Here is a 72,089-nt window from a genome sequence, read left to right as displayed (position 1 = left end):
GCATCTACAATAACATGAAAATCTCCTACTTGGAAAGCAAAGGCTGTGTTGACTGCAACACTGCTGGAGAAGACCACCAAAATCTGCAAGAAAAGGCCAGGAGCAGTGGGGGGTGATGGGGGGGGGGAAAGCAAACTCAGGTGGGGTCAAATGGTTCCCCAAGGCTTTCAGGCTCTGCAACAAATAAATAAACCATTAGCACCCATGGAAAATCCAACTCCAGCCCTTTGCAGGGCCACATTTGGAATTTTGGCGGTACTTGGAGGGCCTCAGAAAAAATAGTTAATGTCTTATTAAAGAAATGACAATTTTGCAGGAGGTAAAACTCTTTATAGTTTTGGCTAACTCTTAATAATAACAATGTCATTTATAGCTAAAGAGACATATGATCAAGACACTGTTTTATTTTACTTTTGTGATTAGGATAAACATACGCTTCTCCCTCCGTATTCGCTGTGATGGGGGATTAACAGACCCGCGAATACAGAAAAACCATGAATAACGTTTTCATATCTTATTTGCTGTTTTCTATTAAAAACCATCGTGAATATGGTGAAACCGCGAATAACATGGTGGAAGACCTGGCTTGCTCCTGAAGGAGAGGCAAAACACAGTGAAGAAAGTGCTGGGAATCAGCGATTTCTCTATGCAAGCTGATGTAATTTGAGGGGGGGGGGGAGAGGAGCCAGCAAACTAAAAACCGCAAATAATCGAAACCACGAATGCTGAAATCGCAAATACAGAGGGAGAAGTGTACTGAGGGCCTCAAAATAGTACCTGGCGGGCCGCGAGTTTGAGACCACTGCCATAGATCATGCTCGTCTTTGAAGATTACTTTTGACTCCTCAAAACTTCAATACAACCTGCAGTATTGAACCCAGATAAAACGAAATTCATCCTCCTAGAAAACAACAAAATACCAACCATAACCAACATTGAAATCAACGCAATCAACTACCCCATACAAACCACCCTAAAACTGCTAGGAATAACTATCGACAGATGCTGCACCATGCAACCGCAAATCAATAAAACAATACAAAAGTGATTCTTAGTCATGAGAAACTTAAGACAAGTTCGGAAATTCTTCGAGAAAACTCAATTCCAGCTCATAGTTCAGTCCTTAATACTAGGCCTACTTGACTACTGTAATATCCTCTATCTCCCATGCCCTACAACCATAACAAAACAACTACAAACTATCCAAAACACAGCACTAAGACTCATCTACTCATTGAAGAAACATGATCACATTACAGAAGCATATCTCCAATTGCACTGGCTTCCGATCCCAGCAAGAATACAATTTGAATTCTACTGCCTACTATTTAAGACTTTATACGGAGACAGTCCAAACTACCTGAATAACCGCCTCATCCACAACACCGCAACCAGACATAGGAAAACTCACACCCCATTCTCATACCCCCCAATTAAGGAGGTCAAACGGAAAAAACTATATGATGGCCTTCTGGCCACTCAAGCAGCCAAACTAGACAACCAAATCGCCAATCTACTGACGGCATCCCTCGACTACAAGACTTTTAGAAAAGAAGTAAAGACCATACTCTTCAAGAAAACTCTGAAAAAAGAAATAATACCGCAAGTCTCAAACTCCACCTCTCACTAAAGCCAACTACCCCAAACAAATAACCTTACCCATTTCTTACTCTTTTTGAAAATGACCAATTTCTTTTTTTTTTGTAAGTTCTTGTTGTAATACATCTTGGATAATTCTTTTGTAATCCGCCTTGAACTGCAAGGTAATGGCGGAATAGAAATCCCTAATGTAATGTAATGTAATATTTTAGTTAGTTAGTTAGTTATTTGGTTTGTTTTATCAATTATTCAGAATCCTTCTGCCTCACAAGTCAGTGGACCAGTAATTTTTCCATGTCCACACTTCAAAAGAAGCTTCTGGACAATGATGACGCCAATGCAGAGATAAAGCAAAACGCTGAATGCAACCAAAAAGGGGAAACGTGAAACCTGGCTGCTTGATGGTGCAAGGCTGTAAACGATGCCCTCGGCAGTTAATAGGTTGCTCATTCTGAAAGACTATTGAACACAGTAATTTTGAACTGAACAGGAAATGCAGACAAAAATGGTAAGGGGTTTGAACCAAAAGAAGTATGAGAAGAGACTGGAAGACCTAAATATGTCTACTCTGGAGGAGAGGAGGGACAGGGGAGATATGATACAGACGTTTAAATACTTGAAATATATTAATATAGAACCAAATCTTTTTCCAGAGAAGAGAAAATGGTAAAACTAGAGGGCATAATTTGAGTTTACAGGGAGGAAGACTCAGGAGCAATGTTGAGAAATTCTTCTTCACTCTCGAGGGAAGTGGTGGAGAGGAAAACAGTGATGGAATTCAAAAAAGCATGAGATAAACATAGAAGATCTCTAATTAGAAAACAAAGAATGTAAATTAAAGAGCAAAGGCTGGTACTGGACAGACTTGCACGGTCTGTGTCCCATATGTGATGATTTGGTGTTGGATTGGGCTGGGGAGGGCATCGATGGGAACTCCACCAACTTGGAACATGAAGATGTTACTGGCCAGACATTATGGTAGATATCCTGCAAACAGGATGTTTGGATAGGCAACTTCAGCATTTGGAACCTAGGACAATACCAGGTGGACTTTACAGTCTATGACCCAGAAAATCAAAGAAGAGACAAGTTAATTTAATCATGTATTTTTAGTGGGTATAACTAATGGGCAGACTGGATGGACCATTCAGGTCTTTATCTGCTGTCATTTATTGTGTTACTCGGCAGAAACCCAAAGAGTAGCAACATTCCAGAGCTGAGATTGTGATGTCATAATGCCTCATTCCACCAATGCCTAAGAGCCAACCTCAAAAGTGATGTCACAATGGCTTGATTAGATGGAACTTCAGCATTTGGAACCTAGGACAATACCAGGTGGACTTTACAGTCTATGACCCAGAAAATCAAAGAAGAGACAAGTTAATTTAATCATGTATTTTTAGTGGATATAACTAATGGGCAGACTGGATGGACCATTCAGGTCTTTATCTGCTGTCATTTATTGTGTTACTCGGCAGAAACCCAAAGAGTAGCAACATTCCAGAGCTGAGATTGTGATGTCATAATGCCTCATTCCACCAATGCCTAAGAACCAACCTCAAAAGTGATGTCACAATGGCTTGATTAGATGGAACTTCAGCATTTGGAACCTAGGACAATACCAGGTGGACTTTACAGTCTATGACCCAGAAAATCAAAGAAGAGACAAGTTAATTTAATCATGTATTTTTAGTGGGTATAACTAATGGGCAGACTGGATGGACCATTCAGGTCTTTATCTGCTGTCATTTACTATGTTACTATGGGGCTCATAATCGAAACAGAAATACATCTAAAAGCCGGCCTAAATTGGCACTTAGACAATTAGTGAGACTGGTCATCCAAGTACTGATAATCGATCCGGGTTTTAGACGTATTTAAAAAGGACCTAAGCCTTCACAGTGCTGCTGAATGACCAGAGCTAAAAGGGGCGTGTCAGGAGGAGTGTCGAGGGCGGGATTGGGCGGGACGTGGGACGTCCTAGACTTAGTCGTACCGCATGTATAACCGAAAGTTTTACAACACTGCCTAGACAGAACCTGGACGTTATGACTTAGGCCATCTAAAACCAGGTCTAAGTCACAAGAAGGTATCCAAAGTGACCAGATAAGCACTGCAGATACAAAGTACAGACCCCCATACACTGCCCCAGTGATCAATGACAACCCCCCCTAAAAATCGTAATAACAACTTTACATATCTGCCTCCAGAACACCAGCACCTGGCAGCCTGGCATAGGAAAGCCTAGTAGAGCTACACAGAGGTGGCTTAAATGGTCTTGGGGGTGGGTTAGTGAATCATGGAGAGGAGGACCCAGGCCCATAAGCCACTCTAATCACTGCATTCATGGTGAAACATGTGCACCCCCAAACCCCTCCCCCCAACCCTTTTGTACTGCCATATAAGTGGCTCCTGCAGCTATAAGGGCTATTGGGGTGGTAGATAGGTGGATCTAATAGATTCTGGGGGTGTTTTGGGGGGGCTCACCATGACCTATAAGGGAGCTGTAGTGAAATGTTTATGTGGGACCCTTTTTGTGAAGTTCACAGCAGTGCCCTGTAAGGTACCCCCCTACTCTGGTGCCATGTCTGGGTGTCCAGTCCATCACTTTTCTGGCCCCTCCCACACCCATAAAGTATTTTTCTAGGCGTTTGTGACTTGGACGAATTTTTGGATGAAAATGGGGTGTAAACATGGACGATTTAGCGATCTGGGCGATCAGACAGCTGGGCATACAGTTGGATGATTTTCGGGAAAAAAATATATGTTAGATGTATTTTTTGAAAATGGACCTTTTCCAATGTCAACTTTGGGCGACTTTGGCCCAAAACGGAGTTAGACATTTCTTTTGATTATGCCACTCCACGCCTGCAGAATTTTCTCATCAGAAGAGGTGGGAGATAGAAGATAGATATTGACATTTTTAAAAAGCCTGCGTATTATCCTTTGAAGATATAGGGGGAGTTTTGATGAAACTAATATTTTTTGGGTGATGTGGGAAGATACAGAAAAGCAAAGTGTTTGCTAATGGAAAGCAGATCTGGAAAGTAACGATGAATCATTCTGTTGTGCTTAGTTTTTTTAATAGACGTTGTTGTCTGCCTGTCACTCAAGCTTTGCTGTTTCCTGTCTGCCTGACAAAAGATTTTTCCCACAGGTACAAACTGGGAAAGATGGCTGTGACCCTTACGGAAACCTCTTACAGAGTCTCAGGTCGGCCACATAGCTTGACATTTAATTCTGGTTTAACAGATTATGGAGAGAAAATCATGGAAATATATTAATACAGCTTGTGCATTAGACCTCTGTAATTATTACAACATATCTTCACATTCATCGTAGACCAAGACAGTTTCACTCAACACCAGGTTTGAGTCTTATGGGCTGAATTTTTCCTGGAGTCACAAGACAGGAGAAATTCTCATGTATCCAGGCCCTTCACCTCGTAAGCAGTGACACATTGCAATGCTGCAAAAGTCACTGGATTTTAGGAGGGAAAAAAATATCACATTGGAAAGCCTGAAAACAGGCACATTTCTTGTCTATGGGTTTTATTTTCTGCACCTTCTTAAAGGAAAATAATTTCCATTGAAAAACACTCAAAAGAAGCAAAAAAAAAAGGTCTTGGGGTAAATTCTCTAAAGGTCGCTGAAATTTAAGTGATGCAGGCTAAGGGCAAATTGTATAACACCAGAGGAGCATTCAACCAGTGGCGTAGAGAGGATGCGCCCTCCACTCTTCCCCACCACTGTGGCACCCGCCTGTTCCCCACATATCTCTTGAAATGTTTGCCGGCAAAAGCAGCATTTTCCACCTCCTGCTCACACCAGCCTCAGCTGGTGATGTCACATCCTGTGCGGTCAAAGAGGATTTTAAAGTGTTTGAGGCTTGTGCAGATGAGGACGGAGCTTAGGCATTGGTGGAATGAGGCATTATGACATCACAATCTGAGCTCTAGAATGTTGTTACTTAGGATTTTAGAGTGTTTGAAGCTTGTGCAGATGAGGACGGAGCTTAGGCATTGGTGGAATGAGGCTTTATGACATCACAATATGAGCTCTAGAATGTTGCTACTTAGGATTTGAAAGTGTTTGGGGCTTGTGCAGATGAGGACGGAGCTTAGGCATTGGTGGAATGAGGCTTTATGACATCACAATATGAGCTCTAGAATGTTGCTACTTAGGATTTTAAAGTGTTTGAGGCTTGTGCAGATGAGGACGGAGCTTAGGCATTGGTGGAATGAGGCATTATGACATCACAATCTGAGCTCTACAATGTTGCTACTTAGGATTTCAAAGTGTTTGAGGCTTGTGCAGATGAGGACGGAGCTTAGGCATTGGTGGAATGAGGCCTTATGACATCACAATCTGAGCTCTATAATGTTGCTACTTATGATTTTAAAGTGTTTGAGGCTTGTGCAGATGAGGACGGAGCTTAGGCATTGGTGGAATGAGGCCTTATGACATCACAATCTGAGCTCTAGAATGTTGCTACTTAGGATTTTCAAGTGTTTGAAGCTTGTGCAGATGAGGAGCTTGGAAGAATGGGGCAGGGACAGGAAAAGAACTCACGGGTTGGGACGGAAAATGAGTTCCCTGTCCCCGCAAGTTCTGTCCCCATGTCATTCCCTAATCCAGAGAGGAGTAATTTGTATTGTGTTTGCCCCTCCCTCCCAATCATTTTGAAATATTGGTGCCTAAGCAAGTAAAAGAAGCAAAACTATGGGCAAACTGGCCATAGATCTGACCCTCTTTTGCTGAAATCAGGCCCCTTCACCCTGTTAAAGTTTGGGGCATTGCCTGAGAGGTAGAGGTACAGGGCCAAGAGGAGGATTTGCCCCTTCTCCTGCTTTGAGCGTTTCTGCAAGCCTACGTGCAGAAATGTAAATCAGAGTGGTAACGCAGTAACCCGATCCCAGGTGACCTGCCTAATCCTGTTCCTAGGCAGGAGGCTCTGAAATACCTGTCCTGGAGAACAATACCAGAAGCAGCAGAAAAGGGAAAGAAGCAGGCGGAGATGGATAGTGAGAGAGGAAGAGAGAGGGATTACGCTACCAATGCAAATAGATACTTGACATGGAAATCTCCTTGACTCGAGTAGAGTGTTAATTGTTTCAATAGTAGCAAAAGCAGGCAGTGATGCATTTTTGAGGTCTGTGTTGCAGGAGGAGCCACCCAAAGGCAAACAGCATCCAAGGTACAGAGGTGCCAAGGAATGTCTTTGGAAAGGAATCACAACAAAGGCTGGGATTCACTAACCTGCCCGATCGGGCCCGACCCGGGTCCGATCCGGGCAGGTCCGATGAATTCAGGAACGGAAAATATGCAGTTGGGGGCGATCGGAGGAACGCCCCCATCTGCCTGCGAGGATCGCTCTATAGCGATACCCGCGAATGCGCAGAGCATCTGTAGACGGTCTGCGCATACCCGTCTGAGACGGGACCTTTTTTTTTTTTTTTTAACTTGAAAACTTTTTCTTGTTAGTTTAAAGTCCTGAGAGCCTGTGGTTTTAACTCGCTTTAAAAACCCACGGGTTAAAACCACGGGCTCGCTGGGCAGGGAAGGGCAGGAGAACGGCGATGCAGCAGGAGAGCTTCAAGGAAGGGCAGGAGAATGGTGATGCGGCAGGAGAGCTTCAAGGAAGGGCAGGAGAATGGTGATGCGGCAGGAGAGCTTCAAGGAAGGGCAGGAGAACGGCGATGCAGCAGGAGAGCTTCAGGGAAGGGCAGGAGAATGGTGATGCGGCAGGAGAGCTTCAAGGAAGGGCAGGAGAATGGTGATGCAGCAGGAGAGCTTCAGGGAAGGGCAGGAGAATGGTGATGCGGCAGGAGAGCTTCAAGGAAGGGCAGGAGAATGGTGATGCGGCAGGAAAGCTTCAAGGAAGGGCAGGAGAATGGTGATGCGGCAGGAGAGCTTCAAGGAAGGGCAGGAGAACGGCGATGCGGCAGGAGAGCTTCAGGGAAGGGCAGGAGAATGGTGATGCGGCAGGAGAGCTTCAGGGAAGGGCAGGAGAATGGTGATGCGGCAGGAGAGCTTCAAGGAAGGGCAGGAGAATGGTGATGCGGCAGGAGAGCTTCAAGGAAGGGCAGGAGAATGGTGATGCGGCAGGAGAGCTTCAAGGAAGGGCAGGAGAACGGCGATGCAGCAGGAGAGCTTCAGGGAAGGGCAGGAGAACGGTGATGCGGCAGGAGAGCTTCAAGGAAGGGCAGGAGAATGGTGATGCGGCAGGAGAGCTTCAAGGAAGGGCAGGAGAATGGTGATGCGGCAGGAGAGCTTCAAGGAAGGGCAGGAGAATGGTGATGCGGCAGGAGAGCTTCAAGGAAGGGCAGGAGAACGGCGATGCAGCAGGAGAGCTTCAGGGAAGGGCAGGAGAACGGTGATGCAGCAGGAAAGCTTCAAGGAAGATCAAGGCAGAGCGGGGCAGCCTTCGGGGCAAACAGCCAAGAGAGATTGCAGGGCTTCCAGTCAGAGAGACGTTTTCGACTGGTCCCCAGAAGTCGTTTCTTCAGGTGATCGGCCAGTCCAGTTGGATGATAAATTTGGTGTTGTGAATCACGTCCCAGCCTACTTTGCATGCGTTTCACCTCATTTGCATGCACGGATTTGAAGCAGATCGCAGGAGAGGCAAGTGAATCAGGCCGGATGGAAATTTGATAGTAAAGGGGTCTAGCCCAAAGACGCCCATGGGCCTTCACAACCTGTAACTTGTCCATGGAGTAAATAGTTGGTGTTGTTTAAGTGGGCAGGAGAGGCTTCTACCCAATTAATCCACGCTGAGCTGGCCATCGGCTCGTATGGGTTGGTTAAACCGGGCAATGACCTTAAAACTAATAAAATGACTTGGAATGACCTTACTGAAATGACCAGGACGGAACCTAACCACACCAAATTCCGGAAGAAACTGAAAACTCACCTATTTGACATCTAATCACTTGTATCCTCTTCTCCTCCTGTATCTTCCTGACCTCCATTGGCCTCCCCACAAAATTTTGTTAACCTATTTTTAAAATAAAGTTTCATAATTAACATTTTATCTATCTCACTCATGCATGTATAATAATAATAATAATAATTTATTTATATGCCGCCATACCGGGGAGGTTCTAAGCGGCTCACAGCATGAGAAAAACAATACATACCTACATTTTCAATAAAATGTGCAGAAACATTTCAATAAAATTGATCAAGATGAAAAGGCAAATCATGCAAGTAAGAAACATGAAAATAAAATGCAAACATGGTTGAAATAGGAGAAAAGGTAAAAGCATTACGATGTCAGCCTATTAAATAATTGAGTCTTTAGTCATTTTCTAAAATCTAAATAAGAAGAAGCTTCTAGCATCATTTTTCCGAGCCATGGATCCATCCCATTCCCAAATATATCTTTTCATAGATGCTTCTTGAGTAAATGTGAAGTAGTTATTGAAAAAAACTAAGTAATTCTTTCCCTCTCAGGTATTTCTTTTTTTCTACCTGTTTTATTTTTCTTTTCTTCTTACATTTGTTTCTTGTTATCATTTTTTATTCATTTTATTTATAGTTCATATGTTTCTTTTTTTAATTAATTAATTTTGTTATGTTAATATGGGGTCCTTTTATTAAGGTGCAAAAGCCATTTTAGCGCACACTACACGCTAACACGTCCATTATAGTCTGTGGACATGTTAGCGTTTAGCGCGTGCTAAAACGGCTAGCGCACCTTAGTAAAAGGACCCGTAAGTTAATAAATGTTTAATATGGTGCTTTAGTTAGGTTGTGAGCCTCTTTGGACACTTAGGCCTTCTTTTACAGAGGTGCGCTAAGCGTTTTAGCGCGTGTGTAGCGCACGCTAAATCAATGCATGCGCTAACGCGTCCATAGGATAACATGCACACATTACCGTTTAGTGCGTGTTTAGCGCATGATAATATTTATCGCGTGCTAAAAAACATAACGCACCTTTGTAAAAGAGGGGGATAGGCCCGCTTTTACAAAGGCGCGCTAAGCGTTTTAACGCAGATTCAGCGCACGCTAAATCAACACTTGCGCTAACCACTAACGCGTCCATAGGATAACATGCACGCGTTAGCGTTTAGTGCGTGTTTAGCGCGTGATAATATTTATCGCGTGCTAAAAAGCATAGCGCACCTTTGTAAAAGAGGGGGTTAGGCCCTCTTTTACAAAGGCGCGCTAAGCGTTTTAACGCAGATTTAGCACACGCTAAATCAACACGTTTGCTAATCACTAACGCGTCCATAGGATAACATGCATGCGTTAGCATTTAGTGCATGTTTAGCGTGTGATAATATTTATCGCGTGCTAAAAAGCATAGCGCACCTTTGTAAAAGAGGGGGTTAGGCCCGCTTTTACAAAGCGCGCTAAGCGTTTTAGCGCAGATTTAGCGCGTGCTAAATCAACACTTGCGCTAACCACTAACGCGTCCATAGGATAACATGCACGCGTGAGCGTTTAGTGCGTGTTTAGCGTGCGTGCATTGGTAGCGTAATCCCTCTCTCTTCCTCTCTCACTTTCCATCTCCGCCTGCTTCTTTCCCTTTTCTGCTGCTTCTGGTATTGTTCTCCAGGACAGGTATTTCAGAGCCTCCTGCCTAGAAACAGGATTAGGCAGGTCACCCGCGATCAGGTGATAATATTTATCGCGTGCTAAAAAGCATAGCGCACCTTTGTAAAAGAGAAGGTTAGGCCCTCTTTTACAAAGGCGCGCTAAGCGTTTTAACGCAGACTCAGCGCATGCTAAATCAACACATGTGCTAACCACTAACACATCCATAGGATAACATGCATGTATTAGCGTTTAGTGCGTGTTTAGCGCGTAATAATATTTATCGCGTGCTAAAAAGCATAGCACATCTTTGTAAAAGAGGGGGTTAGGCCCGCTTTTACAAAGGCGCGCTAAGTGTTTTAATGCAGATTTAGCGCACGCTAAATCAACACTTGCGCTAACCACTAACGCGTCCATAGGATAACATGCATGTATTAGCGTTTAGTGCGTGTTTAGCGCGTGATAATATTTATCGCGTGCTAAAAAGCATAGGGCACCTTTGTAAAAGAGGGGGTTAGGCCCACTTTTACAAAGGCGCGCTAAGCGTTTTAACGCAGATTCAGCGCACGCTAAATCAACACTTTCGCTAACCACTAACGCGTCCATAGGATAACATGCACGCGTTAGCGTTTAGTGCGTGTTTAGCACGTGATAATATTTATCGCGTGCTAAAAAGCATAGCGCACCTTTGTAAAAGAGGGGGTTAGGGAAGTTTTAAGCACCTATAGTGTCTACTACTGTAACCCATTCTGGGCTCCTGGAGAGGATGGGCTATAAAAATGAATAATTAATTAATTAATGGACAAGTGATTATTATCTTTTTAATATGTTTTATATGATTATTTTTTATGTTATGAATTTGTATGTATTTTGTAATCTGTTTAGGTTTAAGAGAGCTATAACGGCCTCTTTACAAAGCCGCGCTAACGGCCCCAAAGCCCACAGATATTTAAAGGGCTTCGGGGCTGTTGCCTCGCGGCAGCCGCTACTGCGGCTTTGTAAAAGAGGCCGTAAGTCTTTTAATTAGATAAATAAATACATAAATTTCAATTAACTGCTCACTTACTGAGATTTACAATGTGTCTGTGACTGAAACAGCCGCTTCTGTTGCCAGATTTTAAATTTAATAAACTAAAAGGCAAAAAATGTGAATGTACCTGGGCCAAGGCTTGGAGGAAAGCAGCCCATAATACCCAGCCCATGGATGCTCTCTAAACGTTGCCATGGGGAGGTGTACATAGGCCTTGCCCTCCCTCTGAACTGCGCTACCGAGCTTCGCAGTGGGAACACCCATTTCAGGGAGGTGAGGACAAGCAATTGTTTTGTTCAGGTTAAAACTTGATATTCTTTGCTACAGGAAGTTTTGAGGGTTGTTGGGGTTGTTGGTTTTTTTTTTTATTATTATTCTGAGAAAATGAAAACCACAATGTAGAAAGGCCTGCAGGAAAATGAGATGGCACCTCCATGTCTGTGAGCGCTGATCCTGCTAAGAAACCAGAGAGAAGAGATAGACGTGCTGATAAGAATTCTTTCGAGATTTGATTTGCCTTCTGACTGGGGAAATGTTGACTTCAAGCTTTTTAAACATTTTGGGGTATTTTGTATGATATCGGGTTTAACGCCAGCTTTATGCTTCTGAATCACTTAACTATTCTTCCAATACAAGATATACTGAATTACAATTTAAAGTATGATTTAATTAATCCTTGGTGGTTGGTGTATTATGTTTAAATATGTTATGAGAGGGATTTAATATATGTATCAGGGATAGACGGTAACCTTCACTGAAATCATGCCCTGCAAAATATTCATGATTATAATATACTCTGAAAGGACTGGGATCCCATTTTTAAACGGTTTCAGGGGTGTAAAAACCTTAGAAGATAGCCACTACTTGGGCAGGGAAATAAATGATATATGAGGGGGCCGCTAAAAAGTTCTCAGCCTAACCAACAAAGTTGGGGCAGTTTCCATCAAGGGAGGGGCATTTTCGATAGGACGTCTAAGTCAGAGTTTGGACGTTTTAAGAAAGATGTTCAGAAATTCAGTAATAAAAATGTCCATTCTCAAAACTGCCACTCATTTAACTTTTTAAAAAAAAATAAATTATCTATACATTTTGGGCTGGATTCTATATAGGAATCCCAGTCTCAGCAGCAGCTTTTGAAAATTGCACATGGGTGTCCTATATTGACAGACACCTAACCCCATATAACCACCCCAATTCTCTAACCAGCATCCATGTCACAGGGACCAGTTAGAGAATCACATTGATGCTGAGCTCAACACAGCAAGGGAATCTCCCTTCCGTGATCAGTTTAGCTGCTGCAGCAGTGAACCTGTCGTCCCCCCAGCAAAGTTGGCGGGCAGGAGGGATGCTCACTCCCTCCTGCCAGAACCCCCAAAGCCCCCCACCCCCGCAACTGTCCGTGGCAGGAGGAGTGCCCAATTCCTCCTGGTGCAATGGCAAACCTGACACAGTCCAAAGATGGAGGGTTGCCCACACCCTCCTGCCTCCACCTCCCAAGGCATCCTCCGACAGGAGGGATGCCCACTTCCTCCTGACACTGGCCTCATCATCCCTTGAACCCCACCAAACAGTCCCTGACTCCACTCCTGAAACTCCCCCGACACCCCCAATATCCCCTGGACACTCCCTGACTCTACCCCAACACCCCCAATATCCTCCTGCCACCCCCGAACACCCCAAACACCCCGTACCTTTATCTGATGGCCAGTAAGAGGGATGCCCACTTCCTCCTGGCCCAGATGCCTAAGGCCCCCTCCTACCTGGCTCGTCTGGGCCAATCAGAGTGTTAGGCCCCTCCCAGTGCATCCCACGATACACAGGGAATGGGAAGGCCCACCATTATGAAGAAGCGGGCCTGCAGGTGGGACAGAGTGGGCATCCCTCCCACCAGATTGACATTGAAGGTATGGGGTTATAGGGGGGTGTTGAAGTGGCGTGCAATGGGTTCAGGGGAGGTTGGGGTGGCATGCCACAGGTTTGCGGGGTGTCAGAATGGTATGCAATAAGTTCCGGGGGTGTCACAGGTTCAGGGTGCTGCGGTTTGGAGTAGAATGTCAGGGTTCGATGGGACCCGTCAGCAGAAGGGACTGGGCAACCCTCCTGCCAAGTTTTGTACTGATGGCACGGGGGAGGGGAGGGGGTATGGGGTGATATCAGGAGTGTGTGTGGATGTCTGGGGATATTGGAGGAAGGGGTGTATTGCAGCGGCTCTCTGTGGAGGGAGCTGGGGGATCGAAGCCTGCAAGAGAGGGAGGGAGAGAGGAATCTCCCTGAAAGTTCAGCTGATCCTGGCAAGGGGAATCCCCACCAGCTGAGCTGCCAGGAATCTCCAAAACTGGCTCAGCTGATGGGGATTCCCCTGCTGTGATCAGTTGATGGGAAGCCTATCGTTTTTTACCCCTCCACGGGTGGTGGGAAGGGACCAAGACCACTGGGGAAGTAAGGTGGGCGGGGGGGGGAGGGGGGTGTCATGCCTTGAATCCTCTAGTGGTCATCTTACATTACATTACATTACATTAGTGATTTCTATTCCGCTTGTACCTTGCGGTTCTAATCGGATTACATTAGAAGATGGCTGGTCATTTCCAGGCGATGACAATACAATACTTTACATAACTTTTCATACATTACTTTACATAGCTTTACGTAGATTTACTTTGCATTACTTTACATTACATTACATTACAGTACTTACATAACTTTACATTACAGAAATCTAGATTCAGTTTATAAGTAGAGGTATCGGACGTTTTGAGATATTTAGTGGTTACAATGTTTCCGGGTATGTATTGACGTATCGTCATAGTGACTTGATTAGATGTTGCCTGAGGGGAGGAATTGCTAGGAAGGTGCGGAGGGGATAGGAAATGAGGGGAGATTATGTTGTTGGGATGTGTTTTTTTAATAGTATGGTTTTGATATCTTTTCAAAACGCTTTATAGTCAGTAGTTGTGATCAGCAGCTTGGAGATGGTGGGGTCAATTTTCGCCGCCTGTGTAGCAAGTAGGTTGTCATATAGTTTTTTTGCGTCTAGTGCCTTTGAGTGGGGGGTAGGTGAACGGGATCTGAGTTCTCCTTATTCTGGGTGAAAGGTTTCAGTGTAGGCGGCTGTTTAGGTAGATAGGTGCAGTTCCGTTTAGTACTTTGAATAATAGACAGTATAGTTTGAATTGGGTTCTTGCTCGTATCGGTAGCCAGTGAGAGTCTAGATAGGCATTGGTGATGTGATCATATTTTCCTAGCGAATAGATGAGTCTGAGAGCTGTGTTCTGTACTGTCTGTAGTTGTTTAATCATGTTAGTGGGACATGATAGATAAAAGATGTTGCAGTAGTCTACAAGTCCTAGCACAAGTGATTGGACTATGATCCTGTATTGTACTTTGTCAAAGAATTTTCTTATTTTCCGCAGGTTGCGCATGGTGAAGAAAGCTTTTTGGATAGTTTTGTTGGTATGTATCTGCATTGTGCAGCACCTGTCTATCGTTACTCCCAGAATTTTGAGCGCGGGCTGTATTGGGTATTTGATTGCATTTGCATCTTGTCAGTTTGATCATCTTTGGAACACTTAGACGCATGTAAGTTCTGCCTTGGGCGTCCTGGGAAAGCTTCAATTATCGCTACAGGACATCCAGGTTTAAGTCCACCCGTAACACACCTCCCAACATTCCCCTTTAGGCTCTGGACATTCAGCATCTTGGAAGTCCTGCTGGATGTCCAGAAAGTTGGTTTTGATTATCGGCACTTGGGCGTCCAGGCTTTTAGGACATCCAAATGCCAACTTAGGCTGGTTTTTGTGCATTTATATGTTTTGATTATGAGCCTAATAGTCCAGTTATTTCCACATTTTCCATTCCGTCGGAAAATTACGGAACAAGAAAAGCAGAAAATTGCTGGACTAAGTGTTTAGCCCTCGATGGAGACTGCCCCAACCTTGTTGGTTGGGCTGAGAACTTTTCAGTGGCCCCTCGTACTTACAGTAGATGTAATCTGACTTGGGTTCAGATTTGGGAAAAGGTAAATAAAAAAATTTAAAATACAAATTCAGGACTTGCTCAATGACTTAATAATGGACAAGGAAATAAAATCACAAAATGATGAGTGTTTTCTAGATGCAATGAATTGAGCATTTAAAGGAGGGACGTTATCAGCATGGATTACTATTATAATGGGTTATTTTATCACAGATTGGGCTATTTTAGCACAGGGTCTCATTGCATAAAATAGACCTATTCATCCAGGAATTTGTCCAATATTTTCAGAGCCCTGCTAGGCTAACTGCTTTTACACAAAAGTGCTTCTGAATTCAAGAAAACTTGGGACAAATAAGTTGGATTTCTAAGGGAAAAGAGGGGATAGTGTGGCATGGCTAGTGGAGAGTGTGTGGTGCAGTGGTTAGAGCTACACCTTTAGCACCCTGAGGTTGTGGGTTCAAATCCCTTGCTTCTCCCTTTGACTCTGGGCAGGTCACTTAATCCCCTCATTGCCCCAGGTACACTAGATAGAGTTTGAGCCTGCTGGGACAAGTACCTGAATGTAAACCACTTAGGATATAAGGGGATAAATAAATAAAATAGTAGATGGCATCCTGCCGTTGTATCGGGCGATGGTGCTCCCGCACCTGGAGTACTGTGTCCAGTATTGGTCACCGTACCTTAAGAAGATATGGCAATACTTGAGAGGGACCAGAAGAGAGCGACACGAATGATTAAGGGCATGGAAAACCTTTCATACACTGAAAGGTTGGAGAAACTGGGGCTCTTCTCCCTGGAAAAGCGGAGACTCAGAGGAGACATGATAGAGACCTACAAGATCATGAAGGGCATAGAGAGAATGGAGAGGGACAGATTCTTCAAACTTTCAAAAAATAAAAGAACAAGAAGGCATTCGGAAAAGTTGAAAGGGGACAGATTCAAAACGAATGCCAGGAAGATCTTCTTTACCCAACGTGTGGTGGACACCTGGAATGCGCTTCCAGAGGACGTAATAGGGCAGAGTATGGTACTGGGGTTCAAGAAAGGATTGGACAATTTCCTGCTGGAAAAGGGGATAGAGGGGTATAGATAGAGGATTACTGCACAGGTCCTGGACCTGTTGGGCTGCCGCGTGAGCGGGCTGCTGGGCACAATGGACCTCAGGTTTGACCCAGTGGAGGCATTGCTTATGTTCTTATGATCTTTATCTGCCTTCATGTTTCTATGTTTCATCCTCCAAAGCCTAGACATGACACAGCACTGAATATCTGGACCTAACACACATACTTGTCTAGAAACTTCAAATGTGCACATGTAAGTGTAATCCTTAGCCCTCCCTCAGGTCCAGGGAGCACATCTCCATACTGCAGGTGAAGTTAGCTATGTAATGTACTATGGTGGTCCTTACAGGTCACCTATGTGTGAAGGCCAAGTAGGCACCTTTTTCAAGCCTATGTTATGAAGGCACATACATAGTGTCACAGAGAAGAGACCTGGAGAAGCCAGGGGTAGATAAAAACACAGCCAGATTAGCACAGATTCCTGTTAATCAGAAGCCCATTTCTCACCCTAGGTTAGCACAGAAACTCATTTAAACCAGCATAGCACACACAGGAATCGGGGGAAAGACCACACCTGGGTCTAGCTTTAACTTCCCATCTGTAGGGAGAGAAAGGAGAGGAACACCCAGCAGCAGCTATGCGCAGCAACAGAATTGGAAACCTGCCAGCAAGCCACGTTGGGTTAGGAGAGCCAATTCAGCTTCAGGAGAGCAGCAGAACAGACCATATTCAAAAACACAGGTAGGATCTCTTGACACTGAAATTCAGGAGGAGAATATTTCTCTGTGCTCCGAGAATTCTGAAGCTATGGAGATAGATGAAGGCTTGGGGTTTTATAATAGCAATGGTGATTGTTTACCTACAGAACACACTATGGAAATAGACATTGCTTAAATAGGCTAAAAGTTTACTGTTGAAAAGAGAAATAATTTTAAAGGCGGTGGAGTTTTCCTTGATCCATTGAAGGCAAAGTTTGAGTGGGAGAAGCTTCAAAAGGAAGTGTTTTTGTGAATAAGCTAAACCTGTGAAGACTGTGTTTCAGTGCCCAAATGTAACAGCAGAAGCAAGCCGTTGCTACTTCTAGGGAGTAAAGAAAAGCTGCTTGATAACTTTATTAAGAAAACTGATATCATGCCAAACCTGCTATAGTGAATATGGTAATGCAAAGTACACTGAAATGAGAGAGAGCATGAATGGGATAATTTGGGTGGGATCATTGTAAACTGATCATTGTGGGTGGTTAGATCCCATGTTACTGAGTTTGATAGTGGTTAAACTCAGAAGTATACTTCAGATGCTATACTGCATGAACTGTGAACATAAAAGCAGTGCTTAACCTTAGTGATAATATTAAGTAATGGTGTAGATGAAGTATACTGGTCTGAAGCAGCTGATATAGACCAGGCCTCAAGCCTGCATGAATGCAGGAATATAATTTGAACAGAAAAAAAGAATTTTGTTTCTATCCCCCTTTTTTGTGTGCCGTTTTGAATTCAGATGGAGCCAAAAGTGTATGAACTTTGTCAAGGCTAACTGACCTTAAAAATACTCTTGGGAGAGAAGATTGTATGTTTTCTTTCGTTATGGTGTGATATTTGTGATGTAGTTCATGAAATGTCAAAAGGAGGAAAATAAGCTTAAATAAAAACATTTTGTTCATCAGATCTTGGAGCTCCCATTCCCCCCCCCCCCCCCCCCCCATAAGCTCGGTCAGGTTTGTGGCCTGGGCAGGTGCAAGTTTGACACTAATGGTGAACCCATGCCCGTTCACAATAGCTATATGCCTTTTTGGCAAGGGGTTGTGGTCTGGGCATGTTTTGAGTAGGACTAAGGAGGGACCAAAATATTGACATCCAACTCTGGTTAATTTCCTTATCCACCTTCACCTACAGTTCAAATTCTTATCACTAACCTACAAGTATGTCCATTCTGCAGCCCCTCAGTATCTCTCCTCTCTTGTCTCTCCTTGTACACCAGCCTGCAAGTCTCTACAACCATGTAATGCTTAAGGGATTTGAACCCATGACCTTGCAAACAGAGATCGACCTTCAGCAATTTGTTTCATGCAGCTACCTGTCAAGATAATCAATAATGTGAAAAGCAGCCCAGGCATTGGCTGTGTTTTGTGTCAGTCCTCATGTAGACACTTTCTCATCGCAGCTTGGATTACCTGAAACTGGAGATAAAATGCTCCCGTTGGCCCGTCTTTAAATGTTTCTTACTTTAGCAGCATAAAAGACCACTCACTTGCAGAGCACACTGACTCTACTGGCTGCAGGAATGAACTATGAAGACCCTACAGTGCCAACTAAGTTTTAAGAAGATTTTTGCTAACACGGTCTGTATCTTTTATTTTGCTTTTCTTGTCTATCTTTTTGCAGTTCCTTCTTAAATGCTAAGATGTTTAAAGTGACACCACGAGCAATTAGACATGGGAAGCAAGGGGGGGGAAAAAGCTGTTTTCATATCTCACGCAGGAAATGAGGCCTTAAAGAAGTAAAAGGCAGCTGTCAGCTTGGAACAGAGAGTATATTGCTTCAATCTACAAGATAATTCAGGGTAGATGATTATGGTTAAGAAGTTACAAGTCTGCTTCAACACACATGCAATAACATCGACACTGTCCCTTTGCCAAAATGCTTGGTGGCAGTTGCTAATTAGCACAGCATCATTTAGTCCTTAATCCAGAAAAAGAAAAAAACAGCATACTAGCTTAGGGTCACATGTCACCTCCAACTGCACCCCTCCGACTCTTTGACTTCCCTGCCTCCCCTGTTAATAAATTCAGATATCTAGGTGTTTGACTTGACTCAAAATTAACTTTTTCTAACCAACTCTCTTCGGTTGATAAAGCCAGTTTTTTTTTTACACTCTGCTGTTTAAGATCAGTTCATAGCTACCTGCACTTGGATTCCCTCCATACCCTATTTCATGCATTTGCAGGTTCATGTCTTAACAATTTGTATTTATTATCTGCTTTTTCATGACGAGATTCACCTAAAGTGGTTTACAAAATATTGAATAGTAATCAGGTACTCTGTAGTATTTTCTCTATCTGTCCTGGCGGACTCACAATCTAACTTAACATAATAATAATAATAAATAATAATAACAATTTATATACCGCTGGACCGTGAAGTTCTATGCGGTTTACAATGATTAGAAATGTTACAGATTGAATGGAATAAACAAAGTACAGACTTAGTGATTGATAGTTCTGGAGATCGTTTGTTGAGGACTAAGATTGTATAGGTTGGTTTCCTAAGTATTTCAGGAACATATGTGTTTTTAGGCATTTCCTGAATTCCCTATAGATAGTAGGCATGAGTAGAAACATAGAAACATGATGGCAGATAAAGGCCAAATGGCCCATCCGCAGCATCCACTATCTCCTCCTGTCCCTATTGGCTAAGGCTCTTAACATTTGCATCTCCTCTTCCTATAGGCTAAGGCTCTTTACAGCTGCATTGTGAGGTCATAGAACTTTAGTAACAAGTAACATAGAAGCATGATGGCAGATAAAGGCCAAATGGCCCATCCAGTCTGCCCATCCGGCGCACAATTCATGAGGATCCAGTGCATTCATCCTTCTCCTGCATCCCAGTCATTTCTTTAGATGATTCAGGCATCTTCAAGGTGATGAGTAGAAAAGTTGTAATGGAGAGCTGTAGAAATTCCGACCGATGGGAACGGGCGGAAACTAAAGACTGGGGATTAGGGGGAAGCAGGGGGAAATGGGTAGGGCCCGGGCACTGCACGTGCTCAGAGAAAAAAAAAAAAAAATCTCTCTGAGCTATTGGAGAGCTTATCCGCAAATTGGGAGCTGTTGGGACAACACCCATATGTGGCTGACTCATCCTGCTTGTCCTAGGAGAACCATTATCTCTTTCTCTGTGGTAGCTGGGGCAAGGGTGGAATAAGTGACTTGCCCAGTGTCACAAGGAGCATGCTGGAACTGAGCACAACGTCTAGGCCACGCCTCCACTACTGTAATATACGAAGGGTTCTGAAACGTTCTCAGCCCAACCAGTCAACTTCCTTGTTTCTGAGCATCATTTTGCCACTGTAATTGAAAAGAGCGTTATCTTATTTCATTAAGTGTCAATTTGCAAAAATGAAATTCTGTGTTTTGACATTGTTTCATATCATTGATTGATCCATAGCCACGTCATTCTCTTCTTAGTTGGGCTGAGAACTTTTCAGCCTGCTCTGGACTGTGAAGAGTTTCAGTCTATGGGAAGCAGAGCTGAGATTGTGATGTCATAATGCCTCATTCCACCAATAAGAGACAACCTCATCAGTGATGTCACAATGGCTCGATTCTCCTATACTTGGCTCACTTTTATTACATACAAAGGGTTGCCGAAAAGTGCTCAGCCCAACCAATCCATTTCCTAAATTCCAAGCGTTATTTTGCCACTGTAGCCAATTTGTAGAAACAAAATTCTCTGTTTTGATATTGTTTCATATCATTGATTGAACCAAATCCACGCTGCTCTCTTCTTGGTTGGGCTGAGAACTTCAGCACCCTTTCGTACTATACTCCAGATTAATTAAAGTTCAATTGATGCAATGACAGACTATAAAATACTGTATCTAGAATTTGCTGCCATGTACACAGGTGTGACCATATCTTTCCCCTACTGATTAGACGCCACTGGTTGACCATTGAGTATCACCTAAAATTCAAACTCTTATCACTTACTTTCAAAGCTTATAGTGCAGGAACACCCGATCATCTTGCCTTGCTTTCTATCAAATATACTCTAGCATGTTCCCTCCATTCCCAGACCACAAATTGCTATTGCCAAACCCTACAAAAGCCTTTTGGGAGTCCACTCGTGGAGTGCTTTTTATTACACAGCCCCTTTCTTGTGAAATTCCCTTCCCAGTTCCCTTCGACAATTTAAAGTAGGGCTTAAAAGTTACTTTTTCAGTTTAGCATTCGATGGGCAGTCTTCCAACAATGCCTAATCTTTAGGTCTGCCTCTTTGGGGTCCTCCCCTGTGTTATGGGACACACAACTGATTGCTTAATTACTTGAACTATGAATGTGTGTTATCTTTGGTTGGATGTTAACCTATCCTGGGCGACAACGGAGTTTCTTTCTAGTATATTGCTTTCATTGTGCTCTGCCTTGATTTGCTGTAGTCATAAAGGCGGACTTAGCAAATCTGAATAAACGATAAATGAAATACTCATAGTACCTCTTATGTATTAATATTTAAATAGCACTGATTCATAAATTAAATAAACTTTCAAGTAAGGAGGTCTTATTCAGTGAGCATCATTCCTCTGAATGTAATCTTTTTTGTTTGCTCTTGATTTTAGTCAAATGTCCCTAACTATTAGCATTTCTATCTCTCATCTGTATCTGGCAGGTTAAAACAGACAACCCAAATCTAGGAGGAAAGACTAAAATGGTTAGGGCTCTTCAGCTTGGAAAAGAGACGGCTTGAAGTCTACAAAATCCTGAGTGGAGTAGAACGGGTACAAGCGGATCGATTTTTCAAAAATTACAAAGACTAGAGGACACTCCATGAAGTTACAGGAAAATACTTTTAAAACAATAGGAGGAAATATTTTTTCACTCAGAGAATAGTTAAGCTCTGGAACGCATTGCCAGAGGTTATGGTAAGAGCGGATAGCGTAGCTGGTTTTAAGAAAGGTTTGGACAAGTTCCTGGAGGAAAAGTCCATAGTCTGTTATTGAGAAAGACATGGGGGAAGCCACTGCTTGCCCTGGATTGGTAGCATGGAATGTTGCTACTCTTTGGGATTCTAGAATCTTGTTACTCTCTGGGATTCCGGAATCTTGCTATTCTTTGAGATTCTGTCTGGAATGTTGCTACTCCTTGGGTTTTGGCCAGGTACTTACGGTAATTGCGGCCATTCTGGACAACTTGTGCTACTTGTTCAGTAAGGGCCTCAACGCCCTAATCATGCAATTTGACATGAGTTCCGCCTTTGACTTGGTGGACCATAAGAACATAAGAACATAAGCAGTGCCTCCGCCGGGTCAGACCATAGGTCCATCCTGCCCGGCAGTCCGCTCTCGCGGCGGCCCAAACAGGTCACGACTTGTCTGAATAACCAGAAGGGGCCCCCTTGCCACCTTGGTTTCCCATTGAAGTCCTATCTTCCCATCGAAGTCCTAATCCTCCGGTCTTGCACATTCACGACTTGGTTGGGTTTCCATACTTATTACCTGGTTAGTTTTCTATACTTGTATTACATTCCAGCACCTCTCTCAGTATCCCACGATCCCTTTATCCCTCAGGAATCCGTCCAATCCCTGTTTGAATCCCTGTACTGTACTCTGCCTGATCACTTCCTCCGGTAGCGCATTCCAAGTGTCCACGACCCTTTGGGTGAAAAAAAACTTCCTTGCATTTGTTTTGAACCTATCTCCCTTCAGTTTCTCCGACTGCCCCCTCGTACCTGTTGTCCCCTTCAGTCTGAAGAATATGTCCCTATCCACCCTCTCTATGCCCCTCATGATCTTGAAGGTCTCTATCATATCTCCCCTGAGCCTCCTCTTTTCCAGAGAGAAGAGCCCCAGCCTATCCAACCTCTCGGCGTATGGGCAGTGTTCCAGCCCTTTTACCAGTTTCGTTGCTCTCCTTTGGACTCTCTCAAGTACCGCCATGTCCTTCTTGAGGTGTGGTGACCAATACTGAACGCAGTATTCCAGATGTGGACGCACCATCGCTCGATACAATGGCATGATGACTTTCCGCGTCCTGGTTGTTATGCCCCTCTTTATGATGCCCAGCATCCTGTTGGCTTTTTTCGAGGCTGCTGCGCACTGTGCAGATGGCTTCAGTGATGCATCCACCAGCACACCCAAGTCTCTCTCAAGTCTGCTGTCTCCCAACAATGCCCCCCCCCCAATTTGTAGTTGAACAATGGGTTCTTTTTCCCTATATGCATGACCTTGCATTTGTCCACGTTGAAGCGCATTTGCCATTTGTTTGCCCAGTCTTCCAGCTTGTCCAGGTCTCTTTGAAGGTCCTCACACTCCTCCCTGGACCTAACTCTACCGCACAGTTTGGTATCGTCTGCAAATTTTATAACCTCGCACTTTGCCTCCTTTTCCAGGTCATTGATAAATATGTTGAAGAGTAACGGCCCCAGCACCGATCCCTGTGGCACACCGCTCGTGACTCCCCGCCAGTCAGAATATTGGCCCTTCACTCCAACCCTCTGCAGCCTACCCGACAACCAGTGCTTGATCCATCTGTGCACATCCCCTCCCACCCTGTGGTTCCACAGCTTCCTAAGCAGCCTTTCATGTGGCACCTTGTCGAAAGCCTTTTAAAAATTGAGGTAAATGATGTCTATGGGTTCCCCATTGTCCACCCGACTGCTTATTCCCTCAAAGAAGTACAGAAGGTTCGTTAAGCATGACCTTCCCTTACAGAATCCGTGCTGGCTTGTTCTCAGTAGGCCATTTCTTTCGATGTGCTCACAAATGCCGTCTTTGATCATAGCTTCCACCATCTTCCCTATAATTGAAGTCAGGCTCACCGGCCTGTAGTTCCCGGGGTCACCCCTCGATCCCTTCTTGAAGATAGGTGTGACATTCGCCAATTTCCAGTCCTCTGGTACCTCTCCAGTTTTCAAGGATAGGTTGCAAACATGCTGGATTGTGCCCGCTATTTCTTGTCTTAGTTCCTTTAGAACCCTTGGGTGGATCCCGTCTGGGCCCGGTGATTTGCCGCATTTTAACCTGTCTATCTGTTTGAGGACATCCTCCTTACTTACCTCTATGTGCTCCAATTTTTCGGCCTGTTCCCCACTCATGAGCTCCTCTGAGTCCGGTATATTAGATGTGTCTTCTCTCGTGAAAACTGTTACAATGCCTAGACGCAATCGGAATCAGAGAAGAAGTACTGAACTGGTTTCGAGGTTTCCTTATATCATGCACCTACTAAGTCTGTTTTAATCATGATCTCTCAGATACATGGAGCAATCCATCTGGCGTGCCACAAGGATCACCGCTATCCCCTTTGCTCTTCAATGTTTACATGTCCTCACTGGGTGCACAACTATCCCAGCTGGGGATAAAACTATTTAGCTACGCTGACGACTTCATGATAATCATCCCATTCACCACTCTGTCTCGGAAGTCACCCCCCAAGCAACAGAAATATTAAATCGGATGGAGCAATGGATGACCAAATTCAGACTAAAACTAAACTCAGAGAAAACAAAATTTTTCATAGCAGCGCCATACCCACTCGACACTAAAGCACCAATGGGCATCAACAACCTTAATTATCCAATTCAACCCACTATGAAGATATTGGGTGTAACACTGGACCAAAACCTGACCATGAAAGACCAGGTAGACTCCTTGATCAGAAAAATCTTTCATACCCTCTGGAAACTTCGGTCCATCAGAGCTTACTTCGATGCCTCATCATTTCGAATTCTAGTACAATCCTTAATTCTGAGTCAACTCGATTATTGTAACATCACCTACTTGGCACTCACCCAGAAGTACATGCGGTGATTGCAACTAGGGGAAGGGGTAAAACGCGGACCTCATGGACCTGACGGACCTCGCAGATCTAAACCCTGACGGATCCTAACACTTTTCCCTCCCTATGCTGAGACGGATCCGTCAGCGCAAAAATCTCACCAAGGTCTGTCAGCGACAGAAACTACAAGCGGCACAGACACGGACCGACACGGAACTCAGATTTTTAAGGCTGTACGGGTTTAGATCCGCGAGGTCCATCAGGTCCGCGTTTTACCCCTTCCCTGCAACTAGTTCAAAATACAGCGGTTAGACTGCTTTGTGGACTGAAGAAGTTTGATCATGTGACACCTTCCTATCGACTTTTACACTGGCTACCGATGGAGGCACGTGTGAAATTCAAGTTTGGTTGTTTTTGCTTCAAAGTACTCTATGGCTTAGCAGACCTTTTCTCTTTCTCTTTCTCAACCAACAGACACAAGCGAAGCTCACACCTGAACTTCGTTTCTCCGCCGGTTAGAGGTTGTAAATTTAAAAGTCATCATCAACATCTTGTCGCACATCAAGCAGCTTTATGGGGTAAAGACCTTGAACAATTGCTTGTGCCTACAACCTATGGAGAATTCAGGAAACGCCTGAAAACACATCTATTCCTGAAATACTTAGGAAACCAACCTATTCAATCTTAGTCCTTAACAACCGAGCGCAAGAACCACCTGTCGCTAAATCTGTACTTTGTTGATTCACTCAGTCTGTAGCATTTCTAATCATTGTAAACCGCCTAGAACTTCACGGTCCTGCGGTATATAAACTGTTATTATTATTATTACTAGTGACCTGGATTGGCCACCGTGAGAACGGACCATTGGTCTGGCCCAGTAAGGCTATTCTTATGAAAACTATCTCCTTTCCTAAGACAGTGTTTGCTTTCACCTCATCTTTGGGTAACATCTTTGGGCTTGAATGGATTCACAGAAACAAATTCTGCCTTTATCTTTCCTGCGACCCACTTTCTTTGTCAGCAGAGCTATTTGGCAGCCCTGAAAGGAAACCAGTGACTAATTGCATCTAATGATTTAAAAACGTTGCGTCTAAGTATAATTTGGAAAATGGGGTGTGGGGGAGGACTGAGATTAAATTCAGAATGAGAATTTCAGCTAGTTGGCAGGAGGGCTGGGAACTCCGAAAGATGATGAATCCACACAAAACCACTGGCTTATTACTGCTATTATATCAATACGCTGCTATCTCAAATTTCTAATGAGCAGGTCGAAGTTTGAAGACAAGACCTCTGCGAAAGTCACCATACAAGGTGCTTTAGAGCCCTCGGTAACAATTGCGCTTGCATCGTTTTCACTGGTTACATTTCAAGACAATTTCTACCCAAACACAAAGCATCCTTTCTTCTGAGGACACAGAAGAAAGGCGGGGGCGAGGAGGTAGTGAAACGCCAGAGATGTCATTATCTTAATCCCTACTTTTGCCTTGTCCAGGGTTGCAGGAGTAAGAAATTTCTGAATCATACTTTGGCATCTCAGGCAGCTCTTCATGACAATGAATTCCGAATATTAAGAACATAAGAACATAAGAAGTTGCCTCCGCTGGGTCAGACCTGGCTCTTGCGGCGGCCCATCAGGTCCACGACCTGTAAGGTGACCGGCGTCTAAGCCCTTTTAATCCTTACTACCCATTCCTATGGCCATTTTAGAAAACAATTGGAGACCTATCTTTTATCTAAATATTTGACTGTTTAATGAATCATTTTATTTTATGTAACATGTTTACTTTTATAACTTTTTGTAAACTGCATTGAACTTCTGGTTATGCAGTCAATAAGCACAATGTTATGTTCTGTTAAGTTGAAGGCAGCTCGGAGTGCACATTTTTTGCCAGTAGCACCTGGGCCAAAGGGATTATGACTTAGCAGATTTGGAAATTTTTTAGACTCGGATATCAGAACAAGCCTTTGCTCTATCGCGTGAGACGGTCACCTCCGACTGCTCTGCTCTCCTTAGACCTGTAACACTTTCAGTTACAATTTGGAGCACGAATTTCCATCAATGAACTTTCCGGCACAGTCAATGACAGGTGAAGGGTTATCTAGGTAAGAAAAGGACATCCGAACCAAAGGAGGTGCATGGTTTGCAAAAGTGGCTTAGCGAAGGGGGCTGGGGGTGCCGACTGCCCCAGGCACTGTCTTGATGGAGGCACTGACATTCTCCTTCTCTCCACCCACCCATCTACCTGTTAAAACTTAGCTTTATACACCGGGTCATCAACCAATTTGGAGCTTGACTCGGTTAACATTAAGAACAGAGTAATACAAAAGAAATCTAATTTGGAAAAAGTAGAATAATTAATTTCCAAAATGTTTGGCAAACAAGACTGTCTTCAGAGCCTTCCTAAAAGATAAGAAGGGTCTAAACTTCTCCCTCTGACATCACTTCCTGTGGGTAAAAAAATGATTAAAAACAGTTATCTTTTAGTAATATTCCTCAAGACCACCATAGTCCACACTACATAGCTAACTTCACCTGGAAAAGTTGTCTATACATAGGGTTACCATATGGCTCCAGAGAATAAGAGGACGGATTGAGGCATCTGGATTTTACTTCCATTGCTTTCAAAAAGAAAAAGAAAGAGAAAAGTTAATTAATTAAAAATAAAAAAGTCATTTAGTTGCTGTATTGAGAGAAACCTAATTGAGAATTAAAACCAAATCATAAAAGAGGGAAATGCCAATCCAAATAAGTAAGCTTTTAGTTTGGCTGTAACATAAGAACATAAGAATAGCCTTACTGGGTCAGACCAGTGGTCCATCAAGCCCAGACCAATGGTCCATCAAGTCCACGGTAGCCAATCCAGGTCACTAGTACCTGGCCAAAACCCAAGAAGTAGCAATATTCCATGCTACTGATCCAGGGCAAGCAGTGGCTTCCCCCATGGCATTCTCAACAGACCATGGATGTTTCCTCCAGGAAATTTTCCAAACCTTTCTTATAACCAGCTACAATATGGCAATGCGTTCCAGAGCTTAACTATTCTCTGAGTGAAAAAAATATTCCCTCCTATTGGTTTTAAAAGTATTTCCCCATAACTTCATCATGTGTCCCCTAGTCTTCGTAATTTTTGACGGAGTGAAAAATCAATCCACTTGTACCTGTTCTACTCCACTTAGGATTTTGTAGACTTCAATACTATCTCCCCTCAACCATCTCTTTTCCAAGCTGAAGAGCCCTAACCGTTTTCGTCTTTCCTCATACGAGAGGAGCTCCATCCCCTTTACCATCTTGGTCGCTCTTCTTTGAACCTTTTCTAGTGCCACTATGTCTTTCTTGAGATAAGGAGACCAGAATTGAACGCAATACTCCAGATGAGGTCGCACCATGGAGCGATACAGGGGCATTATGACATTCTTAGTTTTGTTAACCATCCCTTTTTTAATAATTCCCAGCATCCTGTTTGTAATATAAGTAAGTTGACTAAGAAGTTCATTAGGAAGTGAGTTTCACAAGAAAGGTTCTGATGGCAAAAAATGCAGAATTTTGAGTTGACTTAAGTTTAACCAGGTAAATTGTTGGCAATAAGCCCTTGAAGAGCCACTGGCAAAGGTCACTGCAGGCACTTCCTATGTTATCGAAACCCAGCCGCAGAACTCACAAGTTCCCTATTTTTATGTTTCATTAATCCAGTTCTGTTGCAGTAATATGATGGAACAGTTCCTTTTCCATATTAATGCACGAAATCAGAATCAAGGACACTCATTCCAGCATTTCCTGTTCTCAGCACTTTTCGGTCTTGGCACTGAGGCTGTAGGAATGTTCCTGCCTATTTATTCTTGTGTTATAATTTTGGTGATATTCCAGGCATGGATATGACCTGAGGTAGCATCGGAGGGAAGAAGATGGCAACGGCTAAAACCAGCCGTGCAAAGGTTGTCCTACACTTCTATAAAGACTTACCTCCTCTTTTACTAAGGTCCGCTAACCGATTAGCGCACGCTAATCAAATGCTAACGCATCCGTAGGCTAACATGCACGCATTAGCGTTTAGCGTGCGTTAAATCCATTAGCGTGTGCTAATTAGTTAGCGCACCTTAGTAAAAGAGAGCCTTAGTAGCGAAATTGCACGGAGAGAGAATTACAAGCTTGCTGGATAGACTGGAGAGACTATTCTGGTCTTTATCTGCCGTCATTTACTATCTTGCACTCTACGACTTCATGTGATGCAGAAACCCACAACTGTTTTTCAGACCTTCAACCGTCAATGCTTTTCCTGGCGTTTGGCCTACGAATCGAGTCAGTTTACCCTGAAAATGAGAGCTGCTTGTTGTAGCCTCTGGGATCTAACTTGTATCTGCCCCCTCACCCATAAGCTACTGTTTAAGTCTCTAGAAACATTCCAGACTATCTGTCATGGATGGGGTGTACAAGATGCGCTATGACCTTGTCTACATACAAAGTATTTCAGATCGATTTAGAAAGCTACTTTATTTTTGACATAGTGACATAGTAAATGATGGCAGATAAAGAAGACCCAAGTGGTCCATCCAGTCTGCCCAACCATACTTGCTCCATAAATTCATTTAGATATTTCTGGGCCAAAAACCCAGAGCTCTGCCCGGTAGTGTGCTTAGGTTCTATCTACTGGAGTCTCCATCAGAGCTCACTCCAGCCCATCTTAACCATCCCAGCCATTGAAGCCCTCACCAGCCCGTCCTCAACTGAATGTCCATAAACGGGACACAGGCTGTGCAAGTCTGCCCAGTACTGGCCTTAGTTCCTTCAATGTATACCCTTTATTTTCTGACTAGAGGTCCTCTGTGTTCATCCCATGCTTGATTGAACTCTGTCACCGTTTTCTTCTCCACCACCTCCCTCGGGAGCAAATTCCACGCATCAACCACCCTCTCCGTAAAGAAGAATTTCCTAACATTACTCTTGAGTCTATCACCCCTCAACCTCAAATTATGCCCTCTGGCTTTTTTCATGCTTTGGGTTCTTTTCTTTTTTTTATTCTAACAAAATACAAAATTCGTCACCCCCAGAAAGATGAAAGCTGTATCATCAAGGACACTAGTGCCTTACTGGTCTTTCTTTGGTGTCCTGGACTGAACATTCAAAAGGGATAAAGTGGCTCTGCTGAGGATAGGCTGTTTATTAGGTAAAGCAGATTGGTATTTCCACACATCATAACGATGGCGCTGTGCCTAGAAGTGTTTCTGCACGCCAGGATTTGTAGAAAGGCACTCACAGTCTTTCATCCCTCCATTGTCAAATGGCTCTATTTCAACGGATCAACGATCCTTCATCCTTTCCCTCATAAACAGAAGAGCCCAGGGACATAGCTGAAGAGGGTTTTTGCCATTTCTCTTCCAGCCATAATTACAGTTTGCTTAAATTGTGCACTTGAGAGACATGACTCAGTATGCTATTATCATTTTAGCCCCTGCAGTTAGTTCATCCTGAATTGCAAAGCTAATCATGGGAAGAATGCAAACAGGATCCCATGGTTGCAAGAAGGTCAAAAGTTCTAAGGCTTCAAAGATCCTGTCTATACCTAGATCTTAAATCCGTGCTTCCCTAACATGCCCTGGCGATCCCATGGCCAATCCTTGTTTCAGTATAAATGCAGTGAATATGCATGAGATAATTATCCATGCATTGAAGACCAAGTATATGCAAATTTATCTTATGCATATTCATTGTGGATAGCCTGAAAACACAACTGGCCCAAGGTCCGCTTGAGAAGCTCTGCCTTTGAAGCTGTGGTCACCGGCTGATGGTGGGGGATGGAACAAAGATGTTGACCTCTGATGCTAACCTCACACTGGCCAATGTGATTGAAGCAATACAAACTAAAATATTGACCAAAATGGTGTTCCTGATATGCGGCATATTAAGAAATAAACTTGAAAAATGCAAAATCCAAAGTACTATATACTATTGGAAAATCCAAAAGTCAAACGAAAACAGAACAGGAAGCTATGGGTCACTGGTCCCCTGGTGGCAGTTGGTGGAGGGGAGGTCAGTGGCGTAGTAAGTGGAATTTGGGGGGGTCTGCCCTGGGTGCGGTATTCTTAAGAGCGTGGCACCCCTCCTCCTCTCTGATCCCCTCTCACTCCTCTCTCCTTGCCGTGGGCGCGCACCCCTGTACCTTTTCCAGGTCCCCAGCGTGAGCCTGCTGCCCGCATTGGCATCGGCACGCTCTGACATCACTTCCAGGACCTGAACCTAGGAAGTGATGTCAAAGGGCGAGCTGACACCGACGTGGGCACGCTGCTCATGCCGGAGAAGTTACAAAGGTGCAGGGTAAGGGAAGGAGGGGTGCACGCATAGCAAGGGGGGGGAGTGCGGGGAGGGTCGCCCCCACCCCGGGGACCGCTCACCCTTACTATGCCATGGGCGGGTTAAGTCCCATTCTAGACAACGCAGGCATGCCAGCTGGGAGGAGGATGTCCGCGCTTTCCATGCATCTATGTTGAGGTAAAGGGGAGATCACTTGGCAGCGGGGAGGGTGGGCATCTCTCCCAATGCGAGCAGGTGTCTTGTCAGCGGGAAGAGTGGGCATCTCTCACGCTGCGAGGGGGGGTGTTGCTGCCGCTGCAGGGGAGGGTTGTTGTGATACAGTGGGAGAGAGAATGGGCGTCTACTGCTGCATCACAACACAGGCTTTCTAGCAGTCTCTGACACTGACCGGCACCCCTGGACCAGTCGTTTGTTTTTGTCGCAAAAATCCGATGCCGCTTTTAGAAAATGGCTCGGAAGAATCCACCTGAGGGCTCATTTCAAAGCTGAAGAGCCCATTTGCATTGCCGGAGACTGCTAGAAAGCTCGCTATTGACAGAGATCATCCATCGCTAAAATGCGTACAGGCTGAACCATCAGCACACAGTTTAGCGACCGCGTTAAAGTTTTGAGAATCTTCCCCTGAGTGACTTGCCAAGGGTCACAAGGAGCAGTGTAGGATTTGAACCCAAACCTCAGGGTGCAGAGGCTGTGTGTAATGAGTGCAGCAGAATGAATGTTGCCACAGGCAAAGCCAAGCGGTTTGAATTTTATGCGGAACCATCTTATGTTCATATTGTAAACAGCCTAGCTGGTTTGTCCAAAAGGCGATATTGTAGACTAAACCAGAACTGGAACGAAAGATTAAGTTCTAACCTTTGCTAATCTTCTTTCTTTTAAACATAAGAACATAGGAATAGCCTTACTGGGTCAGACCAATGGGCCATTAAGACCAAAAACCCGTCCTCATGGTGCCCAATCCAGGTCCCTAGTACCTGGCAAGAACCCAAAGAGTAACAACATTCCAGAATCTCAAAGAGTATCAAGATTCCAGAACCCGAAAAAGAAGCAAAATTCCATGCGGAACCCACATTCTGTTCCTGGATGTGGGCAGTCAATCCCATCTCACGAGATGTCCCGCAGGAAACCACAAGCCGTACACCCTTCTGTTCCTTTGTGAGTGCTGGCATACATTAAGGCCTCAGCTAAATCACAGGCCCGCCATATTCCCACCACTGTCCTCCTCCCTCATCTTACCTTTTCTGCCCTGCTGCAGATGGTACAAATTTGTATTGCCAACGGGCAAGCACTCTTCCAGAGCATTCGTCCTTCTTAATGATGATGCGGAGTCTCTCTTTTATGGCTCGCAAAGCTGGTTTTCCACATGGATCTCCCTCTCCTCTGGCCCCAGCTTCTTTCTGTATTGATTCTGATAATTACTCCTGAATAGACTTCAAGATTCCCATGCTTGTCAGCCTGCCCTCTTTCCCCCATTCCTCCCTCACACCGCCAAATGCATCCCCTGCCTCTCCGCTATCTTCTCTCTTTCACTTTGTTCTAAAGGGGAGGTGGGAGTGAGGAGGATTAACCACTAGCAGAGGCTTGGAGAAAAGGCTGTCTGTGGAAGCAGAGAAAGAGAAGCTCTTATCTGGCACTTCCAAGATGCAGAAGGGAATGTTCTAGTGAATAGTCAGATGTCATATTTACTTCTGGATGTCTCCTGGCTTCTGGGACAGAGAGACAGTGGCGTAGAATGGGTAGAAGTGGATCAATTTTTCACGCCGTCAAAAATTACAGACTCTGGAACACTCAATGAAGTTACAGGGAAATACTTTTCAAACCAATAATAATAATAATAATAACTTTATTCTTATATACCGCCAATAGGAGGAAATATTTTTTCACTCAGAGAATAGTTAAGCTCTGGAACACATTCGAGACCTTCCCGCCTCCCTCCTGGCATCCCAGGTCTTACCTGGTGGTCTATGGGGCTTTCGGGGCAGGAGTGATATTCCTCTGCTCCTGTCCCGTGCAGATCATTCATAGAAAATTGCCGCCATGAGTTCCCGTAGTCTCTCGCGACTATGGCGGGAACTCACGCCAGCTATTTTCTATGAATGATCTGCACGGGGCAGGAGTGTAGGAAGATCGCTCCTGCCCCAAAAGCCCGCTAGACCACCAGGTAAGGTCTGGGATGTAAGGGACGGAGGTAGGAGGGAGGCAGGGAAGGTCCGGAATTAGCTTTTTTTTTTTTAATAAAAAAATTGCAAATAATTGAATCCGCGGATACTGAAATCGCGGATTCGGAGGGAAAAGTGTACTGTATTTTCACAGTGGGAGCATCTTCTCAGCCAAGTGCAAAACAGCCATTGGCAACGTCTGAAAAGATTCCCAGCTCTGCTTTCCTGTAACATAACCTAACTGAAGCTGTTCATTTGCATTTTTAATCAAGATTGCTGTCCTTGAAGCTATTCATGCAAAAAACAACTTCTTGATTGGCTATAAATGCAGAGCACACAAATGCAAAACCCTTTGGAATGTTATGGCTCCCCCTTTCCAAATCTAGGGAAAATTGAATTCCGGTACAGATCTTTTCCTGCCCAGGAGGATCTACCGTCCAAGGGCCCTTATTAAACCTTTATTCTGAGCTCCCTTTGGAAGAACGGTACAGAAAATTGAATTATAAATGGGCTCCTGAGTTTCTTCCTGAAGTAACGTCCCGGTGAGCCTCAGCAGGAGCTGAAAAGAATCCTGGCTTTCCGAGTTTACACCTCATTGCATTCATCACTAATCTACTTCTCCAGCCCAGCAATGCAATTCAGGATCCGAGGCAGCATGGTTTTACTAGAGACGGGTCTTGTCACATGAATCTGATTAATTTCTTTGACTGGCAAACTAGAGAGGTGAATTAGGGAGAGTGTTAGATATGGTGCACTTAGATTTCAGCATAACATTTGATATCCTTCTGCATAGGTGACTTATAAATAAACGGAGAGCCTCTCAGTATGGGCTCTAAAGTAGAGAATGACCCAGGGCAAATTTGAGTGGAGTAGAACGGGTACAAGATTATGGGACACTCGATGAAGTTACTTTTAAAACCAATAGGAGGAAATTTTTTTTTCACTCAGAGAATAGTTAAGCTCTGGAACGCTTTGCCAGAGGTTGTGGTAAGAGCGGTTAACGTAAATGGTTTTAAGAAAGGTTTAGACAAGTTCCTGGAGGAAAAGTCCATGGTCTGTTGTTGAGAAAGACATGGGGAAGTCACTGTTTGCCCTAGACCGGTAGCATGGAATGTTGCTACTATTTGGAGTTCTAGAATCTTGTTACTCTCTGGGATTCCGGAATCTTGCTATTCTTTGAGATTCTGTATAGAATGTTGCTACTCTTTGGGATTCCAGAATTTTGTTACTCTTTGAGATTCTGTTTGGAATGTTGCTACTCTTTGGGATTCTAGAATCTTGTAATTCTCTGGGATTCCGGAATGTTGCTATTCTTTGAGATTCTGCATGGAATGTTGCTACTCTTTGCGATACTAGAATCTTCTTACTCTCTGGGATTCCGGAATCTTGCTATTCTTTGAGATCCTGTATGGAATGTTGCTACTCTTTGGGTTTTGGCCAGGTACTAGGAACCTGGATTGGCCACTGTGAGAACAGGCTACTGGGCTTGATGGACCATTGGTCTGACCCAGTAAGGCTCTTCTTAAGTTCTTATGTCTCCGTTCCTGCGGGATGTCAATATCCCAGTCCCGTCCCTATGAGTTCTGTCCCTGTCCCATTCCTGTAAGCTCTGTCTTAACTGCGCTAGCCTTGAACATATGATTTTAAAATGTTTGAGGCTTGTGCATTTGAGGACAGAGCTTGCAGGAATGGGGCAGGGACAGAGTTCATGGGAACAGGACGGGGATATTGAGATCCCACGGGGATGGAGACATATTTGTCCCCTGTCATTCTCTAAAAGTGACTGGTTAGAAATTGATTGAATGGGAGGCAACAAAGGATAACGATAAATGGAGTTCACCTTGAGGGAAGGGATTTTACCAGTGATGCACCGCAAGGACTGGATCTTGGTCGAGTTTCTTTTTTACATTTTTGTGAGCAATATTGCAGAAGGGCTGTCAAGGTTTGCCCGTTTATGGATGATACCAAATTATTCAATAGAGTAGACTTCCTGGATAGGGTGGATAACATTTGGCGGGTTCTAGCAAAGCTAGAAGAATGTTCTAGAATTTGACAGTCATACATTTGGGCTGCAAAAATCCAAGGGAGTAAAATATTTCTGTGCACAAAAAGAGATGTGGGGGTGATCATATCTGATGACCTAGAGGCGCCAAAGAGGCAGAACATACAACGATGCTTAGGTGATGTCTGCTGTTGGTGTACAGGAGAAAGTGCAAACAGACACCTGACATAGGCCCTCATTAACTAAGCCACAATGGAGGTGTTTACCGCGGCCTGGCGTGCTAAATGCTCCAACGCTTAGTAAAACAGGAGGCTAGACAAAATCATCTCTTTTTACTTGTAGCCCAGGTGATCTCTGATTCTCAGAAGGGTATGGTTATACATACATATTAAAAATACATAACATATTGGGGCTGTATAGGCAGTATATAATTATTTCAATAAAGATAAAAATTAACCTACACACATCGGAAACAAGCAGAGCTCCTTTTGCTAAACTGTGTTTTACTGCAGCAAAAATTACACTACCGCGGGGCCCTATCAGGCATCAAGTTTCAAGTTTAATAAAATTTTGATTAATCGCTTAATCTTGATTCTAAGCAATGTACATAATAAAAATACAGTGTTGGGGAAACAAAACAATACATGACAAAAACAAAGTCCTACGGGACTATTAACAAACCTGACAAAACTAAAAACAGGAGGAAAAAGGAAAAGAACTACAAGTTATTTGACAGAAAGCGAGACATTTAGGGAAAAAACAAGGGGGGGGGTTAAAGTTAAAAAGCTTCAATAAAATAATAGAGTCAGATTAAAATTGACTGGATAACTAATTTTCAAATGCGTCTTTAAAAAGAAAACTCTTCAATTTACTTTTGAATTTTTCCAAATTGTATTCTTCCCTCAAGTAAATAGGAAGAGAATTCCAGGCTTGAGGAGCCGTAATAGAAAAAAATAAATTGTCCCATAGTAGTTTTTCCATGTACACATGCTACCCACACGGAGGGTGGGTCTGAAGACAGAGAGTAGGCATGGTCTTACCTAACTGATTAGCACATGGGTATTGCCGTACGCTAACTAATTAGTGCATGTTAATGTGTAAACCCATAGGACCGGATTCTATAAATGGTACTTGCAGCAGTGGCGGCCTTAAAAATAGCCGCCGATTACATGACAATCACGCGACGGTGTCATTTAAAAAATTGCGACTGTGGGAAAGGTGGACGCTGGGAATATAGACCAGGGTTTTCAAGGCCTACGTTTCTGGCGCCTGCCTTTCACACGAATTGATCCTACAGAGGCACTTTGCGCCGCCTAACACCGCTTCCAGCATTAGCCACGCTACAGCAGGGTTGGGCGTCGTAAAGCGTTCGACAAAGTTCCACACGAAAGACTTCTCCGAAAATTACAAAGCCACGGAATAGAAGGGGATATACTAAGACGGATAAGCAAATGGCTGGAGAACAGAATGCAGAGGGTGTGCATAAGAACATAAGAACATAAGAAGTTGCCTCCACTGGGTCAGACCAGAGGTCCATCCTGCCCAGCGGTCCGCTCCCGCGGCGGCCCATCAGGTCCGCGACCTGTGAAGTGGTTACTGACCACTTCTATAACCTACCTCAAGTTCTATCTGTACCCCTCTATCCCCTTATCCTCCAGGAACCTATCCAAACCTTCCTTGAACCCCTGTACAGAGTTCTGGCTTATCACCTCCTCCGGAAGCTTGTTCCATGTGTCCACCACCCTCTGGGTAAAAAAGAACTTCCTAGCATTTGTTCTAAACCTGTCCCCTTTCAATTTCTCCGAGTGACCCCTAGTGCTTGTGGCTCCCCACAGTTTGAAGAATCTGTTCTTATTCACTTTCTCTATGCCCTTTAGGATTTTGAAGGTTTCTATCATGTCCCCTCTAAGTCTCCTCTTCTCCAGAGAGAACAGCCCCAGCGTTTTTAACCTGTCAGCGTATGAGAAATTTTCCATACCTTTTATCAGTTTAGTCGCCCTCCTCTGCACTCCCTCGAGTACCGCCATGTCCTTTTTGAGGTACGGCGACCAGTATTGAACACAGTACTCCAGGTGCGGGCGCACCATTGCGCGATACAGCGGCATGATGACTTCCTTCGTCCTGGTTGTGATACCCTTTTTGATGATGCCCAGCATTCTGTTTGCTTTCTTTGAGGCTGTCGCACATTGCGCCGATGGTTTCAGTGATGTGTCAACCATCACCCCCAGATCCCTTTCAAGGTTACTCACCCCTAGCCGTGTTCCCCCCATTTTGTAGCTGAACATCGGGTTCTTTTTCCCTACATGCATGACTTTGCATTTCTCTACGTTAAAACTCATTTGCCACTTATTTGCCCAGTCTTCCAGTCTCGTTAGGTCCCTTTGCAGGTTTTCACAGTCTTCCTTGTTCCTAACCCTGCTGCAGAGTTTGGTGTCATCAGCAAATTTGATAACCTCACATTTTGTCCCCGTCTCCAGATCGTCAATAAATATATTGAACAATAGAGGTCCCAGCACCGACCCCTGTGGAACTCCGCTCGTGCCCCTTTGCCAGTCTGAGTATTGGCCCTTTACTCCAACCCTCTGTTTCCTGCCTGCCAACCAGTGTTTGATCCATCGGTAGATATCCCCTGGATCAAACACTGGTTGGCAGGCAGGAAACATAAACGGAAGTTATCGGACTGGGAAAAAGTAACTAGCGGTTCATGGGCCCATCTTATTTAATATTTTTATAAATGACCTGGAAGAAGAAACAACTAGTAAAATCATCAACTTTGCAGATGACACAAAGCTAAGTCGGGCAATCAGGTCAAGACTCCAGAGAGATTTGAACCAACTAGAAAGATGGGCAGAAAACTGGCAGATGAAGTTTAATATAGAGAAATGCAAAGTGATGCACCTGGGCAGAAAAAACAAGGAGCACGAATATAAAATGTTAGGTGTAAAATTGGAAAAGTGCGAGCAAGAAAAGGACCTGGGGATACTAATAGACAGGATCCTGAAACCGTCGGTTAATGCGCAGCGACGGCTAAGAAGGCAAATAGGACGCTGGGCATGATAAAGAAGGGAATCACAAGTGGATCAGAGGATGCCATAATGCCGCTCTATAGAGCAAGGGTCAGACCACACTTGGAATACTGTGTCCAGCACTGGTCTCCCTACTTAAAGAAGGATATAGCAATACTGGAGAGGGTGCAGAGGAGAGCGACGAAGCTAGTTAAAAATATGGAGAACTTGAGCTACAATGAACGCCTTGGAAAACTGGGATTGTTCACCCTCGAGAAGAGAAGAATGCGCGGGGATCTGATAGAGACTTTTAAAATACTAAAAGGAATCGACGAAATAGAGCAAGAAACGTTATTCACGTTGTCAAATGTGACTCGGACAAGAGGTCATGGACTGAAACTGAAGGGAGACAGGACCAGGACAAATGTCAGAAAGTACTATTTCACATAGCGAGTGGTAGACGCCTGGAACGCTCTCCCGGAAGAGGTTGTGGCGGAAACTACCATTCTAGGATTTAAGGGCAAGTTGGACGCACATCTTCTTGCTAGACACATTGAGGAATACGAGTGACCATGGTCCTCATCGGGGAACACCTAGCTGAGCCTCCGCGGGTGCGGACCACTGGACTAGATGGACCCACGGTCTGATCCGGTGCGGGCATTTCTTATGTTCTTATGTAGGCGCGATTCAGGCACTGTTTTGTGTTTTCAATTTATGTTAGACGCCTAACTTACCCCCTTCCCCTTTTACAAAACTGTAGCGCGTTTTTTAGTGCTAGCCGCGGCGGCAACAGCGCCGATGCTCATAGAATTCGTATGGCTGGCGCTAAAAACCACGCTGCACTTTTATAAAAGGGGGGGTTAAGGCACCATTTATACAATATGGATTTTAATGCCTACATAATAGGTAGCAGTAGGCCATTAATACAAAAATAGAAATAGCGGATGTCTTACCCATGCAGTAAAAATGGCCTTAGCAGGCGGGAATGACCCATGTAAGAAAGCGCTTTGACCACTTTTCACTTCTGTTCTTTGATACGCAGCTTCTGGAAGTCGATTTGGGGACAGATTAATGAAATATTTGATTCATCTTTTCCAGTGACATAGGAGATGGTCATATGTGGCACCTTGTTACATATCAAACCCCCAATGGATCACTATAAATGTCGGCCATTTTTGATTATGACAGGGTAGCCATTCAGATGATAACACGAAGAACTCTGGAAGAACTCTGATCGTATACAATTATGCCATTGTATAGATCCATGGTGAGGCCCCACCTGGAATACTGTGTGCAATTCTGGAGGCCGCATTATCGCAAGGATGTGCTGAGACTGGAGTCGGTGCAAAGAATGGCCACCCGGATGGTCTCGGGACTCAAGGATCTACCATACGAAAAACGGCTTGACAAATTACAGCTATACTCGCTCGAGGAGCGCAGAGAGAGGGGAGACATGATCGAGACGTTCAAGTATCTTACGGGCCGCATCGAGGCGGAGGAAGATATCTTCTTTTTCAAGGGTCCCACGACAACAAGAGGGCATCCGTTGAAAATCAGGGGCGGGAAACTACGAGGTGACACCAGGAAATTCTTTTTCACTGAAAGAGTGGTTGATCGCTGGAATAGTCTTCCACTACAGGTGATTGAGGCCAGCAGCGTGCCTGATTTTAAGGCCAAATGGGATCGGCACATGGGATCTATTCACAGGGCAAAGGTAGGGGAGGGACATTAAGGTGGGCAGACTAGATGGGCCGTGGGCCCTTATCTGCCGTCTATTTGTATGTTTCTATGTTTCTATGTCTCAACTTCCCTTTCTGGTGGGCAAACTTATGCTCTAGTTACAAATATGGAAAAATGAATGTGGACTTGTTAGGGAATAATAAGGTGTTTAAATTAGTTTGGGGCCCATTGGCAGATTTTACTGCATCTATATAGTTGATATCTCTTTTTAATATAGGTTTGTTTATTACACACATGCATAGCCAGGAGGGTGGGGAGGGGGTATTTTATTGTATTATGAATAATTTTGTTTACATCATTGATTAGTAATAGGTTTTGGGGGAAAATGATGAGTTTAAATTCTGTAAGTTAAAGGTGCTTCTTTCTGTAATTGTTATGTATTTAGATATATATATATTGCACGGTGTCAGGTCAAAAGCGCGCTGGGACAAAGGCGTGCCCAGATAATTGAGCACAGCGTGTGCCGCCGCACCGCTCTAAATTACTGTTTTTAGCGCTCCGACTGGGGGACATGGGGGGGAACCCCCCCCCACTTTACTTAATAGACATCGCGCTGCGTTGTGGGGGGTGTGGTGGGTTGTAACCCCCCACATTTTACTGAAAACTTCACTTGTTCCCTGTTTTTAGGGAAAAAGTTCAGTTTACAGTAAAATGTGGAGGGTTACAACCCCCCATAACGCCGGCGCGATGTGTATTAAGTAAACTGGGGGGGTTCCCCAACAAAACCCCCCGTCGGAGCCCCTAAAAACTGTCATTTAGAGCGGCGCGGCGGCGCGCACTGCGCTCAATTGTCGGCGCGCGCTTTTGTCTTTCGCGCCGTTGTCTATGAACCATATTGCACTGTTCATACTTGAAAATTAATAAAGATTAAAAAAAAAAAAAAAAAAGACCACTTTTCATTGCATTATGGTGAAAGGATCCCTAAATCGTAAATCCTGAAATGCTTCTCTTCTTGAATGTAAGAGAAAGCGGATAATGTCAAATTATTATTTTTTATAATAAACTGGGAATAAAAGACCAAGAATACATTCTTGAAAAAGAGACCAAGCCAGACTGAAAGGTGCATGTCACCCTCTGACCGAGTACGAGCAGAAGGCGGCAAATCTGTATCTTTTCATAAATAGGGCAAGCACAGCTTCCAAAAGTGTTGAGTGCAGCCCAGGAGGTAGACCTGCAAGCCTCCTAATGAGAAATGACACATCGGGACGATAAGGTAACATACAATCCTTTTTCTCAGCATTAAAGTGCTAGAGGCCTTTCCAGGAGAGAATATTCTCAGGGTGAAATAATATTCCTTCATTAATAAACAATTAAGCATCTTTCTCGTCTTGATGACATGGTGTGTGCATAGCTTGAAGGTCTTCTTATTACTCACCTGTTAATTAGCTTTAGTCAATAAAGCGGTTTGCCTTTCGTAAGAGACACTTGGGTTTAGCACGTACCAAGTCAGCTGTCTGCTAAGAAAGTGTAGTGCCTTGCTGCCCAAATCCCTACGGTGGGCTCCGTCTCTGGCAGTCTTCAAGGCCCAGTTACAAGCCCACCTCTTCGAGAGTGCTTTTGACTTCTAACTCCTCTCACCTTGGGTTCTGCATCCCTAACCCTTATGTTATGTCTGTCTAAGTTAGATTATAAGCTCTACTGAGCAGGGACCGTCTATAAATGTCAGCCCACCTCTTTTGAGAGTGCTTTCAACTCCTAACTCCTCTCACCTTGGACCCCAGGACAGGGTCGAGAACCATCGATCTAGGTGTATGTTTATGTCTCCTGCGATGATATTGTAAGAAGGACCGATTGAATTGTTTAGGACAAATGCACAGAAGTCTTCTTTGGCTTTTGGCCAGCTTTTTGGTGGGACATAGAATAATATGCAGGATAGGGATTCTTCTAGTTGACAGTTGCTATTTGTACAGGCTAAAATTTCTAGCTGGTCAGTCATTTTGGAATCTAGTGGAATCTGGGCACTTTAAAATCATAAGTGTTTGAGGCTTGTGCGGTTAAGGCAGAGCCTATGGGGCAGGGACAGCGACCAAACTCATGGGGACGGGACAGGGAAGTTGAGCTCCTGCGTGAATGGGGAAAAATGTGTCCCCGTGTCATTCTCTAGTTAGAACAACAGGCTGAGAGCCAGAGAAACCAGGGTTCAAAGTGCAGTTTTCCCAGTGAGGCTTCTTCAGACCTTCAGCCTCCATTTTGGCAGGTACAGCTTGACCAGCACATCTGTGGAGGAGAGGCCTGGTGGTTAGAGCTGCAGCCTCAGCACCCTAAGGTTGCAGGTTCAAGCCCAGCGCTGCTCCTTGTGGCTCTGGCCAAGTCACTTAAACACTCTATTGCCCCAGATAGGGAGAAATAGTTGAGGATCTGAATGCAAGTACCTTAGGTTATAACAGGCGTCTCAAAGTCCCTCCTTGAGGGCCGCAATCCAGTCAGGTTTTCAGGATTTCCCCAATGAATATGCATGAGATCTATGTGCATGCACTGCTTTCAATGCATATTCATTGGGGAAATCCTGAAAACCCGACTGGATTCGACCCTCAAGGAGGGACTTTAGGGACCCCTGATATAGAACATGTAAGAGACGTAGCCTGTACATCAGGGGTCCCTAAAGTCCCTCCTTGAGGGTCGAATCCAGTCGGGTTTTCAGGATTTCCCCTATGAACATTCATGAGATCTATGTGCATGCACTGCTTTCAATGCATATTCATTGGGGAAATCCTGAAAACCCCACTGGATTGCGACCCTCAAGGAGGGACTTTGAGATCCCTGATATAGAACATGTAAGAGACGTTACCTATACATCAGGGGTCCCCAAAGTCCCTCCTTGAGGGCTGCAATCCAGTCAGGTGTTCAGGATTTCCCCAATGAATATGCATGAGATCTATGTGCATACACCGCTTTCAATGCATATTCATTGGGGAAATCCTGAAAACCCCACTGGATTGCGGCCCTCAAGGAGGGACTTTGAGATCCCTGATATAGAACATGTAAGAGACGTAACCTATACATCAGGGGTCCCCAAAGTCCCTCCTTGAGGGCTGCAATCCAGTCGGGTGTTCAGGATTTCCCCAATGAATATGCATGAGATCTATGTGCATGCACTGCTTTCAATGCATATTCATTGGGGAAATCCTGAAAACCCCACTGGATTGCGGCCCTCAAGGAGGGACTTTGAGATCCCTGATATAGAACATGTAAGAGACGTAACCTATACATCAGGAGTCCCCAAAGTCCCTCCTTGAGGGCTGCAATCCAGTCGGGTTTTCAGGATTTCCCCAATGAATATGCATGAGATCTATGTGCATGCACTGCTTTCAATGCATATTCATTGGGGAAATCCTGAAAACCCCACTGGATTGCGGCCCTCAAGGAGGGACTTTGAGATCCCTGATATAGAACATGTAAGAGACGTAACCTATACATCAGGGGTCCCCAAAGTCCCTCCTTGAGGGCTGCAATCCAGTCGGGTGTTCAGGATTTCCCCAATGAATATGCATGAGATCTATGTGCATGCACTGCTTTCAATGCATATTCATTGGGGAAATCCTGAAAACCCGACTGGATTGCGACCCTCAAGGAGGGACTTTGAGATCACTGATCTAGAACATGTAAGAGACGTTACCTATACATCAGGGGTCCCCAAAGTCCCTCCTTGAGGGCCGCAATCCAGTCGGGTGTTCAGGATTTCCCCAATGAATATGCATGAGATCTATGTGCGTGCACTGCTTTCAATGCATATTCATTGGGGAAATGCTGAAAACCCGACTGGATTGTGGCCCTCAAGGAGGGACTTTGAGATCCCTGGGTTATAAGCAGTGTATAAGTGCATGGAAGGGAAATCATTTCTGCACCTGAACTTTTATCTTGTGTTGACCTTGACTTCGGGGAAGTGAGTAATCAAATCCACCTTCAAGCATAACAACATTAAAAAAAAAAGTCTGTGCATTAATCCCCCAAATTCAGATATACCTCCAGGAGGTGTGGTTGTATTTTTACAATACAATCTGCATTAATGCATCTTTCACTTCTCCTTAACCTCGACCGTTAATACGTACATTAAAATGCTTTTCGGCACGTTGCCAGCTAATGTCAATGTGTTTTCTGTCCCTGGCCTCACAATACCAGGGAGGGACCATGAGTGACTGGTTTATGTGGCTTCATCCTCAGGCCTACCCTGTCAACAAGGCAGCGTGCAGGGCTAAACGTATCTTAAATTGATCAAGGAAACCAAATCTAATCTGCATTTAAAATTTCTACAACTTCAGCACAGGACACTTTAATTCAGTCCTCAGGGCCACATATAGGCCTCAGGTTCAGGATGTCCACAGTGGAAATTCATCAGACATAGGTCGATTGGCAAAGCAGAGCTCCTTGAAAGCCAGAACTGTGTGTGGCCCCTGAGGACCTGAGTTGGGAATTCTTTTGTTTTCACTTCCAGTTCTATAACCATGACAGTGGAAGTAACAAAAGCCCCCCTCCACATCCCCCTCCCCATCGTCTTCCTACGAATACAGCTGAATTGATAAAAGGAAGGTGAATTCCCGTGACCCTGAAACTCCTTTGGGTCTCCCCGCCCTCTTCTCCACCCTCCCTGCTCCTTCTCCACCCCCAGCTGTGCATGCGCACCCCTTCCCTTCCCCCGTACCCCTTTAACTTCACTGGCGCAAGCAACATCTCCAACCTGCTGCCTGTGCCGCCCTCAGTGCTCCCTGTGATGTCACTTCCTGGTCCTGCAACCAGGAAGTTCAAGTTCAAGTTCAGGTTTATTTTGATTAATCGCCTATATAAAGCTTTCTAGGCGATGTACAATAAAATACAAGTTAAAAGAAAACAAAACATAATATCACATTAGTATTACAATGACTTCAGAGGGAAAGCCGAGATCAGCGCGAAGAGCAGGTTGGAGCTGCTGCTCATGCCATGACAAGTTAAAGGCGGGGGGAGGGCGAGGAGCATGGGCAGCGAAGAAGGACCTGGGGCTGGAAAGGAGGAGAGGTGCCACCTGGGACAGTCCGACACCCCCTCCCCCTTTTACACGCCACTGGGGGGTCTTCTGAAATGCCACTTTTTCTGGGTATAGCTTAGATTTTAAGAACTTTTAGACTTTACTGTAGATATAGTTCTTGAAAGAATGAACATCAAAGTTGCCCAGTATTCTGTTCCCAACAGAGGCCAACCTGGCAAGATCCCAAGGAGTAAAACAGATTTTATGCTCTCTACGGAAACCTTCTGGCAAAAAAGTGTAGTTACTTACCTGTAATGTAGGTTCTCCGTGGACAGCAGGATAGTCAGACACATATGGGTGTTGTCCCAACACCTCCCAATTTGCGGATAAGCTCTCCAATAGCTCAGAGAGATTTTTTTTTTTTTTTTCCTCTGAGCATGTGCAGTGCCCTGTCCCCACTGGGCATGCCCGAGCCCTACCCATTTCCCCCTGCTTCCCCCTAATCCCCAGGATGTTCCTAGCTGTGGCCGGGTCGGCCGTATGGGGAGGCGGGTGGGTTGTGTGGCTGACTATCCTGCTGTCCACGGAGAACCTACGTTACAGGTAAGTAACTACACTTTCTCCTAGGACAAGCAGGATGAGTCAGCCACATATGGGTGACTCCCTAGCCGAGGGATGTACCGACTGGACTGCGCCTTAGCGCTTTGTGCATCCCTCGCCTGGCTGTGGAGGCCGAGCCGGGCAGGGTAATCAGACAAAGCAGGTAAAGTGGAAACAAGGTTTTAGATAAAGTGCTGTGTTAACTGAGCAATAATACTCACAGAACAGTGAACTGGTCAATGACAATCAATGAACAGTGAGAAACCAACTGGTCAAAAGTGACAATTTGTACTTGCATGTGAGAATTCATACTTGCCTATTCCACATTCAGTCTAGACAGGAGTGCTGGAAGACCTACTTAACTCACAGAACAGCGAAACTGGTCAATGACAATCAATGAACAGTGAGAAAACCAACTGGTCAACAGTGACAATTCTTAACTGGTCAACAGTGACAATTCATACTTGCATGTGAGAATTCATACTTGCCTATTCCACATTCAGAATAGACAGGAGTGCTGGAAGACCTACTTAACTCACAGAACAGCAAAACTGGTCAATGACAATCAATGAACAGTGAGAAAACCAACTGGTCAACGGTGACAATTCATAACTGGTCAATAGTGACAATTCGTACTTGCATATGAGAATTCATACTTGCCTATTCCACATTCAGACTAGACAGGATTGCTGGAAGACCTACTTAACTCACAGAACAGTGAAATTGGTCAATGACAATCAATGAACAGTGAGAAACCAACTGGTCAACAGTGACAAATCGTACTTGCATGTGAGAATTCATACTTGCCTATTCCACATTTAGTCTAGGAAGGAATGCTGGAAGACCTACTTAATCAATATCTATAACACCCTACTTGAACAGTGTTTGTCGATATTTATAACACCCTACTTGATCAGTGTTTGTCAAGGCTGTGCTAGTGGTTGCTGTCCCTCCCAGGAGGGAACCTGTGCTTGGTGAAGGTGTGCATGGAGGACCAAGTGGCTGCATCGCAGATGTCCCCTATTGGTGTGTGGTGCAGATGTGCCGTTGTGTTGGATATGGTTCTGCGCTGGTGGGCGTTGGCTCCCACCTGCGGTTGATGCTGCGCATTTCTATAGGTGAAGGGGATGCACTCTTATATCCAGCGCGCGCGCCTGCGTTTGGTGGCCGGAAGTCCTGGTCTGTTTTGGTCATAGGAGACGAACAATTGAGGCTTGTCTAATCTGCTGCATAGTCAGGGCCCGCACAGAGTCCAGGAGGTGATGCTGAGGTGGCAGTGTGCCTCCCTGTGAGGAGATGTAGAGTGCCGGGAGGCACGCTGAAGCCGCCTTCGGCAAGAATCGGGGGTGGGTTCTGGATACCACCCTGTTCTCATGAGGGAGTGTGTCGGTAGACACCATGGTCAGGGTTTTTCCAGCCAGGAATACGGGATCTGCCTCCCCCAAAGGTTTGAAGGGGTCGAGGTGAGATGATGCGGCACCAAGTTGAGGTCCCATCCGGGCGGTGGTGGTCTGACCAGTGGGTGCAGATTGGACAGTCCCTTCATGAAATTTTGTGATTACTGGATGCCTCGACACTGGTTTGCTGTCTAGGCCAGTGTGGTATGCCGTGATTGCACTTAGGTGGACCTTGATGGAAGTGGGTTTTAGGTCCCCCTGAGATAAGCTCAGTATGTACTGCAGGATGTCCGGTATGGGGCAGTTGTAGTGTCTCGCTGCGTGTCTGTGCACCCCTTTCTCCCTTTCAACCCATAGCGTTTTCTGGTTGATGGTCTTCTGGCTGCCATAAGAGTGTGCTCCACGTCTTGTGGTAGGTTCATCCTCTCATCATCCATGCGGTCAGGGCTAAGGAACGCAGGTCGTGGTGGAGGGGGTAATGAGAACTGCACTGATCTGGAGCGGGGAGAGGTGGGTGAACCGCTATCCCTTGCCGGAACGGGAACCATGGTTGCAGGAGCCCGAACAAGGCAATCATGATCACCGTTGCTCTGTCCTGAAGAATCTTCTGCAGGACTTAGGATGTTCCAACTCACAGACAGACTGTTGGTGCTGAGATGGCGATGGGTTGATCTCTTTGCGCAGAAGGTCAAGTATTTTGAGTTCAGTTCGGTTGCAAACAGGTCGATGCTCGGTGTGCCCCAGGTGCTGAAGATCTTCTTCATCGCCGCTGAGTTGAGACACCACTCATCGGAATCCAGCTGGTGGCTGAGTCTTTCTGCCAGGTCGTTCTGCTCCCACAGGAGGTAAGTTGCCTGGATGGTGCATTGAATGGAGTTGGAGAACTCCCACATGTAGCAAGCTTCCTTGCATAGCGAGGTTGACCCTGTCCCTCCCTGTTTGCTGATATAGTGCGAGGCCACCTGGTTTTCTGTTTGGGTGAGGACTGCCCTGCCTGTTTGAAGGTTTCGAGGGCATTCCCTAAGGCCTGAGCTCCAGTTGGTGGGTGGTCAGAGGTTGGGTACACTGGTCCCAGTGACGTCTGAGGTGCCCTTTCAGGGATCACATGAGTAGTCTGGTGTGCTGCACAACAAAGACCGGAGCGTGCTGACGATGAGCTGCTGGCAGGGATGCACTGGGCCAGGGATGTCATGGCGTTGATCTGGTAGTCCCGTAGGACAGCCTTGGTCTGCGTGGTGTCGATGACTGCCCAGATGAACGATATCCCCTGGGTGGGTATCAGATGGAATTTCATGTAGTTGATGAGGAACCCCAGTTCTTGGAGGAGGGTTATGGTGGTTGACGGGGCTGCCAGCTGTCGAGATAAGATAGGACGCGCACCCCTTGAAGGCGAGGATGTGCCACTGCCACGCACTTTGTGAACGCTCTTGGAGCCGTTGAGAGTCCAAGGGGCAGGACCTTGTACTGGAGGCGTCTGTCTTGGCTTTAGAAGCGACGATGCCTCCTGTGGGCTGGGTGCATGGGATACTAGCCAATACTCGGGCTGTAACAGGGCCAAGACTGTACCCAGAAAGTGCATCTGGACCTTGTGTATGCATCTGTTGAGCTTACAGAGATCCAGGGACGAGCGTTGTCCTTGTCCATGGTGACGCGGGGGTTCCTGGAGTAGAAACCCCTTGGTGATCTCCTCTGTTCGTCACCGCCTCTATTGATTCTGCCGAAGCAGGTCCTCTCCTTGCTGCAGGAAAGTTGGGTCGTCAGATGGAGGGTGCCCCGCCCACTCGGGGGGGGGGGGCGGGAGTGGAGACGAATTCGGAATCCCTGCTTGATGATGCTGAGGGCCCACTGGTCGATGGTGATCCTGGGCCAAGCCTTCGCAGACAATCTGATCCTGCTGGGCCGGAGGGTGGTCAAGGTTCTGTTTTTTGTCTTGGGGAGAGGGCTGCCCTTGGATGCCCCTGCCCCTAGGGCGGTGCTTGTTTGCGTAGCAGTTATGTTACTGTTGCGAGCACTGGGGCACAGATTGCTGCCAGTGTGGACTGGCTCAGTTGTGAGCTGGAGTCTCTATTTTATTTTATTTATTTATTTCCTCTCACTGGCCTCCTGATAAAGCCGCATCTGGAACTGGAGCGCAGCAAATCCTGCGCTCGGCATTGCGCCCTCGAAGGTCTTTTTCCCCGTGGAAACCAGGGTTTTTCAGGTCCTTCCCTGACAGGGGTTGGAGGGGGGGGTCGTGCTGCCCTGTTTCTCTTAAGCTACCGCAATGTCCATGTATGGCTGCTGCGGGTTGTCGAATCCCTGGGCTGGAAAGATCTGGTACTTCAATCCCAGTCTCCTTGATGTTGGTTGCCCTGAGGAGGGAGTCAGCCAAATCTCGTCTCTGCAGTCCAGGAGGTTCTTGTGGACTGGAATCGCCACTGCCTGCGTGAAGTACTGGTACTGGTAGTTCAGGCCTTGTAGTACTCTGTCTTGGGTATTTGTTGTCCACCCATGTGGGTCTTGAGAAAGGCTGTGAGTTTCTAGAGGGACTTGGGGTGAGTCCTCGTTTGTGGGTTTTTGTTTTTTTTTCTTTTTTTTTAGTAAATATTTATTTATTTTTGTGGGTGGTGACTCGGGGCGTGGCTGGAGGCTGGTGTGTAGCTTGTTCCTCCGTTGCTTGGGTGCATGGCATGCCGCTGAACTGCGCCATGTTGTTGTGCGTGGCTTCCTCTAAAGGGGGACATAATGGGGAGTGTAGCCCGCTGAGAGAGGAGTGGGTCAGCAGGAGGATTAACTGTGGCTGCTGGTCCCACCCCTGGTGGTTCGCAGGTTCATGTGCTACTCCACTTGACTGGTTGGGTGGCTCCATGTACCCCACCGCCCTTCTCTGTCCTTCTTGAGAGGGGGGGAGAGCCTTCATCTGTGCCAGTGCACCTGGCTGCGTTTCCCACTGTGCCTGGAGGCAGAGAAAGAGGAATGATAATGCCTCTTGAGTGGGCTTCTGCTGCTGTACTGCCTATTGTATATTAAACTGTTCAGCGCTGCATATGCCTTTCAGTGCTATAGAAATCATGAATAGTACAGAGTCCCTCATGCTAGCTGGAAAAGCACTCTGCCTAGGTTTTATGAAGAGCAAACAGCTTTTTAGACTGAGGAGTTTCAAACCCCTACCCTTGGAGAGGCATGGTCCGACATGCCGCATCTCTGAAGATATCAGCACCCTGCTGAGAAAGGCAGACTCCTCGTTCCCAACATGAGAGGGGGAGGGGGGCGGGGTGGGAAAGGTGTGAATTGTAGACTCTGCAGGACCCCAAGAGGGAAAGAAACATCGAGTTGTTTTTTTGTTTGTTTGTTTTTTTTCAGCATGTCCTTTATAAGCTGAACTCTGGGTCAGCATGTCTCCTACTGGGGGGAGAGGTCTGCAGGTCCCCTCCAAGGGAAAGAAGCATGGGAGATTCTTTCTCCTTAAATTCAGATTGGGAGGAGGGTGGGGCAGAGCCCTCGGGGCTGCAACAGATTATCAGAGGTTTTCCCAAAAACAAGCAGATAGGACTTACCTTTGAACCCCAATCGGCTCCCTGCAGAGGCTGGCTGTAAGAGGCAGCATGCTGTCTGGAGGGTGAAAGCCCCGATCTGTTGCTTGCAGAGGCTGTGGATTTATGCAGCAGCATGCAAGACTCCTATCGGCTGCCCTGCAGAGGATGGCTGTGCGTGGCAACATGCAGGGATTCCTGGAGAGATCTCTCGGTCTGGCGAGACTCCTATCGGCTGCCCTGCAGAGGCTGGTTCTAAGTGGCAACATGCAGGGACTCCGGGAGATATTTCTCTACCGGGCCAAGTGCAGGCGGGGGGATTAGCTGAGCCAGGGCATCCTGGAGGCTCCTTGCTACTGTAGCATGTGGATTCCCCGCTGCTGCATTCTGATGAGGATGGCTGCTGGTGGAAGATTCTCGGGCCTCACTTCTCTTCATGCCCTGCGGAGGCTGGCTGTAAGCAGCAACATGCAGGAACTCCTGGAGAGATCTCTCAGTCTGGTGAGACTCCTATCGGCTTCCTGCAGGGGCTGGCGGCTAGCGACAGCATGCAAGACTTCCGGGAGAGATTTCTAGACCGGGCAAGTTGCAGTCGGGGGGGTTGAATGAGCCAGGATGTCCTGGAGGCTCCTCACCGGATTCGTCTGTGGATCCCCCGCTGCTACGCTCCGATGAGGATGGCTGCTGGAGGAAGATTCTCGGGCCTCACTTCTCTTCATGAAGTCTCTCAGTGCCCTCTTCCTTAGCTTGCGTGCACATGCTCAGAGAAAAAAAAAAAAAAAAATCTCTCTGAGCTATTGGAGAGCTTATCCGCAAATTGGGAGGTGTTGGGACAACACCCATATGTGGCTGACTCATCCTGCTTGTCCTAGGAGAAACAGAAGAGACCTTCATCGTAGGATACAGACGCAGCAACAAAGAAAAGACAAGGGGGATGTCTGAATCAACCAAAGAAAAAGTCTTTATTCAAAGTAATAACTTTCTTATATTAAAAAAAGTCCCAAGGATCCCAGTTCCGACGTTAGGAAGACGCCTTCTTCAGGAGACACTATTGGAGAGTAATGACATATTAAAAAACACATTAAGACCATACAATCAAATTGCATATTAAGTGACATGAAAATATCAGTAAAAGATGTAATCATGAACATAGACCCCATAAAAGAACGCATATAGGACACACATGGAAGAGCAAATGGAAACACAAATTATGTCGCTGTCCTCTCCGGAAACCTGCAATAAGCAGATTATAAGCAGTTTATCATTTCTATAGTGCTACTAGTCATGTACAGCACTGTACACATGATATACAGGTACTTTTTCTGTCCTTGGTGGGCTCACTCTGAGTTATGCACCTGGAGCAATGGAGGGTTAGGGTGACTTGCCCTGGATCACAAAGGAGCTGGAATAGGAAATGAATTCAACTCGCCAGGATCTCAGTCCACGGCACTGACCATTAGAACATAAGAATTGCCGCTGCTGGGTCAGACCAAAGCATAGTAACATAGTAGATGACGGCAGATAAAGACCCGAATGGTCCATCCAGTCTGCCCAACCTGATTCAATTTAAATTAATATTTTATTTTTTTTTTTTTTCTTCTTAGCTATTTCTGGGCGAGAATCCAAAGCTTTACCCGGTACTGTGCTTGGGTTCCAACTGCCGAAATCTCTGTTAAGACTTACTCCAGCCCATCTACACCCTCCCAGTCCGTTCACGCGGCGGCCCCCAGGTCAAGACCAGTGCGCCAAATGAGTTCAGTCTCACTAGTTTAGCATGAACTTGTCCAACTTTGTCTTGAAACCCTGGAGGGTGTTTTCCCCTATAACAGACTCCAGAAGAGCGTTCCAGTTTTCTACCACTCTCTGGGTGAAGAATTTCCTTACGTTTGTACGGAATCTATCCCCTTTCAACTTTAGAGAGTGTCCTTCCGCTCCTAGAAATGGGCACTGTGTTTTCCCAAGTTCATCTTAATAATAGCTTATGGGCTTTTCCTTTACGAAATTATTCAAACTAAACTAAACTAAACCTTAAGTTTATATACCGCATCATCTCCACGGATGTGGAGCTCGGCACAGTTTACAAGAACTTAAAATATAGGAAGAGAAGGAAAAAAAAAAAGGTTTACATGAACTTATATATAGAAGAGAAGAGTAAGGGGGGATAGAATTAGAATTTTAGTGAAAAGCCAGGTTTTCAGTTGCTAGCGGAATAATTGGAGGGAGTCCAGGTTCCGCAGCGGGGTAGTAAGGTCGTTCCAAAGACCTGTGATTCTGAACAGAAGGGATTTTCCCAGTTTGCCTGCATAGCGAATACCGTGTAGAGAGGGGAAGGATAGTTTATACCTTTGGCCGGGTCTGGTAGAGTCAGGACTGGAGGAGTTATAAGATAGTGGGATTAAGGGAGGAAGGATGCCGTGAATGATCTTAAAAGCCAGGCAGGAGCATTTGAAATGGATTCTGGAAATCACTGGGAGCCAGTGAAGTTTGGCTAGGAGTGGGGAGACATGGTCAGACTTGCGTTTTGCAAAGATCAACTTGGCTGCAGTATTCTGGATTAGCTGGAGTCTTTGAAGACTTTTTTTTTTATAGGCTTAAGTAGATGGCATTGCAGTAGTCTAGTTTGGAGAGGATGATGGATTGGACAAGGACGGCGAAATGTTGTTGGCGAAAATAGGATCTTACTTTCCTCAGCATGTGGAGGCTGAAAAAGCATGATTTAGCCAAGGAGTTGAGGTGGTCATTGAGGGAGAGAGAAGAATCGATAATGATGCCAAGGACCTTGCTTGAGAACTCAAGCTGCAGTGCAGTGCCTGAGGGTAATGCGAAGAGGGTGGGCAGGTGTTCTAATTTTGAGCCAAGCCAGAGTAATTTTGTTTTTGATTCATTCAATTTCATCTGTACCGAGAAGGACCAGGAATGGAGTCTCATTATGCAAGCTGTAATGTTCTCGTGGAGGTTGGTGAGGTTCTGGTCTGTCTCAAGGAGGACAAGGATGTCATCAGCGTATGTGTAGATTGTTTCAAGGGGGGATAATTGGAGGAGTTTCAGGGAGGACATATAGATGTTAAAGAGAATTGGGGATAGGGGTGATCCCTGAGGGACACCTCAAGATGATGTCCAAGGAACGGACATGGTGCCATTTGTGTTGACAGTGTAGGAGTGAGAACGTAGGAAGTTTGAGAACCACTTTAGGACAGTGGATTCAATTCCTATCTCAGAAAGTTGATAAAGTAGTATGTCGTGGTGGACAACATCGAAAGCTGCAGAGAGATCGAATTGTAATAGGACAGCAAATTTGTTACGAGAATGTAGTTATTGCACCTTAGAAATTAAGGAAACTAGGAGGGATTCGGTGCTGAAGCTGGGTCTGAAGCCATATTGGTAGGGATGGAGGATGGAGAATCTCTCTAGGTAAGAAGAGAGCTGGGTGGCGACTATGGCCTCTAGCAGTTTAGTTAGGAGAGGGATATTTGCTATGGGGCAGTAGTTAGATGGTAAGGAAGGGTCGAGATCGGCTTTTTTCAGAAGAGGGGACAAGGCAATGTGTCCCATTTCTGTGGAGAACAGGCCCGATAGTAAAGCAGAATTTATAAGCCTGGTAAGGGAGGAGATGGCCTGCACGGGAATGTTTTCATAAAGGTAGGAAGGGAAAGGATCCAGAATGCAATTGCAGGATTTCAGTTTGAGACAGAGTTTAGAGATTTGGGATTCGGATACGAGTTCAAAGGCAGTCCAGGATCTATCAGCAGGGATAGGGTTGGAGTTGTTGGGAGGCAGAGAATTGTAAGAGACTGCTGGGGGGAAAGAACTCCGTAAGGTAGTAATCTTTTCGTTGAAAAATTTAGCTAGGTCGTTTGTGGATGGGGGGGAAAGGGGAAACCCTTCTTAAACCCTGCTAAGCTAACTGCTTTTACTTTTATTCTCTATCAAAATTTAATTACACATTGAATGAACATAAGAATAGCCTTACTGGGTTAGACCAAAGGTCCATCAAGCCCAGTAGCCTGTCCTCACGGTGACCAATCCAGGTCACCAGTACCTGGCCAAAACCCAAAGAGTAGCAACATTCCATGCTACTGATGAATGAGGAAATATTTTCTCTAATTTGTTTTAAATTTATTACTTAGTTATATCATTGCTTACCTCTTAAGTCACAGGTGTCAAAGTCGGTCCTCGAGGGCCGGAATCCAGTTGGGTTTTCAGGATTTCCCCAATAAATATGCATGAGATCTATGTGCATGCACTGCTTTCAATCCATATTCATTGGGGAAATCCTGAAAACCCGACTGGATTACGGCCCTCGAGGAGGGACTTTGACACCCCTGTCTTAAGTCCTTGTATGTTTGGAAAGAGTGAACATGTGATTCATATCTCCCTGTTCCACTCCACTCAGTTTTTTATAGATCTGTAACTCATCTTCAATGTGGGTAAATGGGAGAAGGCAGCTGGATGCTGAAGATTATTGCTGCCGTTCTGTGGGAGTTGCCAAAAAAAAATAAATAAATAAAGGCCTTACAGATTGTAATAAACCTGTGACCACAGAGCTTCTGCAGTCAGGGATCTGGATCAATTATCATCCACCTACTAAGGCTAATCTGATCCAAACAGCATTCCTCTGGTTTAGGTTTAGTCTCAGCTGACAGGAGGAGAATGTCTCGGGGAGCCTGATCTGGATTTAATTCCCCCCTTCTACTATGATAAGCCGCAATGAAAAGTATTCAAGGATCTACAAATCCTCCCCTGCCCTGAGATTCCTCATCATTAATTCAGGAGAAAATTAATTAGCACTGGGGTTTCAGGCCCACAGAACAGCCAGCCCTTTCCCTGCTCTCCAAGGTCATACAGTTTCATCTTTCTCTTTGTCTAAAAGATTATTTTTTCCTTTTCCTTTTCACAATACGGCAGCTTGATTAAGCAAGGTGCAGAGAAGTTGCCACCAAACCCCCCCCCTCACGCCTGCACCTATTTCAGAGAACTTGGGTTCAGAAAAATAAATTGCACTTGGCATTCTACCAATATTCTCCATTTTCATGCACTTGCATCTGGGCAAAAAGGAAAGAATTATTGGGGGGCAATCCTCCCCCCCAAAAAAATATTCAGCACTATTTAACTGCCTAGGAATGGGGTACTGGCTGGTTAAATAGCATTTGACCGGCTAACCGCTAATATAATATCGAGAGATAGCTAGTTATCACTGATGAATATTCAAGGTTAGCAGGTAGATTCATCAACCTTGCCAATCGGGCCCAATCCGGGCAGGTCTGATGAATTCTGGAAGATAAAATATGCAGATGGGGGCAATCGGAGGAACGCCCCCATCTGCCTGGACGGATCGCTGTTGTGCGATCCGCGTGCATGCGCAGACCATCTGTAGATGGTCTGCACATGCCCGTCCGAGACGCAACCCTTTTTAAAAAAAACTTTAAACTTTTTAGTTTTTTAACCCTGCGAGGCCGTGGTTTTAACCCACTTTAAACCCGTGGGTTAAAACCACGGGCTCGCAGGGCGGGGAAGGGCAGTAGAGATTCGGGGAAAAGCAGGGCAGAGCAGGGCGAGCAGCGGGAAACAAAAGAAATGGGGCAGAGCAGGACGGCATTCAGGGTGAGCAGGCAGGAGAGATTGCAGAGCTTCCAGTAGGAAAGACGTTTTTGACTGGTCCCCAGCAGTGGCTTCTTCAGTTGATCGGCCAGCCCGGTCGGATCGGATTGATTGCGTTGTGAAATGTGTCCCTGCCTACTTTGCATGCGTTTCACCTCATTTACATGCACGGATTCCAAGCGGATCGCAGGAGAGGTAAGTGAATCAGGCTGGTGGGAAATTTGCTCGTAAAGGGGTCGCAAGCCGATCAGTACTCGATCCGGTTTGCTTTATGAATCTAGCCCTACGTCATATGATTTAACCAGATAGCCACAAATATTTATGCATTAGCCAGATAATTTAGCAGCCAAATCTAGCAGTGTAAATAGCAGACCTATCTTTAGCTATTAATTTGCATTGCCCAGCACTAAATATTGCAGTGTATCGCAAGCCGTGTGCCCCAGCAGATTCCAGGTGTGCTGCGAGATGCCGGTGAGGCGGAGAGGCATCGCGGCGAGAGGCACATCCTGTACTAATTGACGAAAAATTCACTTACCACGATCATATTTCTCTCACGGTTAAAAACTGTTTTTATAAATTACGCCGTATTAGATCCATATCCAAATTTCTGACCCCCAAATCTATCACAATACTAATTCATTCATTAGTAATATCGAAACTCGATTACTGCAATTCTCTCTTTCTCAACATATCATTAAAAGAAAAAAGGAGATTACAATTGATTCAAAATACTGCAATAAAATTAATCTACAATGCAAAGAAATATGATCATGTTTCTCCGTTGTTTATAGACTCTCATTGGTTACCTATTAGCCATAGAATCACATTTAAAATAATTATGCTCATCTTTAAAACTTTAGCAAGCGGCGAACCTCAATTCATTTCTAGACTCTTGATACCTCATAATACACAACGTTCACTTCGCTCTTCCAACCAGAATCTTCTTTCAGTACCTTCCCTAAAAATTATCGGTACAAGAAGGGCCGACATTTTTTCGGTGACTGGTCCATTATGGTGGAACGCCATTCCCCAATACATTCGTAATGAAACAGATATTTTAATATTTAAAAAACTTTTAAAATCTTATTTATTCAGAGATGCTTTTAATGTTTAAAATATAATAAATTTAAAATTGCTGAGATTATTACTCCCCTTTACCTATTGTTATTTCCTTATTCTACCCCAAACAAAAATTGTAACTTTTATCTTTTCCTTCCCAACTGTATGTTTGTTCAAGTTAAATGTTCTTTTGTTAAAATGTTAACCCCTTTTTATTTGATATATTTTTATGCTATGTACATCGCTTAGTGATTATAATAGGCGATTAAACAAATTGTGTTAATAAACTTGATAAACTTGATCAGTCAGCCGACGCCTCTGCTCCTTCTCCTCACATCTCCTTCTGTGGCACATACACACACACCCCTACCGGCGATAGGAGCTGCAGGGCCACGGCTGGAGGACATCCGTGCATGCGCAGAAGTTGACTTGATGATGTCACGCATCCGCGTGATCTCATCGCATCGACGGTACATTTTCGGGTGCCCTCCAGCCGCAGCCCCGAGATCAGTGTGCCGCAGCTTAAAAAGTTTTCAACACACTGAAATATTGATTTAGCTGGCTAATAGTGGTCAAAGAAAAAAAGGATAGTCAATGCCAGTCAGCGGAAGCTGCAAGAACACTTAGGTCGAAATTCTCTATACGGCGCCCTACCACTGCCTAACTTAATTGCTTTAACGGGTTCAATCAGTGCAGTAATTGACTGTGACAATTAAAAACCAATTAAAAACATGCCCGGAGACGCCAACAGAAACGGCACCGGCATCCCATCTACAGAAGCGATTAGCAGCGCCTAAGGTTTCGGATTGCCAGGCCCGCCTAGTTATGCCCACCGTAGCCCCGCCCCCCGCTGCCTGCTCTTGTGAAACAGGAAGTCCGCGTGTGCGTAGCCATCACGCGATGACATCACGAGCATGCACGGCCGTGCGCGTGATGTCATGGCGTGACGGCGGTGCATGCGCAGACTTCCCTCCTGACACAGCTTTTCAAAACCCGGAGAAAATGCCGAGTTTTGTAAAGCCATCCAGACCCCCGGAGGACACGTCCGGAGAAATCCGGACCTCTGGTAACCCTACTTAAGGTTGAAATAGGCATGGTTTGTGCCGGAAACGTAGGCCTTCAAAATCCTGGCCTTCATTACCGGCACCTACCTTTAACATTAGCCGCGATTCTACAAATGACGTCGTAACGTGATTGATGTGCGGCTGGCACTGTTTTTGTAGGTGCCGGCCGATTATGGCGCCATTTGTAGAATCAATCCCTTATTTTCCAGCTCTTTCTTATATAATCTACAGTAGCGGTCTCAAACACGCGGCCCACGGGCCGCATGTGGCTCTCCAAGTTTTATTTGCGGCCCGTGGTCTGGACGCGATCATTCTCTTTGTTTTGGAGCAGCAGCGTGTCTGGCTGGCTTGTTCCGTTCAAAGCCGCGGGTTGGCAGCTCCTTGCGCTATCCACAGAAGAGCCTACCAGACACGCTGCTGCTCCAGTGGCATACCAAGGGGGGGGGGGGCGGTCCACTGTTCTCCCTAGAGTGCGGTTCACGGCTCATCTAGAGCAATGGTGCCCAACCTGCTTCCCTTCCCTTCTCACCGCTGCCATCGGGGAACAGGCTGGCACTGTGTTCTTTGATCTCCCTGCTTCTTTTCCGCTCGACGTCAATTCTGACATTGAGAGGACGTTCGGGCTAGCCAATCGCTGCCTAGCTACCCTGAACGTCCTTTCCGATGTTAGAATTGGTCCGGGGAAAAGAGAAGCAGGGAGATCTTGGCCTGTTCCCGATGGAGGCGGCAGCAGCAGTAGCCTATTCCCTGGCGGCGGTGGCATGGGGGAGGGCAGGAAGGAAGGAAGAAAGAAAGAAGGGGGGGATAGGGAGCCAGAAACAAAGCAAAAAATGGGACACAGAATTAGAGAAAGACAGACATAGAGAAAAAAAGAAAAAGTTGAAGGAGGGAATGAGGCCTGGAGGAGAGGAAGCATACAAGAGGCTGAAAGAAGGGAAGAAATATTAGATGCACAATCAGAAGAATAAAGTGCAACCAGAGACTGATGAAATTACCAAACAATGGTAGAAAAATGATTTTATTTTCAATTTAGTGATTGAAATGTGCCAGTTTTGAGAAAGAAAAGATATTAAACTTTAAATGTGAGTGCTGCAGAAAAAATAGAGTACTTGGAGGGCTGCAGAAAAAATAGTTAGTCTTATTAAAGAAATGACAATTTTGCATAAGGTAAAACTCTTTATAGTTTATATATCTTTCCTTTTAACTGTTAAAGGAAAGTTTTATAAACTATAAAGAGTTTAACCTCATGCAAAATTGTCATTTCTTTAATAAGACATTAACTATTTTTTCTGCGGCCCTCCAAGTACTTACAAATCCAAAATGTGGCCCTGCAAAGGGTTTGAATTTGAGACCACTGATCTACAGTATACATATCGGGAAGAGAATGATGTGGATACAGTTCAATCAATGATATGAAACAAAGTCAAAACAGAGAATTTTGTTTCTGCAAATTGGCACTTAATGAAATAAGATAGCACTCTTTTCAGCTCCAGTGGCAAAATAACAACACTTAAAATTTGGGAAGTTGGTTGGTTGGGCTGAGAACTTTTCAGCATCCCCTCATATGTCATAAAACTGAGCCAAGTATTGGACAATCAAGCCATTGTGACATCACTGATGAGGTTGGCTCTTATTGGTAGAATGAGGCATTATGACATCACAAACTCAGCTAAGAAAGTCTTTACACTACGAGGAGGTGCTGAAAAGTTCTCAGCCCAGCTGAGAAGAGCATGACGTGCTTCTGGTTCCATCAATGATCTGAAACAACGTCAAAACAGAGAATTTCGTTTCTGCAAATTGACACTTAATGAAATAAGATAGCACTCTTTTCAGCTCCAGTGGCAAAATAACACTGAGTTTAAGATGTTGGCTGGTTGGGCTGAGAACTTCTCAGCACCCCCTCTTACGCTGTACAGTATACTTCTCCCTCTGTATTCGCTGTGATAGGGGATTAAAAGAACCACAAATACAAAAAAAACGCAAATAACTTTTTCATATGCTATTCGCTGTTTTCTATTAAAAACCCTCATGAATGTGGTGAAACCGTGAATAACATGATGGGAGAACTGGCCTGTTCCTGAAGGAGAGGCAAAACACAATGAAGGAAGTGCTGGGAATTGGCGATTTTCTCTGTAAACGCTTGGAATCGGCGATTTCTCTATGCAAGCTGATGTAATTTGGGGGGGAGGGAGGAGCCAGCAAGCTAAAAACCACAAATAATTGAAACTACGAATGCTGAAACTGCAAATATGGAGGGAGAAATGTAGTTGTCACTTATATTTATTTCCCTGTTGCTGATCTGATTCTTTATAAAGAGGTTTTTTTCTTGTTTTGTAAATTTTATTGTTTCCTTCTCTGTGTACACTGGTGGATTCTCACTTCTGCTCACTGAAATCCTTGTGCAGGTTGAATGATAATGATGTATTCTCTATGTTTCAATACTTTTTGTGTTCAGTAAAACCTTGGTTTGCGAGCATAATTCGTTTCAGAAGCTTGTAATCCAAAGCACTCGTATAGCAAACCGAATTTCCCCTTAGGAGATAATGGAAACTCAGACGATTCGTTTCACAACCCAAAAACTTTAATACAAAATACTATACGTACTCGTATTGCAAGACCTCGCTCGTTTAGAACAGTAACTTCACTCCCGCAGCGTCAGAGAGAGAAGACCCGTCGGCTCAGTTGTGATGTGTGACATTGCTTGTATATCAAGTTAAAATTTAATCAAATGTTTTGCTTATCTTGCAAAACACTTGCAATCCAAGGTTTTACTGTATTTGTATCTGTTGAAACTGTTAAGCCTGGAGATCTATGACAGAATCTCTATACATAGAATCTATTCCCCTTGAAAAATGCACAGTCTCAGCATACAGTGTTCATATACCCAGTTTCTCGAGACCGGTCTATAATTCCAAAGTTGTAGGAGAGTATAGAATTGCCAGCGAAGTGATGGTTTGTACATTATTCTGTGATGTCAATTACCTTTTCCATTGCAATTTTAGTCTCATGTGATTGTCTAAACCAGAGGTAGGCAATTCCGGTCCCCGAGAGCCGGAGCCAGGTCAGGTTTTCAGGATATCCACAATGAATATGTATGAGATGGATTTGCATGCACTGCCTCCTTGAGATGTAAATCTATCTCATGCATATTCATTGTGGATATCCTGAAAACCTGACCTGGCTCCGGCTCTCGGGGACCAGAATTGCCTACCCCTGGTCTAAACCTGATCTTTTCTCTCAGTCTTAGTGTTGTGATGAGTTTGCCCCCAACTAGGAAAGACCTCTATCTTCACGAACTAAAGCCTCTCTGAACACAGTCCCAAGCAATGCCATAGATAGCAACAATATTTCTTCAAGGAACAACTCATTTTTAAGGAAACAAACATCGCTTTACAACCAACGGCTCTCTTGTTCCAGTCCCATGGTTTCCAAATTAATCAAGCAAGAGAAACAGGACTGTGGAATTGATGATCTCGATTAAAAATTTATTCAAAGTCTCTGGACCGCTCACTGTTTCACAGAATATCCTGCACACTGTCAGCGTTCCGGATTTTAGTTATATTTTCAGATGTTTTTCAGCAAATTTCTCATGGTAGTATCATCAAATTGGACCCCCGAAGAAGGTTGTTATTTCCGAAACACTGACCATGTTGGGTCCATCCCACATATCTGTACTGTGATATATATGGAATGATCCCCTGATCAGCATCATTTTTATTGCAAAGACTTTTTAAAAAAACTTTTAATCAAGATCATCGCTTCCACAGTCCTGTTTCTCTTTCTTGGTTTTCCCAGTTTTACTGTGGAAGAGTTTAGCGTCTCTCTTTGGCTTGCCTTGGACTTTCAAATTAATCACACACCTGTATGGGCAGAGAGGGGAGCTGGCAACTTCATCCAGCCTGTAGGATCAATGTGGGTGGAAGATTCAGCATGCAAACACCTACTAATTCACGTAATACAAAGTGATAATGTTTAAATCTGCTGGGAAGCTCAGTCGATCTTTTGTTTGTAGAGATCTGGAATGAACTTCCCGCCTCCATTAGGCTTTAGGCCAGTTGCAATTGTTTCGTAAATTCCTGAAAACTTTGTTGTTCTCGCAATTTTTAAATGGTTTAACTTCAATCTCAATGAAATGATAATATTATAGTTATTTTTCTTATGTATTTTAGTTTTTAATTAGTTCTTCCTTCTCCTATGTTTTCTGCTATGTACTCTAGTCTTAATTACATGTGAACTGAGTCAAGCTCCACTGGGAGATGACCCTGTATATAAACCAAAGATTAAATTAGATTAAATTAATATAGCAGACCAACACTAATAGCTTCAGATGCTACAAGAAATGTCATGAAATTGCATGCAAAGTTTAAATATGCAGGAGAGGGTCCGTCTGGGAAGGGGTAAAATGCAGTCCTCACAGATCTTGCGGACCTCACGGATCTTAACTGCACGTCCTTAAAAATCTTCATTTATTGACAGCTGAGGTTTTAGATTTCATGTCTGTAAGGCCGTGTTTTAGCCCTTCATTCCACCGCTGTAAATGTTGTCATTTCTGACCCCACGGATCTGTGCTGACAGTCTTAATAATAATAATTAAGTTGAGGAAACACTTCAGCTAAGGGAGGTCTGCGTTTTACCGCAGAACTGCGGCAGGAAAATGTTTTTTTTTGCTTGGTTCAAGCCGGTCTTGAACCCAGATCAGCAGCGCCCAAGCCAGCTGCTCTAACCACCAGGATACTTTGGTAGCTTGTGAAATGACAAGAGTTTTGCTCCTTTTAGTCTCAGCATAGGTCATGGCTCTGACAGACCTCCACGACAATTTAGCTCTGACGGGTCCTAATGCTTTTCCCTCCCTATGCTGAGACTAAAAGTGGCAAAAGTTTGTTATTTCACAAACTACCAAAGTAATCTGGAAGTTTGGGCAGCTGTCATGGGCCCTGCTGATCTGGGTTCAAGACCAGCTTAAACGAAACCCCCCAAAACTTTTATCCTGCCACAGTTCTGGGGTAAAACGCAGACCTCCCTTAGGTAAAGTGTGTCCTCAAATTAATTTAATAAGACTGTCAGATCCATGGGGTCAGAAACGGCAACATTTACAACGGTGGAATGAGGGTCTAAAATGCGGACCTGCAGGGTGTCAGGTCAAAAGCGCGCTGGGACAAAGGCGCGTGCAGACAATTGAGCACAGCGCGGAGGCGCACGCCACAGAAAATTACAGTTTTTACGGCTCCGACGGGGGGGGCGTGGGGGGGAACCCCCTACACTTTACTTAATAGAGATCACGCCGCGTTGTGGGGGCGTTGTGGGGGGTGTGGGGGGTTGTAACCCCCCACATTTTACTGAAAACTTCACTTTTTCCCTGTTTTTAGGGAAAAAGTTAAGTTTACAGTAAAATGTGGAGGGTTACAACCCCCCAAACCCCCCACAACGCCGGCGCGATCTCTATAAAGTAAACTGGGGGGGGCTCCCCAACCAAACCCCCCGTCGGAGCCCCTAAAAATGTAATTTTCTTTGGCGCGCGCCTCCGTCTTGCGCTCAGTTGTCGGCGCGCGCCTTTGTCTTTAGCGGGGTTGTCTATGAACCACCTGCAGACATGAAATCTGAAACCTCAGCTGTCAATAAATGAAGATTTTTAAGGACGTGCAGTTAAGATCCTTGTGAGGTCCGCGTTTTACCCCTTCCTGAATAGGCTGTCCCCAGATTCTCAGCAGCACCGTGCTGAAAATAACTGCATGCTACCTCTGAAAATTAGACTGCAATTGCAGCATCCGAGGGCAGTCAGGATGGAGTCAAAAATACACCCGCATTTGCAATATTCAGTGAAGTTCTACTCTCATGAATTAGCATTCTCCTATCAGTCTGTGGAGATATTAAGAGAGTTTTTGTTTTGAATTCTTGGTAGGAATACTTTAATATTGCCTGTCAATCATGAGCGTCTGTTTATTAAGACAATTTTGATTTGTCGCATTAGCCTCCAAACGCAGAGTTAAAACCAGCGCACCGTGACCACCTGCCATTAAAAAAAATCCAGTAATAAACGGCCAAACATTTTGTTCTCCCAGCTTCGCTGCCCACTATTTCCACTCGCTGCCGCGCTAACTCCTCGTTCCGTTGGCATTACTTGAAAGCATCTGCGCAGATGAGAAGAAATGACGCTCCATGAGGCCCTTCATGAATAATGAATCCGTTTTCCCAGCATTGCCAAGTTTTGGAAGATCCGATGCCTGAGAATTTGCAAAGAGGAACGAGGGTCACTACTTAATCTCTCTTTGAAAAGCACTGAACTAGAGGGAATATTTTTAGTGGGACAGTGCAGAGAGAAACCCTAAAAAAAAGAAAGCAGGATGATTTTATTGTCTCAGAGGAGAGAGACAGTCAGGCGGCTCATTGTTTTATCAAATAATTTATGTCAGAGATTAGGGTGTATCAGGTTCCAGCAGCGGGGTCACATAAAGCTTTTCGGCCTTATATTTTGGTTTCTTTGTTTCGGCAGTCAATGTTATTTTGGAAAATGAAGGAGCCGAATCTCTTCGTGCTCACAAAGGCGACGTTCTGAAACCACAAGAAAACCAAGGAGAACATGACCCACCCTTTCCTGCTGCAAAACATGAAAAGAGCATAGTGAAAGAGCTCCCCTGAAACTCCCCGGAATGGGTTTGAAATTTACCCCCACGAGGTTTTTGTCTTAGAGAACTGCGTGAAAATGTTTTCTGAATGACTATTTGGAGTTCTCATTGCTTTCCAGCTCTCTCGCGTTTGTTTGTTCCTAAAACCATAGAAAATGCTTTTCTTCTTTTCCTGTTGCTCTGCATGACCCCCCTCCCCACCACCTCTCCTTCCCCCACTAATGCCAGGCAAGTCATGAACTGCACTTTCTTTGCATGGGAAGCTTTAAAGTTGCGGTAACCTTGGTAACTGAGCATCTCAAGTAGAAGGAGAAAAGAAGAAGAGATGGGGAGGGTTAAGATGATGTCACTCCCCTACGCCTCACTCGTTTGGAGGCAGTCAGCCAATCAGCTGTGTCACATATGTTGTCATCCACCCTCTTTCCGTTCCACTTCCCTCCCAAGACCCCAGTTTGCTGAGTCAGTCCATTGAAAGCTATACAGCAGTAAGCTCTGACTGGAGACGACCTCATACATTGTTCCATGAACAAGATTGAATGCTTAATTGCTCTGAAATTTGATGACTGAAATATCAATAAAGTAGCCATCCTAAGAATGGGGGAAAAAAAGCAGCATTTAAGGAGAATTAAGTGTGATAGATTTCACGCTGGTGCCTGCTTGCTTTTTTTTGCTCTTCGCTTCCCTGAGTTGTCATATATTGGGCAAGTGCAAAGCGACATCGTACCTGTTGTTCTTGGTGTCAAAATGAAGCCCATTTCTGAAAACCCAATTAAGCCTGGGCAGAGGTGGGACCTCAACAGCATTCCATCTTCTCGTTCCTCGTAAGGTGCGAGAGTGAGGCTTTAGACTTTGCAACCAAGGACCAGTAAGCGGCCTCAGCAATTAATTTTGAGTTATTTATGGGAAAATCTCCTTAAGAATCATCTGTTTACCCCACCCAAGCTGTCCTAGCCCTGTTTTACCAGAACGTACGCAGGTAAGGTTAGTCTCAGTTAGGGCACTGGGCTTTGAGCTAAGGGCCGCCGCGTGAGCGGACTGCCGGGCACGATGGACCGCTGGTCTGACCCAGCAGCGGCAATTCTTATGTTCTTATGTTCTTAACCCTTCCAAAAAATACTTTGAAGTCTGGTTGCTGAAATCACCTCTGAAATCACTCGAAAATTGTCATCCTTTCAAACTCTTTTTAAGGTTTGAAAAACAGAAAATAGTCAGCTGGAGCAAGATCTGTTGAGTAGGATGGATGGTCTATACACTGAAACCCCAACTGCGTCAAAACATCCATCGTTTTGCCAGCCTTGAGAGCAGGTACATTGTCTTGCAAAAAGAAAACTCCTTTCCGCAGCTTCCCTCTCCTTTTTTCTTTCAATGCCTCCTTTAATCGGCACAACAAGTTACAGTAGTATTTTGCATTAACTGTTTGGCCTCTTGGAAAATAGTCATTACAACACATTCCTGATCCCAAAACTTTTCCTGCTGATCTTTGGGTCTTGAATTTCTTTGGCCTTGGAGAACCTGAGTTTTGCTGCTATTGCATGGATTCAGCATTATAGTGGTGTAACCATGTTTCTCCTAGGTCAAGCAGGATGAGTCAGCCACATATGGGTGTTGTCCCAACAGCTTCCAATTTGCGGATAAGCTCTCCAATAGCGCAGAGAGATTTTTTTTTTCCTCTCTCTCTCTGAGCATGTGCAGTGCCCAGGCCCCACTGGGCATGCCCGAGCCCTACCCATTTCCCCCTGCTTCCCCCTAATCCCCAGTCTTTAGTTTCCACCCGTTTCCATCAGTCGGATTTTCTACAGCTCTCCATTACAACTTTCTGCATGGATTCAGGATTATAGTGGTGTAACCATGTTTCATCAACAGTAACTAGTCGTTCGAAAAGGTTGGCACCAGCTTGAAGAAAATGCTGCAAAATCAACTTGGAAGTGTTGAAATGTTTTTTTCTCCTCAGCATTCAAACATCTGGGCATCCACTTGCCTGACGGTTTCTGCATTCTGGATATCTGTAGTGTCTCAGCAATTGTTTTAGCTGATGTTCATCGATCTTCCAAAATCAGGTCATGGACATGGTCAACAATTTCAGGAGTTGACACCGTTTGAGGTCTTCCAGACCCTTGCTGCATCTTTGGTCTTGAAATCTCCATGCTAAAGTTTGCACACCATTTCTTCACTGTGGAGTATGATGGCCATTTCTCTCTCAATGTTTGCATCACACATTCATGGTTTTCCTTTGGAGTTTTCTTCTATAGGAATAGGAACTCCACGATGGTTTGAAGTTCCACACTTGAAAATTCCACACATTTCGTTGACGTGTTTTAATCAATGATCTGAAACAATGTCAAAACATAGCATTACGATTCTGCAAATTGGCACTTTGCACAATAAAATAACATTATTTTCAGCTACAGTGGCAAAATAACACTCAGAATTTAGAGAGCTGGTTCGGCTGAGAATTTTTCTGCACCCTCTCGTCAATGGTCCCTGGCCTTCAACTGAGAACTCTGTAGACAGAACTGGTGACCAGGTTAACTCAGCTTGAAAATAGCTTTCATTTGTTTGCACCTGGTCAGAAAATTCCTAATCCAACACCCCAAGTTAATGAGAGCAATTCGAGGAACAGCCTAGAATGGGCCGAGAACCAGGGGAGCCAAGTTCAATTCCCAATGGGGGTTCCTGGTACCCCTGGGCAAGTCAATTAACCCTCCGTTGTCCCAGGTACAAAGCTTAGATTGAAATCCCACTAGGGACAGAGAAAGTACTTGATTGTAGATGACGGCAGATAAAGACCTGAGTAGTGCATCCTGTCTGCACAACAATCACACTCAATTTCATAATTAATCTAGCAATTAATGTGATATAAAATACTTCATCCTGATCTTTCTTTGGTACTTCTGGAACATAGACCATAGAAGTCCGGCTGTCCCTAACCTTACGTTCCAAACATGTAGAATTGCCATCAAAGCCCACTTCAGCCCGGTGACGGGACTAAATTGTGCAAGACAATGGCGCGCCGACAACTGAGCGCAAGGTTGACGGCGCGCCAAAGAAAAGCACTATTTTAAAGGGCTCCGACGGAGGGTGTGGGGGGGAACCCCCCCACTTTACTTAACAGACATTGCGCTGGCGTTGTGGGGGGCTTGGGGGGTTGTAACCCCCCACATTATACTTAAAACTGAACTTTTTCCATAAAAAACAGGCAAAAAGTTTGGTTTCAAGTATAATGAGGGGGGTTACAACCCCCCAAACCCCCCACAACGCCAGCGTGATGTCTGTTAAGTAAAATAGGGGGGTTCCCCACCAACACCCCCCATCGGAACCCTTTAAAATAGTGCTTTTCTTCGGCGCGCCGTCAACCTTGCGCTCAGTTGTCTGCGCGTCGTTGTCTCGCGCGATTTTGTCTATGAACCCTTCAGCCCACTTAGGGTTACCAGACGTCCAGATCTACCCAAACATGTCCTCTTTTTAGAGGACTGTCCAGGCGTCCGACGGCTTTTCAAAAGCCGGCACTTTGTCCGGGTTTTGGAAAGCTGTTGAGATCAGGGCCGAGCTCTGGATTGCATCTGCACACCCACGGGTGCGAAGCGGTGATGTCGCACGCGATATTATCATATCACATCTGCGCATGCCCAGATGCACTCCATACTTGGCCCGAAGAGACAAGGTATGCGTGGGGATGGGATTGGGGGCAGAAGGGGGCGGTGCCGGGGGCAGAAAGGGGCGGGGCTACGCATTCTCTTTTTCCAAGTGCAAAATCTGGTAACTCTAAGCCCACTCTGGCCCACCCCAAACTGTCTTCTCATATACGGAACTCAGATACTGGCCAGCACTGGTTTTAGTTCTTCACAGTTGGAGTCAACACATCGACACATGCATAGGGTTACCAGATTTTATTTGCCTAAAATCTGGACCTATAAACCCATGCCCAGGCCCGCCCAGTTCCACACTGTTACATAGAAACATAGAAATAGACGGCAGATAAGGGCCACGGCCCATCTAGTCTGCCCACCCCAATGACCCTACCCTACCTTTCTCTGTGAATAGATCCCACGTGTCTATCCCATTTGGCCTTAAAATCAGGCATGCTGCTGGCCTCAATAACCTGAAGTGGAAGACTATTCCAGCGATCAACCACCCTTTCAGTGAAAAAGAATTTCCTGGTGTCCCCGTGCAGTTTCCCGCCCCTGATTTTCCACGGATGCCCCCTTGTTACCGCGGGACCCTTGAAAAAGAAGATATCTTCTTCCACCTCGATGCGGCCCGTGAGATACTTGAATGTCTCGATCATGTCACCCCTCTCTCTGCGTTCCTCGAGTAAGTACAGCTGCAACTTATCCAGCCGTTTCTCGTACGGGAGATCCTTGAGTCCCGGGACCATCCGGGTGGCCATTTTCTGGACCGACTCCAGTCTCAGCACATCCTTACGGTAATGCGGCCTCCAGAATTGCACACAGTACTCCAGGTGGGGCCTCAACATGGATCTATACAATGGCATGACCCAGCCCCGCCCCCTCAGCCTGTTCTCGTCGGGTCGGGAGGCCGGAAGGCCCTCCCAACGCAATCCGAAGAGGAAGCTTTTCAAAACCCAGACAAAGTTTTGAAAAGCCATCCGGACACCCGGACATGTCCTTTAAAAAGAGGACATGTCCGGTTAAATCCAGACATCTGGTAATTCTGCACATACCGTCCAGTTTCTAATTAAAGATGCTCTGTTTTCACCCCATGCTTTCAATTCCATCACCGTTTTTGTCTCCACCACCTCCCTTTGAAACTGCATCACTGAACGATGGTATATTTAATATATGACCTTTGCCCACTCTAGTTTTCTGGAGTTAAGACCTTTCTAGCACTGAATAGAGCCTGCAGTTGATTGGTTACATGCTCAGCCTTTCAGGAAGGATAAACTTTGGGGATATTGTGAAGCATAAATACCCGCACATCTGAACAATAGAAACAAGGAATATTATTCACGTGGATCAAAATCCTCATTGCAACAACTCTTGTGTAAAACATAAAAGCAAGAATCAAAAACATCTCTGTCTGTAATCTTTTGAGACTTCTGGAATTATTTTGGAGAGGAGTAATCGTCTCTGCATGACTGGACATGTTATTTTATATTTACGAGGGGGTACAGGGGCACTCGGTCACTTGCGCCTATTCAGTCTCTCCTCGAGGGCCGCAATCCAGTCGGGTTTTCAGGATTGCCCCAATGAATGCGCATGAGATCTATTAGCATACAATGAAAGCAGTGCATGCAAATAGATCTCATGCATATTCATGGGGGAAATCCTGAAAACCTGACTGGATTGCGGCCCTCAAGGAGGCACTTTGACATCCCTGTACTAGGGCATATACCAGGGGTGGACAACTCCGGTCCTCGAGGGCCGCAATCCAGTCGGGTTTTCAGGATTGCCCCAATGAATGCGCATGAGATCTATTAGCATACAATGAAAGCAGTGCATGCAAATAGATCTCATGCATATTCATGGGGGAAATCCTGAAAACCCGACTGGATTGCGGCCCTCAAGGAGGCACTTTGACATCCCTGTACTAGGGCATATACCAGGGGTGGACAACTCCGGTCCTCGAGGGCCGCAATCCAGTCAGGTTTTCAGGATTGCCCCAATGAATGCGCATGAGATCTATTAGCATACAATGAAAGCAGTGCATGCAAATAGATCTCATGCATATTCATGGGGGAAATCCTGAAAACCCGACTGGATTGCAGCCCTCGAGGAGGGACTTTGACACCCCTGATCTAGGACGTCCCTAGGTGGTGACCCTGTGCACCCCTTGCTAGATACTGCATATGAAAGGAATTTTTCCCCTATTTCGTGTCAGCAAGGGGGGAGGGAGAAATGCTCAGTGCATCTGGCTCTAAGTCAGGAGTGTTAAAGTCCCTCCTCGAGGGCTGCAATCCAGTCGGGTTTTCAGGATTTCCCCCATGAATATGCATGAGATCTATTTGCATGCACTGCTTTCATTGTATGCTAATAGATGTCATGCATATTCATTGGGGAAATCCTGAAAACCATCTGGATTGCGGCCCTCGAGGAGGGACTTTGACACCCCTGCCTTAGAGTAATAAATTGAAATAAAACAAAATAAGGCGATACCTTTTTTATTGGACTAACTTAATACATTTTTTTTTTTTTAATTAGCTTCCACTTCAGATCAGAAATCACATTCCCTTCTTCCTGAGCTGTTTTCACCTGCGATCATCACTCATATCTTAAACGTGATTGTTATAATCCATATACATTGCACTCAGCTTGCATATTTTTTTTTTTTTTTTACACAAAGGTGCCCTCAGTGCTGGTTCTTTCATGTTCTGTGTAAATATTGAAACAACAGGGTGAACAGGCTAAGAAGAGGAAACTGAACCTGATAAAGTCAAAGAAAAGTCATTCTCCAGGAGTTTCTTCTTTTGTTAATGGGGAGGAGGGGAGGAGAGGGTGGTAAAGGGTAAAGAGAAGGTCACATGAAAGATTTCCCTTTCGTTGGGCTTATTAGCTCTGCAACTGCAAAGATCAACTCCTGGTTCTCTCGTTTTTATGCAGGAGCACAAAAATCTGCTGTACAGGAGCTGAACCCCACTATGTAAAGTAGATCTGCGGCACTGGGACAGACAGGGGAAAATGCATCAGTACCTGAATAGATTAATGTAAACCATTCTGAGCTCCCCTGGGAGAATAAATGAAGAGTGTGTAAAGTTGCAGCCTCTGATCACCAGAGCTGGTATTGTGATGTCATAACGCCTAATTCCACCAATTAAAGCCAACTTCATCAGTGATGTCACAATGGCTTCATTGTCCTATACTTGTCTCACTTTTGCTACATAATGATCTCTAGAGCGGTGCAGTGGTTAAAGCCTCAGCACCCTGAGGTTGTGGGTTCAAATCTGAAGGATCCCTAGCTAGCTGACATGGCTGGGTCACGGTGTAGATGAAGAAACTATCAGTGGGTCATAATTAGTACAAAGAACAACTTGTGACTCCATTTTATTGCTCTGAGAAATCACGTATGCATGCAGGCCTGTTCTATGTATCTGTCTTAGTGCCTGGCACAGCCAGGAGGCAATAGGATGTAGATGTTAGTTAGCCTTGATGTATAGATTATAGGATGGATTTATGGTTTTGTTTTTCTCTCTGCTGTTACCTTTTGGTCAGAGCTGGTTAGAACTGGTTTGGACTGGTTAGGATCCTATATAACTTTTGTGTCCGAGATCCTCAGGGTCTTCTGTTTATGCAGCCAGTTCTGCCCAGAAGTCCAGCATATATGCTTGTTTAATAAAAGCCTTTTTAAATCTCTTCAGTCTCTGGCTCAAGTCTCTGCACTACTGACGGAGGGCCTTATCCTAAAAGGTACCTTCAAAATCCATGCTCCTCCTTGTGACCCTG

This window comes from Geotrypetes seraphini, chromosome 10, assembly GCF_902459505.1.
Source record: "Geotrypetes seraphini chromosome 10, aGeoSer1.1, whole genome shotgun sequence".
Classification (NCBI taxonomy): domain Eukaryota; kingdom Metazoa; phylum Chordata; class Amphibia; order Gymnophiona; family Dermophiidae; genus Geotrypetes; species Geotrypetes seraphini.
Note: the sequence above shows the minus strand (reverse complement) of the source record.